Source organism: Erinaceus europaeus, unplaced genomic scaffold, assembly GCF_950295315.1.
Source record: "Erinaceus europaeus unplaced genomic scaffold, mEriEur2.1 scaffold_752, whole genome shotgun sequence".
Lineage (NCBI taxonomy): Eukaryota > Metazoa > Chordata > Mammalia > Eulipotyphla > Erinaceidae > Erinaceus > Erinaceus europaeus.
The window spans coordinates 1-63,498 of record NW_026647324.1 but is presented as its reverse complement, the minus strand read 5'-3'; the positions used below and the strand labels follow the sequence as shown (position 1 = coordinate 63,498).

Genomic DNA, 63,498 nt, shown 5'->3' with positions numbered 1-63,498 from the left:
TGGAGAATATTTTTTCTCTTTTGTTGCCCTTTGTATTTATCATTGTTGATGTTGTTATTATTGTTGTTGTTATTGCTGTCGTTGTTGGATAGGACAGAGAGAAATCGAGAGATGAAGGGAAGACAGAGACTGGGAGAGAAAGACACCTGCAGACCTGCTTCACTGGCAGTCCACCTGCAGGTAGGGAGTCAGGGGCTCAAACCGGGATCCTAGAGCTGGTCCTTGAGCTTATCCACTGCCTACCCCCAGTGAAAAAAACATTCTTAGGTCATCTCTCTCCTCTCTCTCTCTCTCTCTCTCTCTCTTTCTCTCTCTCTCTTTCTTTCTTTCTCTCTCTCTCCTCTCTCTCTCTCCTCTCTCTCTCTTCTCTCTCTCCCCTCTCTCTCTCTCTCTCTTTCTTTCTCTCTCTCTCTCCTCTCTCTTCTCTCTCTCTCTTCTCTCTCTCTCTCTCTCTTTCATTTAGGCTCTGAAGTCATGAGATTATTTATACCTCTGAATGTTGACATCTCTCTGAAAACCATGCTACTCTCATCATGTTTTTTGATCCAGTATAATCATTATTAAACCACTTATGGGTGTCATTTTGTTATCCAAACTCTGAACTCCTTAGTAACCTGTCATATTCTCTTATAACTCAGGAAGCAAAATATTCTGCAAGGTTCATCATGATAAAAATGTCTGAATATGAGTATATGATTGATATAAATTTATTTTGAATTTTTTCATAAGTATATGCCATTTTTCTAATTAGGGAAAGATAAACCTCCCTGCACATATAGTAATATGATATAAGTACTATCTTATGCACATATGGTATATATTATTATATATGTGCATCTATGTACAGTTATGTGCAGGAGATGATACCAAAGCATAATCTAATTTGGACTAAACAGTAAATGCTGTTTCTTTTCTTTTTATTATAGAAGGAGAGAGAGAGAGAGAGAGATATCCCACATCACCAGGCTTGAACCTGAGAGTCAGGTACATGGCAAAGCAGTGCACTATCCAAAAAAGCTATTTTGCTGGCCCGGTAAACACGGTTTCAAAATCCTTAGTTCTTACATTTTATTGAGAATCTAGTGGTTTACAGTGTGGTGTTGACACATGGGTACAATTTCTCATCTCCCCAAGAGAGGTGTCTACAGAACACTCTCACTTCCAGCGTACATCCATTTTCACCCTCATGTACCAGGACTTCAGTGCCCTATCCACCCCTTCCCTTCCACTTCTTCCACAGAATCCTTTGCTTTTGTGCAATACACAAAACCCACTCCAAGTTTTACTTTTGTGCACCCTTTCTGTTCTTGCTTAAGTTCCATTTAATAAATGAGATCATCTGCTATTTGTCCTTTTCTTTTTTTTAGCTCATCTTCTTGATTCATTTAAGTTCCATCCAAGATGAGGCAAAGGAGATGACTTCATCATTTTTAACAGCTGGATAGTATTTCATTATGTATGTATATAACAACTTTCTCAGTCATTTACCTGTCATTGGGCATCTGAGTTGCTTCAAAGTTTGGGTCAATACGATTTGTACAGCTGCGAGTGTGTGCTGTTTTCACAAGTGTTGAAAATCTGCATTCCCACCAGCAGTTCCGAAGAGTTTCCTTGCCCCCCATGTCACCTCCAACTCTTGTTTCTGTCCTTTCTAATGGATGATGTTCTCACAGGTGTAAAGTAGCATTTCAGTGTTCTCTTTATCTGCATTTCTTTGATAACCAGTGATATTAAGCATTTTGTCATGCCAGTTGGCTGTCTGAATTTCTTCTTTGGTGAAGATACTGTGTCTTTTCCCCATTTTTTAAAAAATTTAACACCTTTTAATATTTGGTTTAATTTGTAATTTTGTAAAAAAATATTTTTTATTTATAAAAAGGAAACACTGACAAAACCACAGGATAAGAGGGGTACTACTCCATACAATTCCCACCACCAGAACTCCGTATCCCATCCCCTCCCCTAATAGCTTTCCTATTCTTTAACCGCATGGGAGTATGGACCCTGGGTCATTATGGGGTGCAGAAGGTGGAAGGTCAGGCTTCTGTCATTGTTTCCCCGCTGAAAATGGGCATTGGAAGGTTGATCCATACCCTGGGCAGAAGGCCCCACCAATGTGTACTGGAGCCCCACTTCCCCAGAGCCCTGCCCCACTAGGGAAAGAGAGAGACAGGCTGGGAGTATGGATCAACCTTTCCCCATTTAAAATTTTCTTCTTTACTGACTTTAGTTTGTTATATATTTTGTTTAGTAGTCTCTTATCTGATATATGATTTATAGGGATCATTTTCCATTCTGTAGGGTATCTTTCTGTTTTGGTGATGGTTCTCTTTGCTGTGCAGAGGTATTTCAGTTTGACGCAGTCCTATTGGTTTATTTTTGTTTTTATTTTCCTTGCTATTGAACTTGAGCATTTGATTCCATTTCTGAAGCATAGATCTTGAATTGTTCTGCTCATGCTTTCTTCTGTGCACTTGATGGTTTCTGGTCTAATGTCCAAATCTTTGATCCATTTGGAGTTGACTTTTGTGCATGGTGATTGGAGGTTTCTAATTTCATTTGCATATTTCAACCCAATTGACTCAACATTATTTGTTGAAAAGATTCTATTTAATGCTTTGGCTCTTCTTGTCAAAAATTAATTGTTCATATGTGTGGCGGCTTATTTCTGGACTTTGAATTTTGTTCCATGGGTCTGCACATCTATTTGGTTCCAGTGACAGGAAGTTTTGTATATAGTAGCCCTGTAGTATAATTAGAAGTCAGAGATTATGATACCTCCAGTCTTGTTCTTTTTCTCAAGAGTACAATGGCAATACTAGGTATTTCTCTTGTTCTAGATAATGTTTGTAACTTTTATTCTATTCCTGTAAAGAATTTTTGTGAACCTTTGAGGGGGATGGCATTACATCTGTATATAGCTCTGGATAGGATAGGCCATTTTGTCAATTTTAATTCTTCCAATCCATAGGCATGGGCTCTCTTTTCATTTAATTGCATCTCTATTTCCTTGAAGAATGATTCATAATTTTTCAGTGTTCAAGTCTTTTATCTCCTTTGTCAACTTTATTCCTAGATACCTGATGGTTTTTGCTGCTATAGTAAAAGGGATTGCTTTCTTCTAATTCATTGTTTATGTAGAGAAATGCCACTGGTTTCATATATTGATTTTTGTAGCCTGTCAGTTGACTATATTGTTTAATAATTTTCAGGAGTTTTCTACTTTACTCTTTGTTTATATCATCATATCATCTGCAAATAGTCACAGTTTAACTTCTCTTCCAGTCTCCATCCTTTCAATTCCTTTCTCTTGCCTAATTGCTATGGTTAGAGCCTCCAAGACTATATTGAAGAGTAATGGTGACAAGGGGAATCCTTGCCTTTTTTTTTTTTCCTCCAGGGTTATTGCTGGGCTCAGTGCTTGCACCATGAATCTGCTGCTCCTGGAGGCCATTTTTTTCTCCCTTTTGTTGCCCTTGTTGTTGTAGCCTAGTTGTGGTTATTATTATTGCCATTGTTGATGTTGTTCATTGTTGGATAGGACAGAGAGAAATGGAGAGAGGAGGGGAAGACAGAGAGGGGGAGAGAAAGACACCTGTAGACCTGCTTCACTGTCTCTGAAGCCACTCCCCTGCAGGTGGGGAGCCGGGAGCTCCAAAGGGGATTCTTACGCCGGTCTCTGCGCTTTGCGCCACATGTGCTTAACCCATTGCGCCACCGCCCGACCCCGGGAATCCTTGCCTTATACTTTGAAGAGGGAATACTTTGTTACTCTCCACTGAGTATCATATTAGTTGTAGGTTTGTTGTATCTTGGCTCATCTAGTTTAAGGGATTTCCCATATGTCCTCATTCTTTTTAATGTGTTAATATAGAAAGGATATTGAATTGCTCATAACTTTCTCTTCCTCTATCAAAATAATCATGTGGCTTTTGGTTTTCCCTTTATTGCTGTGGTGGATCACATTTGTTGATATATTTATATTGAGTCAGTCTGCATTCCTAGTATAAATCCTACTTGTACATAATGTAAAATCTTTTGAATGTATTTTTGTTTCTTGCTTACTAGAATTTGTTCAGTATCTTAGCATCTATATTCATTTGTGATATTGGCCTGTAGTTTTTGTTGTGTCTCTGTCTACTGTTAGTACTAGGGTGATGCTGGTTTCATAAATGGTTTAAAGGATTATTCTTGAGTCTTTGATATTTTGGAAGACCTTGAAAAGTATAGGTACTGGCTCCTCCATTTTCATAGAATTCATTTGTAAAATCATCTGGATAGTTACTTTTATCACTGGGGAGTTTTTTGATTATTGTTTAAATTTCTTCAATTAATATCTATGCTCCAAATGAAGGGGCAGTGAAATATGTAAAACAGCTACTGAGAGAGCTAAGAAGGTACATCAATAGCAATACAATTGTATTTTTTTTTTCTGCCTCCAGTTATCACTGGGGATCAGTGCCTGCACTAGGAATCCACTGGAGGCCATTTTCCCCATTTTTGTTGTCATCATTGTTGTTATTGTTGTTGGATAGGACAGAGAGAAATGGAGAGAGGAGGGGAAGACAGAGAAGGGGAGAGAAATATAGACAACTGCAGACCTGCTTCACCACTTGTGAAGTGACCCGCCTGCAAGTGGAGAGGCAGCGGCTCGAACCATGATCCTTATGCTGGTCCTTGCACTTGACACCATGTGTTCTTAGCCTGCACTGCTACCACCCAACTCCTGTATGGGTTTTTAATTCCTACTCTCTCAAGCAAACAGATCAATCAAGAAGAAAACTAATAAGGAAACAAACAGATTAAATAAAGAGACAAATAGGTTAGAGACCTTGTAGACATCTTCAGAGCTCTTCACCTCAAGAAAGATTTACTATGCATTCCTTGCAAGTTGACATGAAACATTTTCATACAGAACATATGTTAGGTCACAAAGACAGTATCAGTACATTCAGGAGCATTAAAATCATTACAAACATCTTTATCCAAACACCTTGTTTATTCCAAACACCTTGTTAGACAACAGAAGAATTAAACAACAAACAACAAAATATTCAACAACAAACAGAAGGTTAGAGAAAAATCTCAAAATACAGAAATTCAGTAATACATTACTTAATAACTATTGGGTCAGAGAGAAAATTAAAATATTTGTAGATACAAATGAAAATAGACAACAGACACCCTGATATGTAGGAGATAGCTAAAGCAGTATTAAGAGGGAAATTCATATCTATTCAGGCACACATCAGGACACAAAAAAAACTTGAATAAACAACTGGACCTTATATCTGAAGCATTAAGCAAAAGAACAAAGGAGTACCAAAGTAAGCCAAAGTAGTAAAAATAATAAAAATTAGAGCAGAAATAAGAATCAATGAAAACAAAACAAACAAACAAAAACCAGCATAAAACAGCAATGAAGCTAAGAGCAGTCCTTAGTTCTTTAAGTTAGGAGTTACCTTTCTTTTTTAAAAAAATTTTGTTTATAAAAAGGAAACACTGACAAAACTGTAGGATAAGATGAGTACAACTCCATACAGTTCCCACCACCAGAACTCTGTATCCCATCCCCACCACTGATAGCTTTCCTATTCTTTAGCCACATGGGAGTATGGATGCATGGTCATTGGGGGATGCAGAAGGTGGAAGGTCTGGCTTCTGTAATTGCTTCCCCGCTGAACATGGGCATTGGCAGGTTGATCCATACTCCCAGCCTGTCTCTCTCTTTCCCTAGTGGGGCAGGGCTTTGGGGAAGTGGGGCTCCAGGACATTTTGATGGGATCGTCTGCCCAGAGAGGTCCAGTTGGCATCATGGTAGCATTTGGAACCTGGTGGCTGAAAAAAGAGTCAACATATAAAGCCAAACACATTGATGATTTAATCATGAACCTAAAGGCTGGAATAGTGCAGATGAAGATTTGGGGTCTCCATTTTGAAGATAATTAGTAGGTCTATTTTAGTTATATTCCAAAAGGCCCATGACTATACTAGTTTTTTTTCTAAGCCTGATCTTTGATGTGCAGGTGGACCCAAGTTATTGTCTAGGGAGATGATGTCATGGCTGTAAAAAGGGTTAGAAAGCTGGATCAGGGAAGAGAGTAGCTCCCAAATATGGGAAAGGTGTGTAAATATTGTTGACGGTAAACCCCATCAATTTGATCTGATCTTGTGCCCATATTCAGCTTAGGAGCCTATGTAACCTCTGTATCCTTGTAGGTCTGAGCTCACATCCTGTGGTTATGAGTAGGAATGTTCTGAGTTGGCCCAGTTTCAGGACCTATCTTCCTCAGGTGGTAGAAAGAGTATGTTTCTAGCCTCCCTTTGGAGGATAGAACTTTCTCTACTATTGTTGATCCACATTGAGGGATGGTCCTATGGAGGTCCACAAAAGGATCTATTGTGTTATTCCTGAGGGAGATGGCCAGTGACCATGGCGAGAGGGATCTATTAGAGGTCTAGGCCCATCATGTCTGGTTGGGAATCTCAGGACTACCTGACTAGGGCACCAGATAATGGGGTGACCTGATAGTGACTGAATCATCATTAATGTATGCCAGAATCACCTTTCTATTGGTTACATCCTCCTCCAATGCATTTTTTATGTCATTACTTAACCTAGGTTTTGTCTTTATTCAAAGAAGTTATAGAAACAACACTTATGGATTAATAGCAATCATTTTAGGATACATAAAGTCTTAAATTGAAAGAAAATGTTATTTTATTTTTTTCATTTATTTTCCCTTTTGTTGTCCTTGTTGTTATTCATTGTTGTAGTTATTATTGTTGTTGTTATTGATGTTGTTGTTGTTATATAGGACAGAGAGAAATGGAGAGAGGAGGGGAAGGCAGAAGGGGGAGAGAAAGACAGACACCTGCAGACCTGCTTCAGCGTTTGTGAAGAGACTCCCCTGCAGATGGGGAGCCAGAGGCTCGAACTGGAATCCTTTCGCCAGTCCTTGCGCTTTGCACCACATGTGCTTCTCCCACTGCACTACCGTCCGACTCCCGAAAAGGTTATTTTAATATTTCGATTATGTGTGAGAGAAGGCAGAGCACAACATTGGTTCATGTGACAAAGGGATTGAATTTAAAGTTTTAGTCATCCAAGCTCTGTGCCCTACCAGTTGAATTATTATTGCTCCACCTCCAGAGACTTTCTTGTTACAACTCCTGTATATTTTTTCACCCTAAAACCTGAACCTAGATTTTAAAAATTGTTTAAGCATTTTTACATGGCATATAATCTCATATGTTCAATTTATTACAATTGTCATTTCTCCCGTCCTTTGCCTCGTGTATCACTCAATGTACTAATTATTATATTAATTACTATACATCTTTCACAAATAATGTAAGTTTATATAGTCCCATACTTGAACTTTGTTGCATGTGTACAAGGGAAGCTAATTTTCCTCGATTTTCATTGCATTTAAACATGCTACTTAAATATTACTTAGCTTATTAATTACTCATATACAGTAGAGTGAGACTCATCTAATATTCTTTCAGCAGTGTTTTGGAGTGTATTTATATATTAATGCACTTATTGAGATAGAAGATAGAGCTTTAGTTTTAGTCATAAAAAAAGTATCTCCACTTCCTACCCCAATTCCAGTACTCACCGCATGTCAGAGAAGTATGTCATCTCTATGGCTTACTTTATCATCATTTTTTTCTGTTGTGGGCAGCCCAAATAGGTGACTTTTATTTATTGACCTCCTTTTCAGAGATAGTAAAGATCAATTCTGCTGTGCTTCCTTATCTATGTAGACATCTGACTTAAGCAAGCACTCCCACTGTGATTTTCCAATTGAATTTGAGATGGAAAGGCTAAGTGAATTATTTTCATCTCAGATTGAAACACAAATGCTCAAGTTTTGAGAAAAAAATTATTATTTATTTATATTGAGGGATTCATTCTTTATAATGCAATCATTTTCATATGAGTATAATCTCATTATGCACCTGGCTCCTAAGCTTCTCATCTACCCCTCCCTCCCCTTCCTTCCCCAGAGTTCCTGACTTGATGCTATACACCATGCTCAGATCACATTTCACTTTGTTTTCTCCCTCCCTGTTCCTATTGATTAGGTCCTTTTATAAGTGACATCACTTGGTATTTGTACTGTTCTTTTTGGCTTATCTTACTTAACATGGTGTCTTCTAGTTTTATCCATGATGGTGCCAAGAAGATGACTTTTATCATTTTTGTCTGCCAAATAGTATTCTATTGTGTATACATACCAAAACACTCAATCGTTCATCTGTCCTTGGACATCTGGGTTGATTCCAAGTTTTGGCAATTGCAAATTGTGCTGCTATGAACGTAGGTATACACAGATCTCTTCTGATAGTTTTTTTTTTTTTTTTGTAAAACCCCAGGAGAGAAGTTCCTGGGTCATAGGGTAAGCCTATTTCTAGTGTTCTGAGAAATTTCTAGACTGCTCTCCACAAAGTCCTTCATTTTCCCTCACATCCTCCCCAACATTTATTTTTACTGTCTTTTCTAATATATGACATTCTCACAGGTGTAAAGTGGTGTCTTATTGTCTTTATTTGTACTTCTCTTATAATCAATGACTTTGAGTACTTTCTCATTTGTCTGTTGACTCTCAGGCTCTCTTCCTCTGTAAAATTTCTGTTCATGTCCTCACCTATTTTTCTGATGTTAAGTTTGGTGTTAAGTTTACAAGCTCTTTATGAATTTTTCTTATTAGTCATCTATCTGAAGTATGTTGTTTAAAGATCTCCCACACTGTAGGATATCTCTCTGTTTATTTGTATGTAACATTTTAATGACTGAAATACCTTGACTTAAGAATAGTGTTTGAGGGAATCAGCCGATAGTACAGTGGGTTAAGCACAAGGACCGGTATAAGGATCTCAGTTTGAGCCCCCGGCTCCCCACCTGAAGTAGAGTCGCTTCACAAGCGATGAAGCAGGTCTGCAGGTGTCTTATCTTTTTCTCCCCCTCTGTCTTACCCTCCTCTCTCCATTTCTTTTTGTCCTATCCAACGACAACATCAATAACAACAACAACAACAATAAAAAACAACAAGGGCAACAAAAGGGAATAAATAGATAAATAAATATAAAAAAGAATAGTGCTTGCATTAAAATGGGTGGTTAACATTGATTCAGTGCTTACAAAGTTACCCTTTGTAAGGTGAGTTCCAATTTTTGCTTTATTTAATAATACTATTTAAAGTTTGTAATCTAGACAATGCAATAATTGAAATGTAATATAGTCTTTATTAATAAAAAATCCAAAATGCTGTAGACAGGGATGATCTTTGTTTGTGAAGAAAAAACTATATTTTGATGTCCTTTTTAGTACATATGGATTCCATCATCTTTTCTCAAGTATAATAATAATAATAATGATAATGATAATAATAATAATAGTAATAATGCAAGTCATCTGGTGTTTGGGAATCCAGAATGCTGTTTAAGGCAAGTTAGGCATCACATACACCATAACTAAAAACCTTTGATCTGCAGCATCATTAGAGGGTTGTTGCTCTTTAGGTAACTGGAATTCCTAAAACTGTCCACTGTGCCTAGGTCATTTTGTTCAGCTGCATAAGCAATTCCTTTGATGGAGGACTGGTTTTCTATGACACTAACATTATTTCAGCAGAGAAGGTAGTGTTTGATGTGTTGCAATTTGTATTACATGGCCATGGAACATCCCTGGACATTAGCTCAGGAGGAGGGGCTGCAGGTAGGAGGAGCTATTGCTGAACACATTTAATGACAGAATGAATTGGAAATTCAGAGATTGCTGTGCAGTCAGCTTTGAACACCTGACCCCTCCCCCACAGCTTTCTTTCACGTTAATTACAAAAATTCAAAGCAAAATCCTTAAAAATATATGTAATTTCATTTAATTGTAGTCACAGATCAACGTCTTCAAAATGACGAGGATTTTGACAGCTTGCAAAGTGGTGAAGACCCTGAGGGCTGGGTTTGGCTTTACCAATATGACAACACACCATCAATGGAAATTTTCAAAACCTGGCGTCAGGCTTCTTTCTGTCAAGGTAATATAACTATATTCATGATTTCCAGTAAAAATCGTGTGGGGGTGTGGGAAGCAAAGTGTCACAAAGAAAATACAGTCTGGACATGGTTCAGAATGCTGATTTATTAATGTCTGCTTGACTGTAGAACATACTGATTTAGCAAATGCTCATTTTTCTTCGTTTAAAGTAAAATTGCAGCAATTTTCACTCAGTTTAAAAATGGGTTAGGGGGGTGGGTGGTGGTGCACCTGGTTGGACACACATGTTATAATATATAAGGACCTGGGTTCGAGAGCCCAGGTCCCCACCTGGAGGGGGAAAGCTTCACAAGTGGTGAAGCAGGGCTGCAGGTATCTCTCTTTCTCTCTCCCTCTCTACCTTCCCCTTTCTCTCAGTTTCTGTTTCTATCCAATAAATAAATAAATAAAGATAATAAAAGTTAATATATATGATTAAAATTGGTTAGAATTCCTTTGAACATGTCAGAATGCAAGGGTTTTGTTTAGAAAAACAGGTACTTAAAAGTCTTCAAGACTCTCTCTCTGTTCCTAGATACTGTTGTTCTCATTATGGGTCAAAAAGGGAATTTGCTTCTCTATGTAAGAGCCACATCACCACAGGAAGTGTCTAAGTCCTATTCTATTTTGGTACTGTAGAGTTTTCTCATTTGACTGTCACCTTCTTTTTAAAGGAAAATGTGTACACAAGTTTTGATATTTGCTGATGACCACAGAGACATGGTTCTTGTTTTATCCTTTTCCTCCTTATCCCTTCCTTCAGAAGGCCAGATCTAGTACTTTTATTTAGCAGATTAAGACAGTGAGACAGTTCACAGCTTGAATGCTGCACCTCCGAGTATATTTGCCTATAGCTGACGAGTAGGTGGAAGAGGAAGCATTAAGAGTCCATCTCCCATCACCTACTACTGAATTTTGAAAGTCCAGTGAGAATTTCTATTCTCTCCTACAACTTTATGAAGACATTTATTACCAGAGAAACCTGAAAGTACTCCATGGGAAACATGCCAATGAAAATCATCTTTTGATTCTATAAAGTTTAAGTAATCACAGTAGCTTTACATAGACTGCTTCTATAGTAATAAGGACTGTAGAAAGTGAAGTTGAGGAAAAATCCTCTGCTAATGTAAACATAGGTTCTAATAGTTTGGAGTTCTGTACTTTGAATGTCCACCGGGATGGCCAGAGCTCTCCCAAATGCACCCATAATGTCTGTTCTTTAGGGAGCTAAAGCCAGGATTGAGTATGACTGTTAGCAGTGAATAATCATCTGCAGCCCAATTTTTGGATTGGAAAAGAATAAGATTAAGGGGCCTGTTGGTGGTAAATCTGGTTGCACACACATGTTACAATCAATGTGCAAGGACCTGGGTTTGAACCCCAGTTCTCACCTGCAGGAGGAAAGCTTAATTATTAGAGAAGTAGTGTGCCATTTCTATCTATCTGTCTGTCTGTCTGTCTGTCTGTCTGTATCTATCTATCTATCTATCTATCTATCTATCTATCTATCTATTTATCTATCTATCTATCTATATGTCTATATATCTATCATCTATCTATCTCCCCTTCCCCTCTCAATTTCTGGCTGTTTCTATCCAATAAAGATAATTAAAAAAGGAATAAGGGTAAAAGAAAAGGAAGACAGAGGCAGAAGAGTTGAGGAGGGAGGGAGGGAATTGAGAGAAAGAGAGAGAGAGAAACTACTCAGGAAAGTACAAAAATGCTACCACTTAGATATAATTAAGAAACCCAGTTATTTTCTTATTAAGTTTTCTGAATCAACAGAGTTGGAATGTCTATATGGTCTAAACCATTATCAAAGATACAGTGACTAGACTTTGAGAGTGAATTTTATTGTCGGTAATAGTTCATGATTATACATATCGTTCTGGGGAGAATAAAAAGTAATGAAATAGTTTTCACCCTGAGTTAGATACACTTGCTAAGACTTCAAAAGGTGTGTCCTTGAAAATGTTTTTCTTCCCTTAGAAATAGGTGATTAGATACAAGTGCATCTCTATTAAGCACTAGAAACAGATATTGAGTGACACTCCTTAAAATGGCATAGATGTGACTTATATAAAAATCAGAACTCCATGATCATAAAGTACACTCTACAGCCACACAGTGGAGTAATGATGACAGTAGTTCTTCTGACTTCTGCTGGCAGATCTGCTTTAAGGGTTCTGGCAAAGTTCACAGCTAAGAATGACAAATTTGTTGGAGGGATAAACCATCAATTCATGGTGTAAAAGTCATCACTTATACTCAGTCACTACTGGTCAATGTTTTGGAGGAATGCCAGGTATGAAAAAAAATAGCAGTTCTTGAACTTCAACGTAGTGAATTAAAAAATTCTGTACAGCAGTGAAAGTGGACATATGTTATTGATCACTTATTTTTGAGACAGTCCTCTACATATTTTTTATCCTTGTCTTTACTTTTAAAACTAATTGTTTTTAAAGGAAGTTATGTCCCAAATCACCACTTTTCGAGTTTTGCTTTACAGACCATCAAGATCCTTAGGGTTTAATTATTTAATGGTCAGTGAAGAACAGTGAGAATAGTCCCTGGAAGTTAGTACTTTATAAGTAAATCATGCCACATACTGTGTGAACAGTGAACAGATACATAAGTATCGTCCTATAAACCTGTTGTCTTTTTGTTTAGGAGGTCACTTTTTCCTCTCCTTTTGGCCCCACATGGGAAGGGTAGAATTGACAACAGTGATCCATTTGCACTTTTATGTGTCTTTTTTTGCATATTTGTTTGTGACTAATATTTATAGAGTATATACCATGCCAAGTACTGGTTATACCTGATTCATAGTTAAGAAAAAAAGAATTTCAAGGGGCTCTCTATTTTAAAGGCATTTCATATAAAGGGTATACATGATCCAGATCTTTAATGCACAAAAGTTTGAGAGATATTAATACTTTCCTTAGTATTGAAAATGTTTAAATGTAATTATTGCATCCAGTCAGCTATAGTTGTGTGGTAGAAAATATACTGCATGGTTTAAGAAAATATCTAACTGCTCCCTCTTATGCGTTGTACTATATCACGGATTGGGTCAAGTAACATATTCCTTTTAAACCTAAATATTTTGTCACCTGTTTTGTGGAACTAATTCTTGATTTATTCAGAGGAGTTATGATCTTTATGCATAATCAATGCTTCAAAATCCATTAGGTATCTTAAAAGCTGGATATTTAAAACAAATATGTTCTGTACATTTTGTTTGAAAGGCTTAATGGGAAGTTAGATAAAAGTTTCTTCTATTTATTTATTTACTTATATTTACTTTAGTTTTTATTGTATCAGGGTTACCAATGGGGGATCAGTACTAGAACTGCAAATCTACTGCTCCTAGCATCTTTTTTTTTTCAACTTTTTTTCTTTTCTATTTTTATTTGATAGGACTGAGGAAATTGAGAGGGAAAGGAGAGATAGAGAGGGAGAAAGAGAGACACCTGCTGATGTGCTTCACTGCTTGTGAGGCTTCCCCTTGCAGGTTAGAAGTGGGTGTTCGAACCTGTGTCCTTGTGCATGGTAATATGTGTCTCAACTGAGTACACTAGGGACCAGACCCCTCTTCATGTCTTTTAATGCACTACAAAGTTGTTCAATAATGCCTGATATTTTGAAAGAAAGTATTTAATTTTTTATAAATATAAATATATGTATTTAATTTTTAATTAAATATTTAAATTTTAATTAAAATATTTAATTTTACCTAGATAGTCAATATCTAGGGAAGTATTTAAAATGATTGAATCTAGGTGCCAGTTCAAGCCTCTGTTCCCCATCTGCAGAGGAAAAGCTTTGCGAGTAGTGAAGCAGGGCTGCAGGTGTCTCTCTGCCTCTCTTCCTCTCTGTCCTTCCCTTCCTTCTCGATTTCTGGCTGTTCTCTCTCCAATAAATAAATAAAGGTAATAAAAATATGATTGAATCTAGAGAGATGTCTTTTTTGTTTGGGTAATTTCAGTTTCAAAATCAGGGTGTACATGTTGATATCCAAATTATTTAAATAATAAATAAACAGAGTTTATAACATGGCAGTATACAGGGAGAGTAACAACTGAAAGCTAGTAGATTAACTTAATCTTGGACTTCAAGAAATTTACAAACTTGAAAAACTAAGGTCACAGTCTCAGAACATCACAAAACTACATAGTTTGATTTTTACTCAGAAATGAGCTTTGAATTCAAAGATATTAAATTGTAAAGGTCAAGTTTCCCATGAATAGAAAAGGGCTCAATAAGTACTGCTTGTAGCATTAATCCACTTTTTTTTTTTAAGGGAGACTTATATTACAATTATGCCAGGACACTGGTGGTGCCAAGTGGCCTTTCCTTGGTACTTCAGATACACATAAGCTCCCAAAGAAATTATTCCCTTTGAATTGTTTTCATCTTGTAAAAATTATATTCTGCTTCCAACAATGAAGTATGTATTTAGCTCAATCTTAAGGAGCCACTGCCATTTGATTAAAAATTGGTACCTATAAAACCCCCCATAGTTAGGATCATTTAGTTGTACTGTAGTAGCTTTAAGGATATTCACAATAAACAGTTTGTTGTTCTATTGGAGTCTCTGTTCCTATTAAAGGTGAGGGTTGGGAGCCAGTTATCACACACTTTCTAGAATAACTATTAGTTTAGAATACTACTTATGGAGTTGGGCAGTAGCTCAGTGGGTTAAGCGCAGGTGTTGCGAAGCACAAGGACCGACCTGCTCAAGGATCCCAGTTCAAGCCCCTGGCTCCCTACCTGCAAGGGGGGTCACTTCACAAGCAGTGAAGCAGGTCTGCAGGTGTATATCTTTCCCTCCCCCTCTCTGTCTTTTCCTTTTTTCTCAATATCTCTCTGTCCTATCCAACAACAACAACAGCAATAATAACAGGAGCGACAAGGGCAACAAAAATGGAAAAAAATGGCCTTCAGGAGCTGTGGATTCATGGTGCAGGTACCAAGCCCCAGCGATAACCCTGGAGGCTGTGGTGCACCCGGTTAAGTGCACCCATTACAGTGTACAAGGGTCTGGGTTTGGACCCTTGGCCCTCACCTGTAGGGGGGAAGCTTCATGAGCAGTGAAGCAGGGCTGCAGGTGTCTCTCTCTCTCTCCCTCTCTGCCTCCCCCTCCCTCTTTCTGGCTGTCTCTGTCCAATAAAGAAGTAAATAAATAAAAATAATTTAAAAAAGAATGTACTACTTATAGAAAATTTAGAGTTGATTTCATTCACCATAATCCAAAAGTTAAATAATAAATTATATTCCAATTGTAAGTGGGCAGGTTTAGAGTTGGTTTTGGTTATTAGTAACTTTATGTATTGTTGGTGCATATTTAACTGGGAAATGACATATGTTTTGAACATTTCTTTTTTAAAAAATATTTATTTTATTTATTCCCTTTTGTTACCCTTGTTGTTTTATTGTTGTAGTTATTATTGTTGTTGTTGTTGTTGGATAGGACAGAGAGAAAGGGAGAGAGGAGGGGGAGACAGAGAGGAGGAGAGAAAGATAGACACCTGCAGACCTGCTTCACCGCTTGTGAAGCGACTCCCCTGCAGGTGGGGAGCCGGGGTTCGAACTGGGATCCTTATGCCGGTCCTTGTGCTTTGCGCCACCTGCGCTTAACCCGCTGCGCTACAGCCCAACTCCCTGTTTTGAACATTTCTGTGTAACTCTTTTTTTTGGATCTATCTATCTATATAATTAATTAATTAATTAATTTAAGAAAGGACATTTTGAACATTTTTTATGTGGTCCACTTTTATAGTCCTGTCTAAAGACTAGACTCATTTTTTATCAATAGTAATTTTGACATTTTAAACTTTTTGCCATAAAACACTTGAAAGAGCTATAAAAGATCAGAAATCTATATTAGGGTTCTGCATATGACTGAGAGGTGGGTGGGCAGCAGTGCAGTGGGTTAAGCGCACATGGCGTGAAGCACAAGGACAGGTGTAAGCATCCGGGTTCGAGCCCTGGGCTCCCCACCTGCAGGAGGGTCGCTTCACAGGCAGTAAAGTGGGTCTGTGAGTGTCTGTCTTTCTCTCCCCCTGTGTCTTCCCCTCCTCTCTCGATTTCTCTCTATCCTATCCAGCAGCAACAACGGCAATGGCAACAATAAAAATAACATCTGCAACAACAGGGCAACAAAAATGGGAAAAATGGCCTACAGGAGCAGTGGATTCTTAGTGCGGGCACTGAGCTCCAGCAATAACCCTGGAGGCAGCCAAGTGACTTAGACTTGATGGCAAAGGTAGAATATTGAGAGAGGCTGTCACACTCTAAGGCCATGTTTTTCTTCTTTCAGTGTTGCGTCCTGGACACCTCACCCTTTACCATAGTCCCAGCTCTAAATGAGTGAATTATTGCTGGTGATATGCCCAACTGGTACTAGCCTTGGCAAAATGCCTCTCTCTCTCTCTCTCTCTCTCTTCCCCTCAAGTCTCAAGTTTCTATTTGATCATACTTAGCCAGATCTATGGGCAAATGCTAGAAGAAGAAGAAGCCAGATCTATTGATGATTTAAAGGTGTACTTGGGTTCTACTGCTGTGGAAACCGAGAACTCGTTTCTGCCTTCAATTCTGCATTAAGTTTTCTTTATATTTCCAATGGATTCCAAAGGTTTAGGCTGTAACACTTTTTAAAAAAAAATTAGACTTATTTTTAATCTTTTTATTTATTTATATTTGTTATTGGATAGAGACAGAGAGAAACTGAGAGAGCAGGGGGAGAGATACAGAGGAAGAGAGACAGAGAGACACCTGTAGGCCTGCTTCACTGCCAGGCGACTCCCCTGCAGGTGGGGAGCCAGGGCTCGAACCCAGATCCTTAAGTTGGTCCTTGTGCTTTGTGCCACGTGTGCTTAACCCGCTGCACTACCGCCCGACTCCCTGTAACACAGTTTCTAATATCTCATATGTAATGGTTATGCCAGGGTTCAATTCAAGGTTTTATGAGTTTTCTATGCAGTACCTAGTGACCTAGAAGAGAGGAGTATACATTAAGGTCTTTGAAATGACTGTAGGCTGAAGAAACCTACATTGACCAGGGTCAAATTCCTCATTCCTCATGTTCTCTGGTTTATACTTTTCATATGTTTGAATTTGACTTGTAAAAATCATTTCCAATCTCCTTTTTTTTTCCAGCTTAATAGAAGCATACTGATATTTAAAATTTGTAGGAAGATTATGGGCAATGACATTTTTGCAAATGAATCATAATTTTCTTGTATTACTAGAATTCTTCTGAAATAACTAAGCGTTTTTGCATGATGTATAACTAAATATAAAGTCACATTAATTTTACCATAAAATAAAATTAGTTCTTAATATTGGAAATTCTGCCCAGTTTTTGATTAATTTAACACGTAACAGATGTTTATTAAGTGCATATTATTAAAACTACACAATATGTTTCCTAATGGAATTTTTCTAAATGATATATTTATATATAATGAGAAACATAGCTAAAACAAAAATTACTTATGAATCTGACTCAATTGTTTATAAATGTCCAGAGCATAGAAGAATTCAAGTAAATGAACCTTAGGATTTTTTCCTCTTAGCATTGGCTTATATTTAACTAATGGTCAATGACTTAATATTAACTTAGGATGTTGTAAGGCTATTAACTCAGGATGTTGTAAGATTTCATTGATTATTGCTGTTACAGTACTTTGAAATCCTGAAGTATTAGGCAGTTTAAGTGCAGAGGTGTCTCATTACATATGATAGACAAAACACATAGTCTACTGTAATTCTGAGTTTTTTAGTATTTCTATGTTGCTTGTGGAACTCCAAGAGGGAAGGTTACATTTCCTCTACAGTAAAAGCACATCAAGATATAATCATTTATTTGATCAAAAAGTTTAGAGGGGAGAGAGAGAGAGTGAGAGACAGCACTGAAGTACTGTTACACAACTTGTGAAGCTTCCTCCTGCAGGTAAGGACCAGGGGCTTGAACTAGGTCCTTGCACATTGTAACATGTGCATTCAACCAAGTGTACCACAGCCCATACCCTAAGATACGATCTTTTTACCATATTATTTATGTAATGATAGACTAAAATTAATTCTGAGCTTTAAACTTCTCAATTTTCAAGACAATTTCCACATTTATTTTATCTGGGAGGATGAATACCGGCATGGACTAATAGATATGAAGCAAAAGATGAATCAGAAATCTAATGTATTACATTGCTTTAGGCCTTGGTAAAAATGGAAATAAACACATGAGGCTTTTACATTTTTCCGATTTGCAAATAATTTACATAGAAAAATGATTTAATAGCAATATAGTTAGATTCCCATAGTATGATTTTCACTTCCAGGGGATTTTTGAAACCACAATGTTTTGTGACTCAAATCTTCCATGGAACTTACTGATAAATTATCAATAGCTTTGAAGATTTAATATACAGAATATTTTCCTTGCAAATTTTTCTGCACAGGAGAAGAACCAGCACTGTTTACCCACTTCAAAAATGTCAAAGTATTATATTTAACACGAGGACACACAAACATCTATCTTTTTGCACAATTATACAGAAGCAAATTTATCTAGGATTTTAATGTGTCTTGCTACTGTACTTATGTCTGGAGCCATGGTTGTTGTTTAATCTGACTTCAGAATGTTCTAAACTTTTCCTCATGACATACTCAAGAATTCATTTAGACACTGCACTTTATTTCTGTATAAAACAAGCAAATTTTTGTTCTGTTTTTTAAAAAATATTTATTCCCTTTTGTTGCCCTTGTTGTTTTATTGTTGTAGTTCTTATTGTTGTTACTGATGTTGTTGTTGGATAGGACAGAGAGAAGTGAAGAGAGGAGGGGAAGACAGAAAGGGGGAGAGAAAGACACCTGCAGATCTGCTTCACCACGGGCAGCCGTGGCCTTGAACGGGATCCTTCCACCGGTCCTTGCGCTTTGCGCCACATGCGCTTAACCCGCTGCGCCACCGCCTGACTCCCTAAAACAAGCACATTTTTCTCTTTCTCTTTTTTGCTCATATTCTGAAAATAAACTTTTACAATCAGAGACTCAATAAGGGCCCTTGTTTTATATGATGGTAGATAATTTTGTAAATAGATTATTTCAGGGCAATACTGCTTTTAGGTGACATATTTTTTTCTCCATTAAGAAAATTATCACTATGTAGGGCTGGGTGATGGTGCCCCTGGTTGAGCGCACATGTTACAATGTGCAAGGACCAAGGTTGGAGCCCCCAGTTCCCACATACGGGGGAAAGCTTCATAAGGGGTGAAACAGGGCTGCAGGTGTCTCTCTGTCTCTCTCCCTCTCTGTCTTTCTCACCTCTTTTGATTTCTGGCTGTCTCTAGTCAATAAATACATAAAGATAATACAAAAAATTAAAAAGATAATAAGAAAATCATCACTATGTGCAAATACAAATCATGTTATTTTTCAGTTTGTTTCTTATACAATCCTCAAAGGTCTCTGTATGCAAATGTCCAATATAGGTATTCACCAAAAGTAATTTTAGACTGTAAGAAACATTTCATATTAACTCGCTTGCATTGTTACTATCTAAAGAACCCAGAACAACTAGTTTAAAATAAAGGACTAACATCATCAAAATTTTCACAGAATGATGCTGGGAAGGGGATTGCTAAATTAACAATGAAATTTTTAATAACATGATAATGAAGAAAAAGAATAACACAATAATTATGACCACATGGCTCAAAATTTTTAGGCTAAAATATAAATTGTTTGAATGTTGACTGTTACTTCTAAACCCTCTAAATCAGTTGAGCCTAACACCAGGGGCACATTTTTTTAAAGCTATTTGAAGGTGAATTTAGCTGTGTGAGTCCCATTAATAGTTATTGCCTTGCTCTTATCCCGGAAAATGCTTTTGAGACATCTACCCTTTTAAAGTCTGATTTCACACTGAGAGTTCTAGAGAGTAAAATCCTCGTCATTTATTTGTGGTCTCATAACAGTAATAAATCATCTTTCTGGAAAATAGGACTGTAATTGTAGGTTTAAAATTAATCTTAAGACAAAGTTAACATCTCTAAAGAGAAGAGAAACTTAATGAAAGTACCAGGTATGCTTATGTTATTCACTAAAAGCAAAGTATTTTATCATGTGGTAAAACAAATAAAAAATAATAAAGGGGGTCGGGCGGTGGAGGGGGTCGGGCGGTGACGCAGTGGGTTAAGCGCATGTGGCGCAAAGCGCAGGGACTGGCGTAAGGATCCCGGTTCGAGCCCCTGGCTCCCCATCTGCAGGGGAGTCGCTTCACAGGCGGTGAAGCAGGTCTGCAGGTGTCTATCTTTCTCTCCCCTTCTCTGTCTTCCCCTCCTCTCTCCATTTCTCTCTGTCCTATCTAACAACGAATTGCGTCAACAAGGGCAATAATAATAACTACAATGAAGCTACAACAAGGGCAACAAAAGGGGGGGAAAAATGGCCTCCAGGAGCGGTGGATTCATGGTGCAGGCACCGAGCCCAGCAATAACCCTGGAGGAGGAAAAAATAATAATAATAATAAAAAAAATATATTTCTAGCAAACAAACCAGCAATTAAAATTTCTACGTATAAGCAACTCTCCTCACAAAAATATATTTCAAGAGTAACAATGGAACAATTAAGTATATGGTTATCCCCTGCTTCTCATTTCGCTTTTATGAAAGATCTTCACTAGCACCTGCTTTTAATAATTGATAGAGTTCTGGAAAGTATTTTTTATGTTGTGGTAATAGGTGAGAACTGAAAATATCATTTAGCTTGCGTGACTATCAGTGATAGTGAGACTGCCAAGTTCTAGTACCTTATACATGCTGTGTATTTATCAGAGCCTTCTTCATGTTAATGTTATTCTAGATTTATATGCTATTTTGGTATAAACTTTCTGGTTATCTCTCAAATCTGGAATATTTAAAGAAAGGTTTCTGAAAAAACCTACTGGTTATTGCTTCTTGCTTTCTGCCATTTTGGTTCAGGAAGGATTTCATAGGACACTGCGTTCAGATAGTGAGGGAAAACTGTATGCAGAAGAGTTTCATTTTCACCCATTTCAGTGGAAAATCTATAGTAATATAGTTTCCTGTTAGCAAGGTTCAGATGAATTCAATGTTTTGCGGTACTAGGGCATAAAGATCACTGATTTTAATCTTTAATATGCAAAATTATGTAAGGTCACAAGAAATTCAATCCTTTTCTAATAATTCCATAATATATTTCCAGATACACAAAGTTTATATTTTACAGGCTAAAGAAATAAAACTATGAACATGAATTAGCTGTAATACATTTCATTGTTATCTATATTGGTTACAAACTCTTGGAATTTATATATATTATTAGTGATTTAATAATTATTAATAAGATGGTAAGATAACAGAGGTGTAAGTCCACACATTTCCCTCCACCAGAGTTCCATGTCTCACCTCCTCCTACATGTATTTTTGAGGGGACACATGAATAGACAAACATTATTACATGGGTGAGAGAAAATATACCTTTTCAGAGTTGAATGTAACATTGTTAAGTGTAGATATTATTTAAATACTAGCTCAAGATCATTTAAGATTTTTTTAGAAGTTGCAGAATATTATCTCCCACTTTGAGTTTTATTTGAGGCATTCACATTCTAAATTTGTGTTTAATGCCTTTCTGAAATAGTCCATGTACAGCCTCTGCTCTTGAAAGTTGAACAATTTAGGGTTATATCAACTTTGACTAGAAACTTTGATTAGCCTCTAGGTACTATGTTAAACTCACACAAAGTCTGGCGTAATGCCTATGTTTTAAAAATACACAAGAAAATGAACTCTTTTAGATATTTGCATTATTCTATACACATCTAATACTTCCTGAATTGGAATTTCATAAATAGTAGAGCTTCATTTCCTGAGGTTCTCTACAGATTTTGGCTTGTTATAAAGACTCAGTTTAAACTCTCTTCTGAATTAGATGATTTTGAAGCAGATGCTGAGACGGCATTAGGGGAGCCAGATACAAACGAAGGATTGACTTCATTGAGTGGAATTTTCAGGAGTAACCTTTGGACTGAGAAGTAAACTGTGATTCAGGTTTAACAAAGGTTGAGTCATCCTGTAGGACACTCTTGTCCATCTTTTACCTGTGAGGAAACTTATGTCCCAGAGAATGCAATCAATGGTGACATATCACGTTGGTATTTTACAGAGTTACAACCAGATCATTGTTTATTGACTTGGGTCTGTTGCAACTTACTCATGACAGTTTTGTATTAAAGTCCCTTATACCTAAATTTAAGTGTTGTTCATGAGTGAATTAGTTTTTTATCCTTTTTTTCATCAAATGAGACATCGAGAAGAAGACAGGAGACACAGAGAAGTGACACCTGCTTCTCTCTACCACCCATGAAGTATCTATCCTCCAGGAAGACAGGGACCAGAGGTTTGAACCCAGATCTTTGCATATTATTGTTGTCCTTGCACTGCCTGAGTTTCTTTTTACCCCCATTACACCTTTATAAAGCATTTGTAGATATAAGCTTAGAAGAATATTTCAGTTTAAATTGAACTTTTCTTCATATTGCCTTAGTAGGTCCCAAGTGACATGGCTATATTAGAAACCACCATTTCTCCATTTCCTAGTGTAATGATCATGATTTCTTAGCTCAATTGTAAAATGAGAAGCTTAATATTACCTGTCTTATGACTTTGTGAGCAACAGATAAGAAAATCCCCTGATAGCCTAGACGATAATGCCTAGCACATCAATAATGTTGATGATTAATATCTTAAGGAAGTGAGCAGCACACAGTTCTTAGTAAGGGCAATGCGTTTTCAAATAATAGCTTAATAACATAACTTCCTAAGTCTACTTGAAATCAGATAATTTTCTCAGAAAATATAATTCTATCATTCATTTGTGCAAATACTACTTATCTTCTGCATATAGATTTTAATAAGCATAGATAACAATAAATGCCATCTGGCTTATGTTTTAGCAGGGTCTCATTAAAACAGTGCCAAAGGGTTGAAACAAAGCAGTGACAAGTCCATCTATTTCTGTAAGACATGCTTAAGAAATGTTATTTTTTTAATTTTCAAATACCCTTATTATTCTAGAACTTAGAACTAAACAAAAATGGGAAATACTTTAAGATATAAGTTCAAACTAGACATATCTTTTATTAGTATTTTTAAAATTAATCACACAAATGTTTACTGAGTTTCAAGTGTTTATTGGATTATATGTCAACCTTAAAGGTGAAAAAAAAAATACAGCAGTCCTAGTTCTTTTAGAGAGAGGTGAGAATGGTTGAAATCTATTAGGACTTTGATGTAGAAGCGTGATATAAATTTGAGAGTACAGCAGTGTATTTACATAAATTCAGTGTTGACATATAGTAAAAATTAGTAAGCATTTTATGTAAAATGTAAAAGAAGAAAAATGTAAGTGAATTTAGTTTTATTTCTGCTCTCCAGTGATCAAAAATTAGGTAAAGGACACCTGTAGCCATCCTTTGGTATCCATAAGTGATTGGTTTTAGGATCCTATTAGAAACCCAAATCTTATTGATGTTTAAGTCCTTTTTATCCATGGATTCCACATTGTAAGACTCAACTAATTGACCTATAAAGTTGTTTGATTTGTAGAGTCCGAAATTACAGACATCTCACAAATGTGAACAAGTGCAGTTCAAATCTGTATTGTTCAAGGGTCAATTAGAATTAATACTAATAATGGAATCAGTTTATCAGTAGACCCAAAGAGTCAAGCTTAGAAAACACCATTTAGAATCTTTGAAGACATCCGTTGTATGAAATCTCACTAGTAGAGAAAAGTCAATGTACATATAAGCACTAGCAGCTACCCAGCCTCAATTCGTTCTACCTTCATTTTCCAGCTTTTAGTGTGAAGTAAAACTGTGAAGACTATTGTCTTTTGAAGAGAAAGTAAAACATTAGTAAACAAGCAAATAAACAAAACCATCCAGAAGTCAGCGGGCATCAAAGAATTGTCTTGAAGCAGCACAGTGTTAGCATGTGGACTGTAGTTCAAAGAAACATTGCTAGACAGAGAAGAGCAGATATGATATAAAAGTTGAGTGAAACTCACTGTAAGTCTCATTCTATCCCAATTTGTCATCTGAAATATTCATAAGGCTAAATTTTCTTAGAATAATTTTTAATTGGGGGTTAGAGTATGTTGCAGACACCTATCACAGGGAGATGAGAAATTGTGCCAATATACCACAACTGTGCAGTAATTCATTAAACTCCTTCTACAATTAAAAAAATAAAAAGTAAGTTATTTAATGAGAAATATATGTCAGATTGAAATCTACAACATAATACTTTCCCAGATATCTAACTGTAACTCAACTTTGACTTATTTTGTCCTGAAATTCATTGTTTCACATATTAATCATGTTTTAATTAAAAGACCGAGAGCAACAAGGGTTATAGTTGGGGCTTGGTGTCTGCCTAACTCCATTATTTCCTGCACATATTTTTTCAATATAGTTGAGGGACTGAGAGAGATACATGGAAAAAGAAAGAAAGAAACCTGAAGCACTTCTCCACTGTTTGTGAAGTTTCTTTGTAGGTATGGAACAGGGACTTGAACCTGGGATCTCACACATGATCATGTGTGTACTCCACTTTTTAGGTTCCCAACTTAATCTTCCTCTTTTATTTTTTTTCATACGTCTATTTATTTTATTTGAGAGGATGGATAGAAATTGAGAAGGGGGGGGGCTAGAGAGAGATACCTATGAGACTGCTTCACTGATCACGAAGCTTTGCCCTTGCACGTGGTGAACCCAAATTTGAGTCTGGGTCCTTGTATATTGTAACTTGTGCACTTAATGAGGTGCACTACTGCCCCCCCAATAATGCTTATGAACAGTCTTCTATATGGATAAAAATGAGTGCCATGTCACATGATACTTCATGCTAAAATTGTACCTCTGCTAAACTATAAAGATAAAAAGTGGGTCTTTTTTTCTCTTTGTCTTATTTTAAAATTTTATTTATTTTTTAATTTTCCCTTTTGTTGCCCTTGTTGTTTTTCATTGTTGTTGCAGTTATTATTGATGTTGTTATTGATGTCATCATTGTTAGATAGGACAGAGAGAAATGGAGAGAGGAGCGGAAGACAGAGAGGGGGAGAGAAAGATTCATACTTGCAGACCTGCTTCTCCGCCTGTGAAGCAACTCCTCTGCAGGTGAGGAGCCGGGGGCTCGAACCGGTATCCTTACACCAGTCCTTGCGCTTTGTGCCACCTGTGTTTAACTCACTGCGCTACCACCCAACTCCCAGTGGGTCTTTTTTTCTAAGTTTATCAGTATAGAAATAATCTGAGTACATATAAATCCAGTAATCTTTCAGTAAAAATGTTTCTAATGATAAAAGCAATTTCAAATATATGCAAATTTTTTTTCTGTTGTAACTTTATCTTTTTCATTGAATTAACTATTTCATCATTTAGCCATATTCTGCTAAACATTTAGCAGGCTATTTGACTATAGTAATTTTGCCAAAGTGTGAATAAAGCTTAATTATGAAGTAATGACTTTAAATGGAAGAATTGCATTGCCCACTTACATCTTTACTCAGTGAAAAATGAAGGAGAAAATGCTATTTGAAGTAGGGTTTTTCTTTTTAATTCCCTTACCTAATTTCTTAGTAAATAAATCTAATGGAATTAAGTACAGCTATAAATTACCAATTCTTTCTTACCCTTGTGAGCACAGCCTAACAGGAATCATTAAAATTTGACTTGGGGTAGATCAAGAGTGCAAATTGTAAGTCAATCTATATAGTTTAGAGAAACAAAGGCAGAATTCTGCAGTGCCATTGCTACATAATAGTTTTTCATTTATTCATTTGACCAAACTATATGCTGAGTACATAGTAATGTCAGAATTTTAAGAGTGAAAATATATCAGACTTTTTCGTCTGGCTTTTGATTTTTGAATTAAATGAAGAAATAAGGGAGAATATGCACATAGAGAACAAAACATCAGTTTTTATTACTAATGGAACTGTTTGGAGAAAAAGGCTGAGATTGATAACTAACTGCACTGCTTAGAGCTCCCGGCTCTGAGAAAAATATATTCGCTCACAGTCATCCTATCTAAGTATAACTAAGGACAGTTTTCTCTGTAAAGAGGGTTATAGAGGAATGGGGCAGTCTTTTTTTCCCCCTCTCTCTCTTTTGGGAGGACGTTGGGGTGGGCTGAGGGGTGTGGGTTGTGGAGTCATTAATGAAACTTCACTGCTCTGGCCTGACTTTGCACTACAGTGATAGAGAAAGAGAGGAAGAAAGGCAAAGATATAATGCAGTATAGCTTCCTACTGTACAGAGGGGGCTAAGCTTGAACCTGGGCTATGTGTATGAGAAAGCAAGTATGCTATTCATGTGAGCTATCTTGGTATCAAGGTATGCATTAAAAGAGCTGTAAAATGATTCTCTCTGTCATGAACTGTGGTCCTGAATTTGCACTAGGTGCTGTTGATAACTGTACTGGGCAGAAAGGTCAGTCTCTTTGTCTTTGATAGCTGGAGGAGAATGTTTACATATAGAGCAGTAAACTATGTGTCAGTTTGACTTTAACTTCAACTTCATAAACATGCTTCTTGTTTGTCTAATAATATACATATTTTTACGAGAGGCAGAATTTGAACAGGTAGACAGTTAGACAGGAGGAATAAGGGTAAGCATTTGAACAGGCTTGGGACATTGTATGTAATGTTTATGGAGCTAGCAATGAAGAATTATGCTATAATGAAAATGACTACTCAATTAAAATTAAGTCACTATGTGAATACTGACACAAATGGAATTTAATTTACATAGATATTTTTCTAAACTATTATAAGAATATTATTAAAATCTGTCGGGCTGCGCCATGGAGAAGAGAGAGAGGGGAGATCCGGAGCAGAGAGGGAACACAAATCTTTATTTGCACGGGCACCTCAGAGTTGGGTGAGAACGCAGTGGTTCGGGCCACGAGGAGATAGCAAAAATGGCCGCCTCCCAGACTACCCTCCCTTGTGTCTAATCACCAATGTGATTTCAGGCAAGAGAGAGGGGGGGAAGAAGAAGAGGGGCTTTATAGGGCAACAACCAGGAGTGACATGTCGGGACAGGATTGGTTGAAAAAGGCACTGAGAGAATATTGTGGGAAGTGGCAAAGCCTGAGGGGACAGCTTGGCGGATATGACTGCATCTGCATAATTCCCCAGCAAAAATCCCTGAGGAGAAGAAGTAAAATAAAATGCTGTATAGGTGTATTGAAAGGATTGAGGCCCTGTGTCACTGTGGTGTTATTATTCTCTATGTTACTGGGAATAGAAGGTTCTGGACAGGTCTCACATAGATGGATAACATTTTTACAAAGACTAGCAGGGATCTTTAAATTTTAAACTTCAAGCTCAAAATGATGAGTCAAATGAAAGAGCAAGCTGTTTTATTGAAGAGGAATCTTCTAAAAGAAACAATACTCTCACTACATTTTGTACCTGCAAGTTCTTCAGTATACTCTTCCTGAGGGGTCCTCTATTTTACCATTCATGTCCACACCTACCGCTTTTGCTAAGTGGGTACTGGAAACATGTATCCATGTATTTACAGTGCTTAGTATAATTCTTAGTACTTTGTATCAAAAGAGCTCAATGATAGTGTGGCTGGAATGCTTCAATTGCTTTATTAGCATAGTATATGTGAACTATGTTGTGATAGAAGTTGTTTATTTTGCAAAATTTGCGTTTATATTTATTTGGTGACTTTTCCTGACATTACACGAGTGTGTACACATCTCTCTCTCTCTCTCTTTCCTTTCAAAGTACCAACATGCCCTGGCAGTTGACATTTAAATTTTTGCTTGATGTTATAGCCAAATCCTAAGTTATTGATTCTATTTACATGAACTGAGGTCTCTAAATATCTTATGATGAGAGTATGGTGACTTCTTTTGGACTCATTCGAATAAAATAGCAGTTGAGGAACTGTTAGCTAAAGAGGGGATTCCAAATATAGCTCTTTGTTTAGAGTTCCTCCATCACTTCATAGATAAGTCAATTGGTGCTCATCATTTAAAACTCATCGGAGGCCAGTTTAGTTAAGTGGACTATAAAGAGCACTGTGGGTAATAAACAGAAGTCTTGTAACAGTATAATGTGTAGTGGAGAATAGGATTGGAAGATCTATAAAAACTGCCAAAGAGAACAACAATATAATTAAAAGACATATTGAACACAATCTCAGGGACTATTTCAGGAACAGTAAATGTCTCCTCAAATATAACCTGAAAAGATGGGAAGTAAAATAGAAAACTACTTCCATAGAGAGAAGGAAAAACACCAAATAAAGTTGAAGAACAGACTAACAAGAGTTTTCTTTCTGTTTGTTAGTTTTTATCGTTCTTTGAAATAATTGAATGGTATTTAATTCACAAGATAGACAATTTAGAAATTTTTATATGAAAATTGGATAGGAAAAACAAAAGGAAGGTATAAGCAGAGCTGACATTTTAGATAGGTATGCCTCAGAATTGTATAGACAGAAAACAATAGATATTTTCACTTCATATCTAAGTTTGGCCAACTAAATATTGTTATTTTAGATTCTATCAAAGTTATACATTATTAAGAAAAATGTTTCTTTCATTTTGTGAATGTATATAGGTTACACATGACTTCCTTAAGAACAGAAAATAATATTTTCACTATAAAACATTTTTGACAATAAATTTTTATTACGTGGGCCATAGAATTTCACTCAGTGAAACTTGACAGTTTTACCTGACGAATCCCTCCCCCTAATAAAAACTATCAGCATAGACATTTGAACAGCTTATTTGGAAATGCACTGAACACTGTAACTTTTATACATTGGAATCACCAATCTCTATCTTGAATTATACATAAACAAATAAGAATTGACAAAATAGAAAATATGAACATTTTGTTACTGTTTTTCATGTCTATATGACTTACTGAATGCAGAAGAAAATTCAGAAGTTGTGTATTAAGCTAATCTCTGTTAGGGAAGTGTCATCATTCATATTAAATTCATTAATTACTTTTTCCTTTCCTGCTGAGTGATTCCAAAAACTTTATCTGAAGGGTGACTTAATTTTCCAAGGAAAGGGTAAAATTCTTTTGGCTCTATTCACAGGCACAGTTACTCATGTGTATACACACACACACACACACACACACACACACACACACACACACTGTGCAGCACAATGTTTAATGTTTGTCTAGTTTTTCTCAGACACTTAACTTTAAATCCATGTATTATACTTCTGGTTGAAAAATAGTAAATTTGCTTGTTGACAGAAATATCTCAAATATATCAATTTCAGTGGGAAACACTAAAATAGTTTTGCGTGTAAGTATAAGTTATTGCTTATGCCCACTCACATACTGAAGTATTTAGGTTCACGGCATCTTAAAGATTATTGATCACTTCTCAGTGAAGAGCAGTGATTGGAATGTTGACACTTGGGAATTTTAAACCATAGAAAGGCACTGTATTTATACAGAGAAGATTATTGTGGAAAAATAGTAAGGCTTATTTCATTTTACTATTTGAAAATTGTGTGTATATAGTAAAGTTAGAGGAATATAGAAACAAATGGTCAGATTTTTTTTTTTACTGAATTTTTTTTTACTTATTGCATAGCAAGATGTGTGTGTGTGTGTGTGTGTGTGTGTGTGTGTGTGTGTGTATCTATCTGCATTAGGTGAGCGTGGAGGTGGGTACAAATATTATAGACATAGGGCTGGGTGTCTGTATCAACCAAGTGGCATGTCTGGTTGAGTGCAGATGTTACAATGCCAGGAGGACCCAGGTTCCAGCCTCTGGCCCCCACTGGCATGGGGAAAGCTTTGCAAGTGGTGAAAGCAGTGCTGCAGGTGCCTCTCTGTCTCTCTCCTTCTCTATCACCCCTCCCTTCTCAATATCTGGCTGTCTCTATCCCACAAATAAATAAAGTAAAGATAAAACAAAAATAAATATTATAGACAGTATGAGTACACTCCTAAAAAACAAGATAATGAAAGCAGAGAATGAGTTTATTTCTAACTTTAATTGCCACATTCAGTCCTGCACAGAGGTTGGCAACAATTTTATCCATTAACCAAACTTATTTTCTATAGCTCTATTCCCTTAATCCCTGACTATTTTGAAACAAATCTCAAACATCATTATTTTAAGTATCAATTTATATCTTTAAGAGTAGGACTAAATTATAACTGTAAATACTCAATTTAAATATTATGTTACTTTAACAAATATTACTATACTATTAAAATGTTGTATTTATTGAAAATATGTTATTTAATTCTAATGATGTTTATTCTTTTAAGCCATGTCAAATTAATTTTGTCAGAAAGCTTTTAACAGAGTCTATGACTTAACACATTTCTCTCCCCATGAATTTTATGGAAATTGAGGGATCTTAATTGTTTGGATGATATAACTTATACCACCTATGAGAAGTGGATGTGCCTGTTGCTTGATCAGTTTATCCATTGCCCTTCTCCTCTTCCTCCCCCTCTTCCTCTTCTTCCTCCTCCCCCTTCTCCCCTGCCTTCTTTTCCTCTTCTTCTTCCTTCTCCTCTTTCTTCTTTTCTTCCTCCTTCTCTTCCTCCTCCTCCTCCCTTTCCTCCTCTTCCTACTCCTTTTTTCAGAGGCAGGGCTTCACTACTTGGGCAACTTTTTCAGAGAGATAAGAGATTGTGAGACAGAGGAAGAAAGGGAAATACACTATAGTATAGAAGCTTCCCTCAGTGAGGTGTTGGGTCTGGCTCAAATCTGAACAGTTCATGGAAATGCAGTAGTTGTTCTTCTTGGCCAAGATTTTTATGCAGTTTGCTCAAAGATGATTAGTTTGGTGAAATACTTGAATTATGAATAACTTTAATCTAAAAAAGAGCCAGAGGTAGGTATATTAGCTAAACATTTTTTTTAAAAAAAGAAGGCAAAATTGAATATATTTTGAAGGGTAATACTGCTCACTTTTGGATTAGTATTAAGTGACAAAGTTTCAGTTTCTTCATGACCATAAAGCTCCCATGGAGGGGGTCACCCTTGGGACAACTCCATCAAATACAAAAACACAGTAGAACTCAATTTGGTAGATAACCCTGAAAATTTCTCCCAGCTTTAAGCCTCAGATTAATGATGAGCTGAATGGTACAGTTCAAAATAGTTTGCAAACTCATGATCTCCCCTTAAAGCTATACTTGAGCAAAGCTAGGGAATATTAAGAGGAGAAAAAAACAGACACTGCGTTTCAGCTAAATTGAAGTATCTGGATTGTTAATAACGCTGCAAATAGGCTTAACATAAACAGTGTATTGACATGCTTCATTTCCTCTTTTTTATATAGTCTTTTTATTTTTCTCATTTTTAAAATTATCTTTATTTATTTATTAGATAGAAAAGACCAGAAATTGAGAGGGAAGGGGGTGATAGAGAGGGAGAGAGACAGAGAGACACCTGCAGCGCTGCTTTACCACTTGTGAAGCTTTCCACTGAAGGTGGGGACCAGGGGCTTGAACCAGGGTCCTTGCACACTGTAATGTGTGCACTTAAGTAGGTGCACCACCGCCTGGCCCCCTATCTCCTCTTTCAAGCAAAAAAAAAAAAAAAACACCTGACAAGCACTGTATGTTGGGATGGGGGGAGTGACAAGAGAGAAACTCCAGATCTAAGAAGTATAGTTTTTATTAAATATAATGCACATTTATTTACTAGCTCTGTGTGTCATAACTTTGGATTACTTCCCTTCATCTGATTGCTTCATGTGTTATAGTCACGTATTTGTTTCCTTAGGCACAGACAGCACACATTGTCCTGGAAGATGGAACTAAAATGAAAGGTTACTCCTTTGGCCATCCATCCTCTGTTTCTGGTGAAGTGGTTTTTAATACTGGCCTGGGAGGGTGAGTAATGCTTCTCTTCCCAGATTTTATTCTTTCTCTATATAGAGGACTAACTGGATGATCTTATTCATAATGGGAAATTGAAATCACTGCACCACAGTAAGCCCATGTATTAACTTATTTATTGCAGTCATCCAAGGAAAGGGACACAGATATAAACTCCTCCTCCCTAATGCTGTAAATGAAAGAAAACATGGACACCTTGTTCTGTTGAAAGAATAAACCAGGACATACTTAATTTTGGAAACTCAGGGGCCAAAGACACAGGTTATGTTAGATTACAAAATGGATTTTTTTTTCCCTCCAGGGTTATTGCTGGGGCTCAGTTCCTACACTATGAATCTACTGCTCCTGATGGCCACTCCCCCTGTTTTTAATTGGATAGGACAGAGAGAAATTAATAGATGAGGGGGAAATAGGAGTAGGGGAGAGAAAGATAGATACTTGCAGCCCTGCTTCATCACTTGTGAAATGACTCCCTGCAGGTGGGGAGCCAGGGACTCGAACCCAGATTCTTGCATTTTGTAAAATTTGCACTTAACTTGGTGCGCCACTACCTGACACTCTAAAATGGATTTTTTTTTTTTTGTTGCCACCAGGATTATCTCTGGGGTTTGTTGCCTGCATGAAGAATTCATCACTCATGAGACCATTTTTTCCTTTCTTTTATTTGGTAGGATGTAGATAAATTGGGGGTTGGAGGACTGGAGGGGATAAAGAGAGCAAGAAAAAGAGAGGCACCTGCAGCACTGCTTCACTGTTGTGAAACATCCTTCCTGCCAGTGGGGACTGGAGACTTGAACCCAGGTCTTTGAACCTGATAATATGTCTGCTCACCATCAAGTCCCTTGAAATGACTTTTGTAAGGGAATGCATAGGTTTAGACTAGATAATTGAAACAAAAATTTTTGCAGGGCAAAGGATAGTGAATCCTTTCTAGTATCATTCCATTGGTAAAGTTAAGGATCAAATTTGTCATAGAATGTAGACCACAAAAGAACTAAATTCTTGATACTGATACAATTTTGCACTCTAGTATGAAAGCCAAAATAACAGATACATTTATTTTCTAAAAGAAATAATAATAAAAGGAGAATATATGTACAAGACTGATATTTTCAAAAAAATCTGTTGAGAAATTTTATTAAATTATGCTGCTATCTATATAGCAATGGAGATAAAGATTCACCACAGAAATTAGGTAACTGCTCTTACCTAGCTAACAAATGTTTGTCTGAGGACAATGAGGGAATGAGGAAATTGAAGTCGTGGTCTCAGCTTAATGTTGGCTGATTAGGTGGCACTGAGAAAATCATCTGCCTCCTCTAAGTCTTAATTTCTACATGTTAAACACAAGCAGACTAGATATTCCAAGAACACTGCATCAAAGATTCAATAGGATAAGCTTCTATAAAAACATTTGATAAATTCTTTAGGGAAATTCAGTTTACCTTATAAACACAAAGAGACACTAGGTTAACTGACATTGAGTATATTGATTGACCAAACCTCCATTACATATTAATGTATATTCTCTAAACTCCTGACTCTCTACTTGGAATGAAGAATATTCGACACTTTTTAAATAGTTCTACTGGTAATAACTTTAAATTACAGAGTATGAACCTGTTTGCAAAGATGTGCTTCACCAGGCAATTATTTAAGCTTTTCGACAGCACTAATTACTAGCTGTGTTAATATACCTGCCAACAAACAACTGTTTAATATAGATCAGAATGATGGAGGGCACTAGAGTTTTCTTCTCTGTGATAGATTGAGGGTAATAAATCTTGTCACATCACAAAAGTCAAACAGGACCTGATGGATTAATTTGCTACTAACACTGCAGTTCTCCAGAACATGCAGTTTTTATTCATTTACCAGTATGACTATTGTAAGCACATGTTTAAAAGAAATGCTCAGTACTTTTACAAAGAGGACAAATAAAGGGAAATAAAATTAGATCAACTGAAGATGCTTTTTGATGTAAACAACAACAACAATAGAAACATTCACGAGCAAGACTAGCCCACAGACTCAAGAGAAAAACTGCTTTCTTTCATTGCGTGGCTCATTTAGTATGGTGGTTAGTCATTAAAGGGATTGTTTTGTTTTCATCATTCTGAAATCCATTATACTGTCTGTAAGCTTTGGTTAAAATTACAGAAGCCAGACCTTCTACCTTCTGCAACCCTCAATGACCCTGGGTCCATGCTCTCAGAGGGCTAGAGAATGGGAAAGCTATCATGGGAGGGGGTGGGTTATGGAGATTGGGTGGTGGGAATTGTGTGGAGTTGTACCCCTCCTACCTTATGTTTTTGTTCATTAATCCTTTCTTAAATAAAAAATTAAAAAAATTATCAGTTGCTGGCAGGCTCTTGAAAATTTAGCTGATGGAGATGTAGATAGACATTATAGCATTTCAGTCACCTTAGGGAGTGCGGAGCGTGCAACTAAGTGTTCTGTTGACAAAGGTAGTATCATAGGAGATCGACTAGATGGGGGTGAAGGATTGATGTGGACCACTGCAGAGTGGAACTTTATTTGTTTCGAGGTTGTAGATTATGTCCCCCTCAGCACCTAAATTCACTTTCAGTAGCAATCCCCATAAAAGACACTCTTCCTACAGAAAGTGAAAACTGGAAGAGATTGAAAACTTCAATCACAGTGGATTCCATTCCAATGCATGTGGTGACTGTAGAAAATTCTTAGTTTTTGTAAGAATGTTTTTATTATTAAAAATATGAATAAAGTACATGCATATATGGATAAATGTGTATATACACAAAATATAAGTGTTGTTATTTTTTACTCCCCAAATCAAACTTTAAAGTTTCCTTTCCTTTTTTTTTTTCTTCTCCAGGGCTCGGTGCCTGCACCATGAATCCACCGCTCCTGGAGGCCATTTTCCCCCCTTTTTGTTGCCCTAGTTGTTGCAGCCTCGTTGTGGTTATTATTGCCATTGTTGATGTTGCTTTGTTGTTGGATAGGACAGAGAGAAATGGAGAGAGGAGGGGAAGACAGAGAGAGAGGGGGAGAGAAAGATAGACACCTGCAGACCTACTTCACCGCCCGTGAAGCGACTCCCCTGCAGGTGGGGAGCCGGGGGCTCGAACCGGGATCCTTACGCCGGTCCCTGTGCTTTGCGCCACGTGCGCTTAACCCACTGCGCCACCGCCTGACCCCCTCCTTTCCTTTTTAATTCCACAACAGTACTTTAAGGTGATTACTTGGGGTGTTTAACTTAAAATTCAGGAGTGCTTCAGGTCAGTTTTCCACTGGAATGAATTTTTTTTTTTTTTCAAATTTGATAGTAACTCTCAAAGTTATATTTCTTATTTTAAAACTGGTAAAGCTTCCTCCCCTGGAGATGGGACAAGGGATTTGAGGCCAGGTCCTAGTGCATGGTAACATTGAACTCAACTGGGTACACCACCACATGGCTCCATAGAGGAATTTCTTAGGGAATTAAAACTTCAAGAAATCAAGGGAATGAAAATGACTTGGGTATGTCTTAAGTATTTAAGAGGTCAGTTTTTCTTTTCTTTCTCACTTTTTTAAAAAAGATTTTTTAAAAAAAGATTTTATTTATTAATGAGAAAGTAGGAAGAGAGAGAGAGAGAAAGAACCAGACATCACTCTACATGTGCTGCCAAGGACTGAACTCAGGACCTCGTGCTTGAGAACCCAACGCTTTATCTACCGCGCCACCTCCTAGGCCACAGGAGTCAGTTTTTCCATTCATGTCAGTCAATCATGGAAAAAATAGATCATTTTTTTCTAGAGATAGACATGTATGACCTTTTTCTTTTAACATGTTTTTTATCAGGGGTTTCATAATAAAGAAGACATAGATAGTACATTTAAAATTGTGTTTTATACACTTTTGTTAAGAGAAAGGAAAATTCAGAGGGGGAAAATCTGTATATATATGTTTTCGTTAACACATTTTTGGTATCCTCACCCAGGTACCCAGAAGCTATAACTGATCCTGCCTACAAAGGACAGATTCTTACCATGGCCAATCCCATTATCGGAAATGGCGGAGGCCCTGACACTGCAGCCCTGGATGAGCTTGGACTGAGCAAATATATGGAGTCTGATGGAATAAAGGTAATCCCAGTTACTGGTATTCTTTAAAATTTCTGTTGGAGGGGGAATGATTTATTTATTTATTTATTTATTTATTTATTTATTTATCCCCTTTTGTTGCCCTTGTTGTTTTATTGATGTCATTGTTTTTGGATAAGACAGAGAGAAATGGAGAGAGGAGGGGAAGACAGAGAGGGGAAGAGCAAGACAGACACCTGCAGACCTGCTTCACTGCTTGTAAAGTGACTCCCCTGCAGGTGGGGAGCCAGAGGCCTTGAACCGGGATCCTTATGCCGGTCCTTGCTCTTTGCGCCACCTGCACTTAACCCGCTGCGCTACTGCCCGATGCCCTGGAGAATAAATTTTAAGAGCCTAGGATGAGCAAAAAGTTCCTCCTTAGTGCTGTAATACAAATGTTAAGTCCATATTCTCAACCTTATTACTAAACATATGAGAGCAATGGTTAGCAGGTTGCTATTTTGTGTTTGTTTCTTTCACTCCCTCTTTCCTTCCCTCTCTCCCTCTCTTTCTCTTTTCCTCTTTCTCTCCTTCCTTTCTCTCTCACTCTTTCCTTTGCCTGCCTTCCTTCCTTCCTTCCTCCCCCCACCCCCAGAGAATTAGTACCATAAACTCTGTTTTATGGTGGTATGGGGGATTCAATGTGGGACCTTTGAGTTATTTATTCAGTGTGTTTTAGATTTTGTCTTAAAACCTTGGATAAAACTTTTTTTTAAGAAAAACTATTGTTATAAGTTCATCAAGTTCAGAATTGGCAGTTTCTTTTAAAGAGGATCTTGGTTATCAAATGTGTCAACTATTTCCCTTTTACTTTTATTATATTTAGATATTTTAAGTATGTCTGCCATAAAAATAATTCAAAAATGTATACTTCTTTTCACCACCCTATAATAACAACAATTTTTGAATGATATTGAATGTTCATTCCATCCTATTTCTCACAAATTCTCACTAATTCATTAGTCATAATCATGTACGCTTATCAATATAATGTACACATGGAATAAACACACATGCACACATAAAAATATAAGGCACACATGGAATAAACATGCATATACATATGTAGCTTTCTCTTCCCCAAATCAATCTTTAAAATGCTGTTTTCCTGCATTCCTCTATAATTCTACATCAGTTCTTTAAAGTAGTTGCTTGGGATGTTTTAATTTTAAAATCAGAAATGCTCAGAGATGTTAACGCATCCATTACAGCCTCATCTCCAGTTCCTCTGCAGTTCAAATAGTTTGTGTTGAAGTACTGCTGGACCTGTAATTAATGAGTGCTATTTTGAGCAAGTTCAGTTCTTTAATGAGCATCTGCCTATTTGGGCTAATTTCTTTTTTAAAATTTTTTATTTATAAAAAGGAAACATTGACTAAACTATAGGATAAGAGGCGTACAACTTCACACAATTCCCGCCACCAGACCTCTGTATCCCATCCCCTCCCCCGATAGCTTTCCTATTCTTTAACCCTCAGGGAGTATGGACCCAAGGTCATTGTGGGATGCAGAAAGTGGAAGCTCTGACTTCTATAATTGCTTCCCCACTGAACATGGGTGTTGGCAGGTCGATGCATACTCCCAACCTGTCTGTCTTTTTCCCTAATGAGGAAGGGCTCTGGGGAAGCGGAGCTCCATTGGTGGGGTTGTCTGTCCAGGGAAGTCTGGTCAGTATCCTGCTAGCATCTGGAACCTGGTGGCTGAAAAGAGAGTTAACATACAAAGCCAAACAAATTGTTGACCAGTCATGGACCTAAAGGGTGGAATAGTGCAGATGAAGTGTTGGGGGGCCCCCTCCATTTTGTAGATAGCTAGTACACATATTTTAGTTATATTCCAAAGGGCTTGTGGCTATACTAGTTTTTTTTTTTTTTCTTTTTTCCCCTGAGCCTGAAATTTGATATGCTGGTGAATCCAAGTTATTGTCTGGGGAGATGATGTTATGGTTGGAAAAAGAACCAGAAAGCTGAATCAGGGAAGAGAGTAGCTCCCTACTGTGGGAAAGGGGTATAATATTGTTGACTGTAAACCCCATCGATTTGACGTGATCTGGGGCCCATAATTAGCTTAGAAGCCTATGTGATCTCTGCATCCCTGTAGATCTGATCTCACATTCTGTGGTTTTGAGTAGGAACATTCCAGGATGCCTCAGTATCGACCCATCTTCCTCAGGTCTAACAGAGTATGATCAATAATGGTAGAGAATGTTCCATCCTCTGAAGGGAGGATGGACAACATACTCTATGCTACATATTTTATTTTTTATACATCCTAAACACATAATTGTTAATAAGACGATCGATAAATTCCATGGAAGATAAAAAACAGGATGCTGAGAAAGGGGCACTTAGTTTAGTCTCTGGAGCTGGCAAACCAAGAAAGATTACTCATCAACATAATGATTAAAGTATACTTTAGGTAAGGATTATATTTTCTTTTCTCAAGTAGCTAAAGATTTAAATTTCATATCAATATGTAAAGCTTTTTTTTTTTTTTTTGAGTAAGCTGACTCTCAAGTCAAATAAAAAAAGTTGGGAAATATTTCATGATCACCCTTCGAAACTGACTGCCTGTTTTTCTAGGTTGCAGGACTGTTGGTACTGAATTACAGTAATGACTACCATCACTGGCTGGCTACCAAGAGTCTCGGGCAATGGCTACAGGAAGAAAAGGTGAGAAGCATAATGGGACATTCAACATCATCTAACAGTAATTAGTGAGGCCTGTGGAAAGTTGGAAAAGGGATGTCACAGATAAGGACCAAACAGATGAATCAGCTAATGCAGTTTAGAATCTTTCTGATTTTTATTTTTCAAATGGAATCATTTTTATTGAGGAACTATTTTTTTTTGCAAGACAGCTGTTGTCACAAAGATGCATTTTCACATCTCCCTACAATATGTCTCTGCACATCTCACTCACTACCGAAGTGGGGATTTTTTTTTGTTTTGAAGAGTTAATTCCTTTATTACCACAAGCTTGACAGTCTGGACTCTTAGGAATATCGTATTTTTGTTGAGGCACACATGATTTTCATTTATCCAGTAGGTGTCATTTAGAAGTGCTTGGTAGCATTTCTCATCCAAGAAAGGGGTTAGAGAAAATTTTAGGCTTTTCTTTTCTTCGGAGCAGCCTAACCCCCCCCCCCCTCTCCTTTTATACAGGATCTAGATATGTTACTTGCTTCATGAATTCTAGTGCTACAGCTCTATCATGAAATAACTGATTTAGTGCAAGTTGTGCAATCATAATACACTTTGTGCAATTTAATTCTTATGAGTATAAACAAAACTGTCATGAAATCTTTGGGGGCTTAAACATTGTAACTCTATAACATATAATTAGTTATAACTTTATTTGAAGTGATAAAATGAAAAAAAAGATAGCATCCTCTAACTTATATTTTCATTGATTATTATTTTCTAATCGAAAAAGATAATTCTTCTTGTATGAATGTCAGTTATACTTAACCTTAATATATATGGAAGATTTTAGATTCTCGCCCAGTGTGGCTGTGGCTTCTTTTTGTTGAATTGCTGCGGAACCTGCAATTGAAAGAACATGTGAGAAGCTCAGCCTCTCCAGTGAATGGCTGCCTTTTAGGGAACCTCTGACAGATTATGACTTCTTAAACTTTGTTGTCTAGCTTTCATTCTTTATAAAAATTTTGAAGGGAAAAGAATAAATGCATGTCACCTTTCAGGTTATGATGTGCCCCTCTCACCCAAAACCTGAACTCAATCCCATTATTCAGACAGCTAATTTTTATAATGAGCATTTAGAAGTCTCTACCTCATCGCTGCCTTTTAACGTTTCCATTGTGTTACTTAGGACATCGGATACTGTAGCTATTCCATGTGAATACCGATAGTTTTAGTGTAGGTTTAATTTGTCAGTTTGTTTTTTACAATATGCTTTGAATCTTCTGCCATTGTCACCACAATAGACCCAAAGAAAAAGAAAACAGAATAGGTGGCAGTGCTGTCCGATTTACTAATAGGATGGGCAGTTTTATTATATCATGACAACATAACAAGGGTATTCAAGGAAAATATTCAAGTCCTTATATACTGGAAAAAATTTGTTCAAAACATTGTTTTGCTTACTAACCTACTGCTTATGTAGCTTGCAAAAATCATTAATCTGTCTATATGAATACACACATAAATATAATTATATAACATATTTAACACCTCAGGTTAAAAACAACCAAATTGTAGTAGAAGAGATTGATGTTAAGAATTTCTCATTTTTTATTCCGAGCAAGGACCTGGGTATTAAGAGTCTGTGCCCAACTGGAACAGCAATTTACTGTGTTCTGACAACACGGTCACTCTGGGTCAGAGAAAAGAAGAAGAAGGGAAATTATTTACTGCTCAAGAAGATAGATGGTGCTAAGTTTATAACTTGAAAACAGTACGCTGGATCTAATTTCCTCCATTTTCACTGTCACACTGAAATTTTTTATAGGTTCCTGCAATTTATGGAGTGGATACAAGAATGCTGACTAAAATAATTCGGGACAAGGTATGGTCATCATCTTTTGTCAAATCTATGTTTCTACATACACACATGCACATGTGTTTACGTATACATGGAGACATGCACAAACACACACACTTTAATTTTATTAATGCCACAGAGTTCATTAGTATGTAAGAGTAAATCTTGCTGATTATTGCCATTTGGGTTTCTGTCATCTTGTTTCATAAGTTCTTTTTGTTAAATCACCTCTTTGTTGGGAAATAATGATTTATAAGGCCATTGTTGTCATGTGAGTATCTTATCTCCTTGTGATAGATGTCTGAGTATCATACCTACCACCAACTGCATGTGACCTAGAACCCCCAGGCTTTCTCAGCCCCTTCTCCTCTGTCCTCTGTCTTCCCTTTAGAGTCACTTCACTCTGCAGTAACTTCAGGACTTGTTTGAGTTGTCTGTTACCTAATGAATCAGAGAATAATTTTCCCTGAAGGTAGTTTGTGGAGTTCCCACTTGGTGTTCACTATCCCAACAAGTCAAGGCATTTATATAATTCAGCTCAAATTGACAGGATAAATGAAACTATTGCTGAGGGTAATTCATGACATAAAAATTTTGCAGGGCAAGGGTAGATAGCATAATGGTTATGCAAAGAGACTCTTGTGCCTGAGGCTCTAAAGTCCCAGGTTCAATCCCCTGCACCACCATAAACCAGAGCTTAGCAGTGCTCTGGTTAGAAAAAAAAAAAAAAAAAGAATTTTGCCTAAGATTAACACCGGCATACTGAAAAAAAAAAAAAGCAACTTAGGAAGTTTGAGGAGTTTTCTGTGAAATGAGTGAGTTACATTTCACAGTATGCCATGTGAGTCTTCCTTGTGTTATCTCAATTATATAGTCTTCTTAGAACTGTACCAATAACCAATGTGATAAAAAGTATCTTCTGGGGGACATGTGACCTGCTCTGAGATTATCACATCATCAGCTGCTTGTGTCTTTTTGTTATGAGGTGGACACATTTTCTTTCGTATTATGAAAGCTTCATATATCAGGTCAGAAACTTTGCTAACGTCAAAATAAATTTCCTCAAATACCAGTTGAGATTTTTAACTGAATTATATTAGAAAAGAAGTAAAAAAGAAATACCAAACTTTCAAAATGAAATATTTTCTTCACAAAAATTTGTTAAAAGCTCGTTAGATGATTGCATATTGTTATAAAACCTCTGTAAACAGGAAAAAAAAACAAACCCCAGCTTTGTAAATAAGAATATGTCTCCATCTTCATAATATTATATAAGACATAGCTTGTGTAATTCTTACACTCAAACTCTGTTTTTATTAGGTATCTTTATAGTTTTCCCAAGAGTAAATATTAACCAAATTATATTTACCAAGTGTATTTTTATGTTTTCTTAGTCCATCGTTGTCTGTGAGAGAAATTAGCAATAAAGAGGTTAACTAGTACCAGTGATGAGTAAGAGAATCAAATTGGGAAATTTGATTTAGGTAATAGAACTGGCAGGTTGAGTAGAATATATTCAGGATTAGTAGTTTGAGAAAATCTGTTTAAAATTAGATTGCATTCTTCATGTAATGTATCTCAAAGATGAACTCTACTTTAATGAGAACCAGTTAGGCTTTCAAAAATTGCCTGAATAGATTAGTGCAGACATCATAGTAATATTGCCTGTTGCATTTAATTATGAGTGATGTTGTTTCATATTGGAAAGTATTTTGCGACTTTTAATTCTGTTAATTTTAGTGCAAGGTGTAAGATTATATTTATTTAGCATATTTAAAAAATGAGAATGAAATCTGAAAACCAGATTTCAAAATCATGGACCCATAAATATAATCAAGGGATTCTTTTATTAAGGTTATAAAAGTAAATAGAATTCCCTATGAAATTTAATACTTCTGTATGGTAGCAAAGGGCGGCTTGTGGTGATGTTTCCAGAGTCTAAGAAAGCACTTTAGTTTAAACAATCAAACTGAAATAACTATCATATCTCAATGACATGTTGGCACTTTATACCCTCTCTCCAAAGTGGCTTACCCATAGAAACATTTTCAAAGGAAAATAAAAGGCATCTTTTGATTTTTTTTTCAGTGCACTAATTTTCTTAGAGAAAGGCAAATCAATGAATGACTTTCAATCTCTCCCCCTAATAAAGGCTCAGTCAACAAATATAGCATGCCATTTTTTCTAAATAGGTCAAACTAAACTTATTAACAAAAAAGTGTATCTTAAGAGACAGCTAGTAAAGAGATATTGCTTGCCTTTTCAAACTAGCAATTTTAGTTTGTGTAGACTTCACAGACAAGGATATGTTCTTTAAAGTTCAGGTCTCTAGGGACACTTGGACTTTAGCATGTCTAACACAGTAGTTGTTATCATTGCAAATTCTCAGAGGTTATGACACATAGAATTTCATTTTTTTTTCACTGAAGTCTGGTTTTTGCCTCAAGAGTTATCGGTGGGCCTTGGTGCTGGCACTACAAATCCACTGCTCCTGAGGCCATTTTTTCCATTTTTTTTTGAATAGGATAGAAAAGAGAGAAATTGAGAGAGGAGGGGAAGATAGAGAAGAAAGGAGAAAGACAGACACCTGCAGACCTATTTCACCACTTGTGAAGCAACTCCCCTCTGAAGGTGGGGAGCCAGGTGCAGGTGGGGAGCTGGGTGCTCGAACTGGGATCCTTGTGCAGGTCCTTGTGCAGGTCCTTGTGCTTTGTACTATGTGCACTTAACCCGGTGTGCTACTGCCCGGCCTCTCTGGTGCTTTTTCTTTCCTTCCTTCCTTCCTTCCTTCCTTCCTTCCTTCCTTCCTTCCTTCCTTCCTTCCTTCCTTCCTTCCTTCTCCTTCCTTCCTTCCTTCTCCTTCCTTCCTTCCTTCTCCTTCCTTCCTTCCTTCCTTCCTTCCTTCCTTCCTTCCTTCCTTCCTTCCTTCCTCCCTCCCTCCCTCCCTCCCTCCCTCCCTTCCTTCCTTCCTTCCTTCCTTCTCTCTCTTTCTTCTTCCCTTCCTTTCTTTCATTCATTTAATTTATTAATGAGAAAGATAGGAGGAGGAAGAGAAAGAACCAGACATTACTCATACATGTACATGTGCTGCCAGGGATCAAATTCAGGACCTCATTCGTGAGGGTCCTATGTTTTATCCACTGCACTACCTTCCAGACCACTTTTTTTTTTTACCTGACTTATTTTACATGTCTGACTCAACACTAAGAGAACTAATTGTACTTTCCAGGGTTTCCCAAGAAGTACTGTACAAATTATTACCCATTTTCCAATTGAAAGGAGAACAGTTTCTGCTCATAGTTATCAGTTTTAAAAACATCTGAATTTTGCAACAGCTGTTTAAGTCCCTGTGCATTTATCCTGTCAGCACCTTCATTGTCACTCCCTTTTAACTATCTGATTTTTTTTTTTTTAATTACTTGATAGGGCACTATGCTTGGGAAGATTGAATTTGAAGGTCAGCCTGTGGATTTTGTGGATCCCAACAAGAAGAATTTGATTGCTGAGGTTTCAACCAAGGTGAGAGATGTGTCCATCTGGTTTTGTAGATCTGTTTTGATTCCCTTAGGCTTACTTTCTCAGAATGTGGAAAAAAAATCTAATAGTTGCTAAAAGATTAATCATAGTCTTTACTTATAGGGGAGACTTTATATCCTCTGTTAAAGACTGCTCACTATTATTTTATACTTTTTTTCTCCTTCATTTCTGACTCCCCAGCTTAATACTTTAGCAATGTATAATAAAAAGGTCCATGGACCTTTCAATGACAGGAATAGTGATAAGTAGAGGGTCAAAGTTAAGAGATGGGAGTTGGGCGGTAGCGCAGCAGGTTAAGTGCACGTGGCAAGAAGCACAAGGACCAGCATAAAGAACCTGGTTCGAGCCCCCAGCTCCCCACCTACAGGGGAGTTGCTTCACAGGCAGTGAAGCAGGTCTGCAGGTGTCTGTCTTTCTCTCCCCCTCTCTGTCTTCCCCTCCTCTCTCCATTTCTCTCTGTCCTATCCGACAACGATATCAACAACAGTAACTACAACAATAAAACAAGGGCAACAAAATGGAATGAATTTTTAAAAAGTTAAGAGACTTTTAGGGAGTCAAAAACACTTTATAGAGTGCAGTTGGAGATAGATGCTAATTCACTGAAGATTTATTGTATTACTTAGCTCATTTCAAAAATTAGTGTTTCTAAATGTTGACTGTGCCGTCCTAAGGTGAGATATGTTTAACCTGTATAGTTACAGGAAAATGTAGAGTAGATCTTGGAAAGATATCAGTTGTCTAATAGTGTTTGTGTTTACCATGGTACATTCATCTTACAAGGAAATAATAGCCAATCTTTTTGGAATACTCCTCTTTACTCAGTGAAAAGAAAAACACTTTAAAGTTTAGTCTCTCTTGTTTCTGTGGTTGGTTGAATAAAGAACTTTCAGAGAAGTTCTTTCTAGATCCTATTTGAATTTAAGAAGTTCCCTCAAGTTCATGGTCTCTTTCTCTGGAAGGGTCAAGATGTATTTAAAAAATCTGGTGTCTCATTTAATCTCACCTTCCACTTGTTGTTTTTTAAGAAATTAGAGCCCAAGGTAAACTCACTGTCCTTCTGTGATGTTTTCTCAGATTTATCCCACACACCCATGTCATTCTATACATAGTTCTATTATTTCGCTTCTTGGGAAATTTGTCTTTTTCACTTGTCTCTGGTTAGCACTTTGAGGAGAAAGGTCATGATTAGCTTAGTCAAGTACTCAGTATTTGCTGGCTACAGAGCATGGTTAATAATAGAATACATTGTTCATGTTTAATAAACACTGAACCAATGAATATTTTCCCAATGAAATGGGCAAAGTCAGTTAGTAGTAGTCAGAATTGGAGGTAAATATGTTGAAAATTATTTCTCACAAATCCTAACTAGTTTTATAACTGTTTCTGATGATTTTATTATCTTCACTATTAATATAAAATTATCACCAACAGAATGATTTATTAATAAAATAATTAAAGCCAAGCTATATTGAATATATATTTACAAGGCATTCTTTTAAACATTTACACTTTATAATCTTTCAAATAATTATAAGGGTTAGATATTTGAATTTTATTTTATCAAAGATATCTGTAGGGATTAAATCTCTGTTTTAGAGTGAAAATCTACCAAGATATTGCAAGTTTTACTCCAATGTCTACTCTTTAAGTACTATCTGACTCTTCTCCCAAACATGTTAGAAATAGTGATTAGTAACCATAGTTATATTATCAGGTAATATTGCTCAGTTAAGTTTATTTAATTTCATTCCATCTACTTTTATGTTTGCTAAGTGAAAAGGTAAGCTTGAGAAGACTGTCTTTTATCACTTATATCTAGATGGGTCTTTGAGAGAAAAGGTCATGATTTACTTTAGTCATGACATCTAAGGATTTCACAATCACTAAAATATCTGGTGATAGAGTGAATGCAGTCAACAGAAAACTGACTGGTTGACTGCATGGAGTACTCTACCCACTATTATGTCAAAACCTTCGCGCTGAGAGTCTTTGGAAACAGTGGCTCCTCCTCCCAGTGTATTTATTCCTGTACATATGTGGAATGACTTATGCTGTGATCTAGCGTTACACACAATGAGTATTGAAACTTCATTTAATGAAGAATTCCAACTCAGAATCTTTGTTGCTTCAGGATAGTTTTGACAAAAGAATTTAATAAAATAGGTAAGAAAAAAGCCTGATTCTGAGCATGTCATACTTAGATAAAGCATGCAATGATGCTGTCTGGTATTTCTTAATTTTTTAAAACTTTTATTTATAAAATGGAAATGCTGACAAAACCATAGGATAAGAGGGGTACAATTCCTACCACCAGAATTACGTATACCATCCCCTCCCCTGATAGCTTTCCTATTCTTTAACTGGGAGTATAGACCCAGGGTCATTATGGGGTGCAGAAGGTAGAAGGTCTGGCTTCTGTAATTGCTTCCCCACTGAATGTGGGCGTTGGCAGGTCGATCCATACTCCCTGCTTTTCTCTCTTTTTCCCTAGTAGGGCAGGGCTCTGGGGAAGTGGGGCTTCAGGACACATTGATGGGTTTGTCTGCCCAGGGAAGTTTGGTTGGCATAATAGTAGCATCTGGAATCTGGTGGCTGAAAAAAGAGTTAACATATAGAGCCAAACAAATTATTGACTAATCATGAGCCCAAAGGCTGGAATATTGCAGATGAAGATTTGGGGTCTCCATTTTAGAAAAAGCTAGTGGGTCTGTTTTAGGTATATTCCAAAGGGCCCATGACCTTACTAGTTTTTGCCTGAGCCTGACCTTTGATATGTAGGTGGACTCAAGTTATTGTCTCGGAAGATGATGTCATGGCTGGAAAGAGGGCTAGAAAACTGGATCAGGGAAGAGAGTAACTCCCAAATATGGGAAAAGTGTATAAATATTGTTGACTGTGAATCCCATCTAATTGATCAGAGCCCGTACTCAGCATAAGAGCCTATGTAACCTCTGCATCCCTGTAGGTCTGAACTTGCATTCTGTGGTTATGAGTAGGAACATTCCAAGTTGCACCTATTTCAGGACCCATCTTCCTCAGGTGGAAGATAGAATATGTTAACCCCCCTTCAGAAGATGAACATTCTCTACCATTGTTGATCCAGAATGAGGGCAAGGTCCTATGGTGCCCCCCAAAGGGGTTCATTATGTTGTTCCTGATGAGATGACCAGTGACAATGGAGAGGGGGATCTATTTGAGGTCTAGGCTCATTGTGTCTGTGTGGGAATCTCAGGATTCCCGACTAGGACCCCACCCAGCTCATGGGGTGGCCTGATAGTGACTAAAGAGTCATCATTAAAGAATGCCAGTCTCTTGCCCTTATTCAACTTTTGCAGTCTACTCTGGTAGGGTTAGCTTTGGAGTGACTGAGGGAAGTGTAATTGGAAGTAGGTGATGAGGGTATCTAGGTCTAAGTAGAAACTATTTCATTAGGTACTTTATGGTGTCTTTTTAGGTCTTTTTACTTGCTTGCTTCATTTATTGGCTTATGAAAACTATTGTGCACTTTTGCTTTAAGGTATATATTTTGCCCTTATTTATGCTTACATGTGTACATACGCCCTATCACATGGGACTTGGTCTATATCTAGGTTTTGAGGCTTTGTTAGGAAGTGAACCACGCAAACTGGAATTAAGGAATCCTATGAGAAAGGAAAGGTCTCATCTGAGTAATGATGCTGAAGGGTTGACATTCTACACCTGATGTCTCTGGACACATTCTGAAGTGAAGCATGCAGAGGTAGTTACCCATTGCATTAAATAGGCTGGGATCAGCAGATGTAGTATCAGTTGGTATGAATTGAGAGAGGAAAGTGAGCCCCACCCTAGAGGTTCCAGGACTGGGGGAAATGTGGGTTTTATAGAGGCAGCGGGAGGTTCCTGCTGTCTTAATGCTATCTGGTATGTCTACTGCTATCACACAGATTTTCAGGGATGAGAGCTTGGGGTCCTTTAGAATGAGTTACCAAGTCTTGATCCTCTTCTTAGCCATGAGCTTGCTCATATCCTGAAATATAACAGACAAAAATAGTTAAATAACGCAAATTTAAATTATATACATCAGAGGCTGGAGAGACAGCATAGTAGTTATGCAAACAGTATTCATGCCTGAGGCTCTGAGCTTCCAGGTTCAATTCCCAGTTACCATTAAAAGTCAAAGTGAAGCAGTGCTGTAGTTAAAAATAATAATGGTGAAAATAAATAGACAAGTAAGTGAAGTATGTGTATACACACATATAAATGACTGTTTAAATACGTGGAGTTTAATCATGTCGTATTCATCTGTGTTTAATTCTAGCATTTGTTCAAATGGCAGAGAAGTATCCTCCATGTATTTCTTTCTACACATTTTCTGTGAAGTAATTGAGTTCTTAGCACAGGATGATGGACTGATATTTTCCCTTTTAGGATGATAGAATTTTAGAATTGGGAACTACTTTGAGGATCTAGCCCAGTATTTTCTAAATGGGAGGAACATGACCTTGAGAAATATAGCTTAAGACATTTATATGGTTAAATAATGTTGAAAAACACTGCATAATAGTTTCCTCACTGGAAAAGCCCTAATGCATATTCATATAATTAAATAATTGTGAGGTCTAGCAAAATTTCTCTTAGTGTGTATGTATGATGTAAAATGCGCTTGTGTGGAGACCAGTGAAAAAAAGCCTATCTACATTTTCATCTGTATTAAATTAAGGGAGAGACTACAATGATAAAAGCTGTCTCCGTTTCTTAGTTCTTGTAAAGTTAAACAATTTTATTTTAATTTCATAAGATTTTTTTTAATATCAGGAGATTATATTTGTTCTGGGATTTCTGTTTGGATTCCAATAATAACCTAATTCATTGTTGTTTTTCAATTTGATGTACTCAATAGTTACAATCAAATGACAGTATTATTTTATCTTATAGCAGGGACTTTAGGAAAAATCAGTACTCTTTATTTCGTGAAAGATATTACCTGGAACATTTGTAGATTCATTTTTAGTGATAGTTATACCACATCATGGAAATAGTGGAGTATATATTTCTACAGCAGTCAGCAGAAGGAAAAATGGTTCTTTTAATTTTTTTCTCTCAATCCAATAATAATCCAATGAATTATTTCACATCTTTAGACTTGGTGAAGAAATAGACATTTTAATTTAAATAAAACATCCTCTAAGAAAACTATCAGGTTGTTTCATCACATGTACCATATGGACAAATAAACCATGTGAACTTGCAAAATGAAAAAAAAAAGTGACCAAACTGTCTCTCTTATTTTGTGAGAAATATAGTAATATGGGGGAGAGGGAGGCAGGCACAGAACTTTGGTGACGGATGATGTGATATTAAACCTCTGTAATCTTATAATCTTGTAAACCATTATTATTTTTTTAAATTTTTATTTATTTATTTATTTTCTTTTTGTTGCCCTTGTTGTTTTTATTGTTGTAGTTTTTATTGTTGATGTCATTGTTGTTGGATAGGACAGAGAGAAACAACGAGAGGAGGGGAAGACAGAGAGGGGGAGAGAAAGATAGACACCAACAGACCTTTTCACCGCCTGTGAAGGGACTCCCCTACTGTTGGGGAGCCAGGAGCTCAAACCCGGATCTTTCTGCCTGTCCTTGGGCTTTGTGACACCTACGCTTAACCCACTGTGCTACCGCCCGACTCCCATAAACCAATATTTAAAAAAAAATTTTTATTGGGGGTGGTTAATGGTTTATGGTTGAGAGCAAAATACAATAGTTGGTACAAGCATAACATTTCCCAGTTTTCTACATAACAATATAACCCCTACTAGGTCCTCCTCTGTCATCCTGTTCCAGGACCTGAACCCTACCCCACCCCCCACCCCAGAGTCCTTTCCTTTGGTGCAATAAACCATTGTAAGTGATTATTATATTACTAATAAAGTTTATAATTGAAAATGCTCTTTCAGATACTCTGATTTCAACTTCTGTCTTAAACCTTTTGCAGCCATAAGAATCATCTAGATTGAGAATGTGCTGTCTATGCTTGGCAGTGGAGCTAGTGTGGGCGCTCAGCCCCTGAGGCTTTCTGTCTTTATCTCTATGACTACTCCTCTTAGGACTTTGGGGAACTGCTTCTTAATCAAATGCCTGTGAAAATGTATCTAACTCCAAGCAGTGCTTAAGACATAGCTAATAGATTATGATATGCCCAGGAATTCTTTTATGAAGTCTACATTTAAATGCAAACAATTACATAATAACCCAAGGGGAGCAATGGTCTATATTGGCTTAGCAATTCCTCTGACTCTCAGACTGATTTTATCCATTAACCCCACTGCATAAACCTAATGCACAATGGCTTTACCTTTCTCAAACTTTATTGTAAGTTGATGATTAGTTGGTATTTGAAGCATGATGTCTATATTACCACATCTGTCTGGTACTTGGTCAAGTAATAATACTTGAAAATTCCATTGTTATGGATTGCCAATGAGACAAAATATGAAGCATTCAGCTTCCTATGCATCATTGTTATTGCTGTAATCAGAATTCCACAGAAAACAGCAGAACACTCATTTCTTACCAAAAAGGAAATTGTGGCACTTAACTGTGCTTTCCATACAATTTGATTGTCACCTGCCAGTCACCACCTAGTAGCTACCAATCTGTTTTTAGTTGAAGGACAAAATATCCTCAGATGTGTTTTTGCTGTTAGTGCATTTTTCATAGCTGGTATCACCTTCTTACTCTTTTTTAAATGGCAGGAGGTCAAGGTGTTTGGTAAAGGAAATCCTACAAAAGTGGTGGCTGTGGACTGTGGGATAAAGAACAATGTCATTCGACTTCTAGTCAAGGTAAGTGATTTGTTCCATCTCAAGGGTGAGGGTTTGTAATATTGATTGTTAGTGGTAAACTGATTTTTCTCTCTGTGTTTCAGAGAAAACGTGTTCATTTCCTGAGAATGTCGAGGGACCTATTTTAGCTTGTTGCCATTGGTTCACAAAATAATGCAGTTTTCCCTGTTAACATTAGAAATGTAGTCTACTATATTTGCCAGAAAAAAAAATCCTTAAATCACAACAAATGATGACTCTTCTTATTGACTGACATTCCAGCCATGTCATATTATATTATTGGGGGTTTAGAGATTACAGAAAGCTGTAGTTAGTATGAGAACACTTTCATGGGTTCAATTTATTGTATACCACATGTTTAGAGAGTGTCATGCTCTGTGAATATGTTCATATTGTTTTATTCCAGCTTCTAGACTACCAATTAAACTCTAATCTTAAAAAATGCTAAAGGAGAAGTGAACTATTAAGACAGCATTACTTTAAATATTAGTTTGTTGAGATTTCTCTCTTTTTGCCATTTTAAAAAATGCTTTATTAGTGATTTAATAATGATTGACAAAATTGTGGGATAAGAGAGGTACAATTCCTTCCCACCACCAGAATTCCATATCTCCTTTTCTCCATTGGAGGTTTCCCTATTCTTTCTTATTTTCAATTTTTTATTTATAAAAAGGAAACATTGACAAAACCATAGGGAAAGAGGAGTACAGCTTCACACAATTCCCACCACCATCCCCTCCACTTCCCTGATAGCTTTCCTATTCTTTAACCCTCTGGGAGTATGGACCCATGGTCATTCTGGGATGCAGAAGGTGGAAGGTCTGGCTTCTGTAATTGCTTCCCCGCTGAACATGGGCATTGACAGGTTGATCCATACTCCCAGCCTGCCTGTCTCTTTCCCTAGTGGGGAAGGGCTCTGGGGAAGCAGAGCTCCAAGGCACATTGGTGGGGTTGTCTGTCCAGGGAAGTCTGGTCACATCCTGCTAGCATCTGGAACCTGGTGGCTGAAAAGAGAGTTAACATAGGAAGCCAAACAAATTGTTGACCAATCAAGGACCTAAAGGCTGGAATAGTGCAGATGAAGTGTGGGAGGATGGACAACATACTCTGTGCTACACCTGAGGAAGATGGGTCAATATTGGGGAAGCCTAGAATGTTCCTACTTATGACCACAGAATGTGAGCTCAGATCTAGAGGGATTCAGAGGTCACACAGGCTCCTAAGCTAATTATGGATTACATCAAATTGATGGGGTTTACAGTCAACAATAGTTATACCCCTTTCCCATATTAGGGAGCTACTCTCTTCCCTGATCCAGCTTTCTGGTCCTTTTCCCAGCCATGACATCATCTCCCCAGACAATAGTTAGGATCCACTTGCATATCAGATTTCAGGATCAGGCAAAAAAACAAACAAACAAACAAACAAAAAACCCCAACCAACCAACCAACCAACCAACCAAACAAACAAAAAACCAACACTAGTATAGCTATAGGCCCTTTGAAATATAACTAAAATATGCCTACTAGCTATCTACAAAATGGAGATTTCTCTTTTTCTCCACTCCTCTTGAAATAACTTTCTATCTTTCTCTCTAGCACACACAGACAAATATATATATATTTGTATAAGAACAAATTACCATGAGAATAGGGAGATTCTTGAATTCACCTTCATTTTATTTGGAAATATCAGTATCATCCATATTAAGATTTCAAGTTCTTTTCAAAAATTTCAAGAGCACATTAATAGTAGTTACTATGAATGGCTTTTTCTATATCTCCCTCTCATTTTTCAATTTTAAGATAATGTTTTGCCTAACTTCCAATTGCAAGCAGCTATATCTTACGGCCAGGTGCTCTCTTTGGTTGATTTGAGCTTGCTAGCCATCAGAAAATGCCATAAAATTAGTGATTCCTGGAATAACCTCAACAATTATTAGAGAGGGTCAGTGTATAAAATGCTCAACTCCTTTGCCCTGTGGTTGGACTGTCTTTAAGGTAGATTTTGTCCACTGAATCTAAGAGCTTCCCAGTGATTTAAGCTCTAGTTGTCCAGAGATAACTGCTTGACTATGCATACTTTAGGGGTTTCTACTGTGTCACTTTCTGTTGCTACTTCTTGGAAATCTTTCCAAATAAACTTTTTTCTCTCAACTAGTTTTAAAAAATGCTTCTACAGAAACCATCAAAACCACCGTGCTCTTCATTTTTATATGGAAAATTTCTTTTTTTTTTTAAATTTCAATTTTATATAAATCATAGGAAAGAAGGCAGATTAAAGTTTGGTCAGACAAAAAAAGTGAAAATTGAAAAAAAAAAAAAATCTTTTTTTTTCAATCTCAACTACCAAAACTAGTAAAGATATCCCTTTCCTGTGTGTTCAACCCCAAAGCCGTTAGCCTCTAACCACCTCCTTGAAGTATATCAGGGTCAAACATTTAATGGTGTAGTCCCCACTTCATTTTTTTTCTGTTTCGTCATTGACTCCATCTATATCACACAGGATACAATGTGCCACTAAAAAAGTTTTACTTGGATCATTTGCTATTTTCCCTATCCCTTTAAGGAATAATTATTTAAAAGAAGGGCTAGCAATGTCACACTTTGGCAAAGAAATATATCAATGAGTTGATTGTTATGCTTCTTCTTTTTTTTTTTTTTTCCTTTTTCTTTCAGCGAGGTGCTGAAGTGCACTTGGTTCCCTGGAATCATGATTTCACCAAGATGGAGTATGATGGACTTATAATTGCTGGAGGTCCTGGGAACCCAGCTCTTGCACAACCACTAATCCAGAATGTCAAAAAGGTGCAATAAACCGGGGGTGGTGCCATCTGTGTGTTTGAGGTGGAGAGAGTTTATTCTGTACTGCTGGAAAGTCTGTAGTATACTTTATGCATTCAGGAGTATTTTGTGCCCTGAGGTTACATCAGCACAGACTTCATATAGAAAGTGTCTGCAGACAGAGTCTTTCTTTGGTGAAAGCTACTGGGAGTATGTCTCCTAATTAAGAGCACTAGAGTGTAATCACCAAATATGTCTTTCCATACAATTATTAATGACAATGACAAATGACAATGACAGATATACAATATATATTATATATATATGCCCTGGAATTCATGAAATCTCCCTGTTCCTAAGAAAACTATTAATTTCGATCTAGTTTTATCTGAATCTTTAGTGCATCTTATTAAATTCTAGTATTTTAAAACTGGTAAATCATGTCATTTGCATTCTATCTTTTTATTCTTTTACTGTCCTTTTTACCTTGTTAATTAAGGGGAAAATGTATGCTTCATTCTATCCCTTAAGAGTCAGCATTTTTTGAAACTGTACTACTGGGTTTAATAAAAATACTTTGTGATTTAGATTTTAGAGAGTGATCGGCAGGAACCACTGTTTGGAATCAGTACAGGAAATTTAATAACAGGCTTGGCTGCTGGTGCCCAAACATACAAAATGCCCATGGCCAACAGGTAAGGCCCTTATGTTTTTGTTTGCAGGTCAAACTGACTTTTTTTTTTGTTCAGCTCTGGCTTATAGTGGTGCAGGACATTGAATCTGGGACTTTGGAGTCCCAAACAAGAGAATCTGTTTGCATAACCATTATGCTATCTACCCCTACCTCAAACTGACTTTTAAGTACTATTATAAACCAAATCCCAAAGACTTCTAGAACTTGCATGCCATTTTTCTCACAGGAAATAGTACAGCTTAGTATTACAAGGTGTACTGTTGTCTGCCTATCTAACACCACTTATATTGCATTTCTGAAGGGCAGCCTTATGTGACAATAACTTTTCAACAGTTTAAAGTTATTTTCCTTTACATAAATTGAGGTTATAATACTCAAGTTATATTCTGAGGGAAATTGATTTTAAGCTTGATTTCAGAACATTGATAACATTGTAAAACTGCTGTGGCTTAACAATTGAGAAATTGTCACATCCTCTGGGATTTACTACTTTACCCTCAAATGATGTTAATTTATGCATTGTGGATCTTTCTCCACACAGCCCACTTACCACACAAAGTATAATCCAAACTGACTCACGAATGAGCACTCAGTACTTTACTGTTCTCCAGGAACTCTTCTCTGGTTTTAAAATGACTGTTTTTCCCTTGAAATAAATTGCTTATGTATGTCTGTCTCTGTTAAACTAGTGAGCAACTCTTAACTTTTTGTTACCACTGTCACTCCTCCTTTTGTGTAACTGGTAATACAAGTTTAATAGACCTGATATTTAACACACAGCAAAACCTTCTGAATTGATTTTTGTTGCTAAAATTATTAGGATTAACAATCTGTGACTTTTCTCAGAGAAATTTTCACTATACAATTGAAACTTTTGAATTTTAATGGGCTTTTCTTGTTCATTATTTTGCAACTAATGTGTTTATAGTCTCTTCACTTATCCTATTCTTTTCTTTCTTTTCTCTTCAGAGGGCAGAATCAGCCTGTTTTGAATGTCACAAACAGACAGGCTTTTATTACTGCCCAGAATCATGGATATGCTTTGGACAACACCCTCCCTGCTGGCTGGAAACCACTTTTTGTGAATGTCAATGATCAAACAAATGAGGTAGGAGTTTTCAATAAACCTGTTCGGCTGGTGATGAGAAATGTACTGCTTCTAATACTCTGGTATACAGATACATTTCCTTTGTTTATGAGGGATTTCTGGGTTGCACATGTATGTATAGTAGTTCTGTTTTTGTGAATTACCCTTCTACTTTTAAAAAGAGGACTTCTGTCTGTCTTATTCCTTTACCAGTTGACATTAATAATCATGCTTTAAGTGGTCAATGACCATCTTATACATTTATTATAAATAGACTAGGTCTGTCTGGGCCCAATCTTTGTGGATCTTTGGGACTCATTTATTACTGAAGTAGCTTTTGAGAAGACCACTGGGAAAGTAAACTAAGACCTGGAGCTAAGAAGAGAATTTGAATTTATCTGAACAGAGTTTAGAAAGGCCTGATGGTCTAATCTCCAAATTAGCTAATTTGATTAAGGGAGCTCCATCCTGTTGGGTCTTTCTTGGCCAATTTTTATTTGTACCATTAGTCTTTTAGACTACTCTTAAGCATTTGACTTAGTTTTGTTACTGAAACTTTACAGTCCACTGAATAATACAAAGTTACTGTTGACACTCATTGTTACAAAAGGAATTTATTCTTTCTTTTTCCTCTAGGGGATTATGCATGAGAGCAAACCATTCTTTGGTGTGCAGTTTCACCCAGAGGTCAGCCCAGGGCCCACTGACACTGAGGTATGCCAGAAAGATGATGCTTCTGTTATCCACAGACAAATTTTGAATCAATAATGCATTTATGTGAAACCTCAAGAAACCAAAGCAGTTGCTCTAGATGATCTTGGTATAGAATATCAAGAAAGAGTACTTCCACAACACAGATTATTAATTTAAAATGTCCCATGAATATGGGGGGGTATTTCTTTCTCTTTTCTCACTTAAAGTGAGAAAGCCCTTATGAGCCCCAGTGCTGTGCTAATTTTATTTAAATCACTATAATTCTAATATATTTAGTTCTGAAATTTACAGTTGTTGTACTATGCAAATGAGTTTCCCCTTGCTCTCTAGTTCTCATAATTGAAATGAAATTTTAATCCCCCATCTGTGACTTCACAAAAATCCCTATGGCAACTAGTTGTGTAGCCACGAAAGGAGAATAAATAGCAGCAGGAGAAGAAAGTCAGGGGTGTGCAGGAAGGGCAAGCACATGCATGCACATACATATGAGTCAGATGGCTTAAGAGCCCTAAGAAATGCTTAGAGGGGTTTTGTTTTTAATTTAAATGTTTTTGCTTTCTTCATATCTGAGCTATCATTCCAGTGTCTAAGAATATCCTCCCAAACAAGACTAATATGCAGAAAAAATCTGGGAGTCTGGGGTGACTTTCCTACTCACAGCCTAAGGCTTCTAGAAGTGATGCTGACAATCATGCTTTTATGGCAGCAGATTCTTCCAGAAAAGACATATAGGTGAAATGGAGGAGCTTAAGAATGTTCCCTGTGTGAACTCTGTTCTTCATCCAGGAAGTGTATTTTCAGATATTCATATTTTGTTCTAATTTTTCATATTACTAAGAAATAATCATTTCTAATTGCCTGAGTCAGTATAGTATGATGATGAAAACTTTAAGTAAAATTTACAGACATATGTCACCTGATGCATGCTAAATCTTTTTTTGCTAATACTTTTTAATATGAATTTAAATTGTTCACTTATGTTAGTATTTCAGATTAGAAACATAAATATTAAGACATTTTTTAAAATGATTACTTATAAAATGGAAACACTGACAAGATCATAGGATAAGAGGGGTACAATTCCCACCACCAGAACTCCATATCCCATCTGCTCTCCTGATAGCTTTCCTATTCTTTATCCCTCTGGGAGTATGAACCCAGGGTCATTATGGGGTGCAGAAGGTGGAAAGTCTGTAATTGCTTCCCCGCTGAACATGGGCATTGGTAGGTCAATCCATACTCCCAGTCTGCCTTTCTTTCCCTAGTGGGGCAGCTTTCTGGAGAAGTGGGGCCTCATGAAACATTGGTGGGGTCATTTGCCCTAGGAAGTTCAGTTGGCATCATGGTAGCATCTGGAACCTGGTGGCTGAAAAAGAGTTAACATATAAAGCAGAACAAATTGTTGACTAATCATGAACCTAAAGGCTGGAATATTGCAGGTGAAGATTTGGAGTCTCCATTTTGGAAAAAGCTAGTAGATCTATTTTAGGTATATTCCAAGGGGCCCATGACTTAGATTATTAATATATGCAATATCACTTAATTTTTACTAGATTGTTGCAAAAAATATAGTTGAACTTTGACATGTATGGTACAATAGTGAAATTATATTCACAGTCAAGTTTAGTAACAGACTTTGAGGATATTTTAGAGCTTACAGAATTAAGATATTTCGGATGCTGCATAAATCTTGTAGCTCTATTTTTCATAATTAGAATTCTAATTTTTAGAGGAAGTGATTCATAATTAAAGGGATTAAAATAACATTCTCAAAAGTATAGCCTGAAATGTTTGTTGCCTTCTGAAAACTTCATTTTGTTAAGATTTGTAAAGAGTAGTAGTTAGAAATACTTATTTTGACCTGTCAATGCCCATGTTCAGCAGGGAAGCAATTACAGAAGTCAGACCTTCACCTTCTGCATCCCACAATGATCTTGGGTCCATACTCCCAGAGGGTAAAAGAATAGGAAAGCTATCAGGGGAGTGGAAGGGATGGGATAAGGAGGTCTAGTGGTGGGAATTGTGCAAAGCTGTACCCCTCTTATCCTATGGTTTTGTCAATGTTTCCTTTTTATAAATAAAAAAAGAAATGCTTATTTGATTGTATTTTTATACTAATAGTTATTATATAAATATTAAGTTAGATTTTCCAGATTTGGCAAACAATCAAAAATATTACACAGGAAAACTTAACTTGAAAAGGTTATTTGTTCCTTACCTAGAGTTCAAATTTAACTGGATGTATTTTATCTGATAGCCTTGTGAGTTTTGATACTTCTAACTAGTTGTTCATATTTTTCCTAGTACCTCTTTGATTCCTTTTTCTCACTGATCAAGAAGGGAAAAGGTGCCACCATAACATCAGTTCTGCCAAAGCCAGCTCTAGTGGCATCTCGAATTGAAGTGAGTCTATATGAGTTTCACTTGGGATTACATATTTTGGAAATGTACTATCATGTGATGATTTTAGTTGAATAATTTATATCATTTTAATATCTGTGACACATGATTGGTAATATTGTGATTACCTATCATTTTAGCAGCAAATATTTTACCTTGTTCTTGATGATGCTTATTAGCGTTTTCATGTTTTGACTTAAAGTTATATCTTTTAGCATTTTCTAGAGTACTTGTGACATTCTTGTGTGGTGTGAGGGCTCTAATCTGAGCTAAGCAAATGGCAGGCCATGCTTCTTACTGTGCTACTATGTAAACTATCATCTGACCATAGCACATTAGTAATAAAATAGTTTAATAAAGAACACTGTGGGGAGTTGGGCGGTAGTGCAGCCGGTTAAGTGCAGGTGGTGCAAAGCACAAGGACCAGCATTAAAGATACTGGTTCAAGCCCCCAGCTCCCCACCTGCAGGGAGGCCGCTTCAGAAGCAGAGAAGTTGGTCTGTAGGTGTCTGTCTTTCTCTCCCCCTCTCCGATTTCCCTTCCTCTCTCCATTTCTCTCTGTCTTATCCAACAGCAACAACAACAATAATAACTACAACAATAAAACAACAAGGGAAACAAAAGGGAATAAATAATAAATAAATATTTTTTAAAAAAGAAAGAACAAGGTGGGGTATAATAATATACATCGTGTATGTGAATTGCCATTAGTAATCTAGGTTCTAACCTTAGCATCACATGGAAATGTTTTTCTCTTTTTTATTAATTGGGGAAAGAGAGTCCTAAGGATTGTTTGACTTAATGATGATCTTTTGTGTAGAAGAAACCCATAGACTGTTGACTGTAATATATGTAATCAATTACATTATAAGGAGATATGTGTGCTGCTGTTTTAAGATGTTTATATATATACTTTAATAGAATGCGGATCCCTCACCCATTTTTTTTTAATCTAACTGAAAACTTCTTGGACTTTGCAAATTATTTCAAAATTAGGGATGCTTTAATTAGTACTTTCCCTCATTTACTAGATAATTTTTAAAATATTGTCCTTAAAATCACTACAATTTGTCTGTCATCCCCACTCTTGAAAATGCCTTGTATTATTTTCACCATTTTAATAACATAACAATATATTCCATTTTTTTAAATTACATACAGGTTTCGAAAGTCCTTATTCTAGGATCAGGAGGCCTGTCCATTGGGCAGGCAGGTGAATTTGATTACTCAGGATCTCAAGCTGTAAAAGCCATGAAGGTGAGAGAATATGATCTTTGCTAGAATTAATGTACTCCTTTTAATGAGTCTAATTAGTATTTTATAATTTAGATTTATGACAGTACCACTTTTCAAAGTCACTATAATTTCCTAGCCTATTCCTTATATGTCTTATATTAATGGAAGTTTGATCACAGAGATGATATGAAAATTTTCATATGTGAATACTTAAAAAATAAGGACACTAATCATTCTCAAAATCTCTGTTATTTTCTACTTATATTAAAAAACATAAAACTGAGGAGTTGGGCAGTAGCACGGTGGGTTAAACGCACATGGCGCAAAGCCCAAGGACCTGAGTAAGGATCCTGGTTTGAGCCCTTGGCTCCCTACCTGCAGGGGAGTCGCTTCACAAGCTTGAAGCAGGTCTGCAGGTGTCTATTCCAACCCCACCCCTTACCCCTGCTTCCCCTTCTCTCTCCATTTCTCTTTGTCCTAGCCAACAACAATAATAACTACATCAATAAAACAAGGGCAACAAAAGGGAATAAATAAATCTAAAAAAAATTTAAAAAACAAACATAAAATTGTAGTTGGAGTTACTTGCTTGTCTTCCATATATTGTAGTTAAAGCAAGATCCTATACTCAATTTCATTGTGCAAGAGATTTTTTTTTTTAAAAAAATCTTATTAGTGACTCAATATTGATTTACAGAGTTACCAGATAACAGGGGTATAATTCTGCACTATTCCCACCACCAGAGTTCTGTATCTCCATTCCATCCATTGGAAGCTATAGTAGTTCCCTCAAGTTTTCAGATACGGGTTAACTATTATTACTTCTATAACTATCTGTCTATATTTGTATATATTTCACCCCCCTTTTTTCTTTTCCTTTTGAAATCACACGTACACCTATTACTATTTCTGAAATTCCTTCCTTTTGTCCTCTTCTCTCTTTGGGTTCTGATGGAGTTGGAATTCAGAACCCTTCTGGTCATGCTCACCAATCATTTCTCCCCTACTGGAGAAAATTTTTTTGGTTCATACTCCCAGCAGGAGAAAATAGTTCTCAGTGTACTACACAATTTGGGGATGGAGGCCTGATCTTTCTCAAGTCATCCTCCAATCCTGCTGTTTTGTGGTAGTTTTGTCTGTTAGCTTTGCTCCAAACTGGGAGGTGGGGTTGTAAAACAAATGTTTTCTTTCTTGCTTTGATCTTCTTGTTAAAGGAATGTAGATAGATAGTCCCAAGTGGTGAGAAAATATCTTAGCCACCTTCAGCTTTTCCCTGAGAATTCTAAATCCGTTATGCTCTGTTTCAAAATCATACTTAGAAAGATTTTTGAGACAGTGACTTTTTTCAAATGTACTGTCTTTTGTGTGAAAAAGGAATCTGGGCATGCTTGATGTTTATAATTACTTAAAATATATTACAGTCATTTCAGGCATCTTTATGATTGCAATGAGGAAGATTCAATTGGGCAAGATAAGGCAACAAGATCTTTTGTTCAATTGTTAGAAAATATTATGTAATAAACAGGACACCCAACCCCCCTTTTTATTTCTTAAAAAACTTTTATTTATTTATTTATTTATTTATTTATTTATTTATTTATTTATTTATTTTCCTCCAGGGTTATTGCTGGGCTCGGTGCCTGCACCATGAATCCACCGCTCCTGGAGGCCATTTTTCCCCCTTTTTGTTGCCCTAGTTGTTGCAGCCTCGTTGCGGTTATTATTGCCATTGTTGACGTTGCTTTGTTGTTGGATAGGACAGAGAGAAATGGAGAGAGGAGGGGAAGACAGAGAGAGAGGGGAGAGAAAGATAGACACCTGCAGACCTGCTTCACCGCCCGTGAAGCGACTCCCCTGCAGGTGGGGAGCCGGGGCTCCAACCGGGATCCTTATACCGGTCCCTGCGCTTTGCGCCATGTGCGCTTAACCCACTGCGCCACCGCCCGACTCCCTTTATTTCTTTTTATTCATTTCCTTTTATTTATTTTTTTTTAGTTTCTATTTCTTTATTACAACCCTTTTCTATTATTCTACCATAAGTGTACGGCTGAATTTTCATGTAAAATATGTTTGGATTGACAATTTGGGAAACCACCCTTCCTCTTTCCTCATATTCTCTGGCGATACCACAACCCTTTTCTTAGGAAAATGAATCTTTAGTAAAATTCTATAATATTCTGTGATTTTTCTATTGAGTTTGTCTTTGATGTTTATTTGCTAGATAGTCTCCATTTAATGCTAGTCAGGCCATGGAGAGGCTATGTAAACTGTGGGTCCTTGCTCTGACTCTATAGTGTAAAGTTATTCATCAGAGACCAAGGTAGGAGATAGCAGCATAGGGATGGTGGCTGGAGATTGGGCCAACAAAATAGAATGAGCTAGTTAACATTTTTCTTTTATTCAATATTTATTAATATATATATGAATTACATACATAATGTATAACGTATATAGTATATAACACTATATATATATATGAATGATTGAAGTCTGTTGGAAAAAGGCAGCCCATACCCCCATTTACCTTACTCTTCTTTCAATTTAAAAAAACAAGATTAGAAAAGAAAACATAAGTTGAACCTGAAATGGAATTGGAGTATTGCACCAAAGTAAAAGACTCTGGGGTGGGTGGGTGGGGAGAATACAGGTCCATGAAAGATGATGAATGACATAGTGGGGGTTGTATTGTTAAATGGGAATCTGGGGAATGTTATGCATGTACAAACTATTGTATTTACTGTTGAATGTAAAACATTAATTCCCCAATAAAGAAATAAATTATTAAAAAAAAAAACTAGCATTACTGGGAGTCGGGCTGTAGTGCAGTGGGCTAAGCGCAGGTGGCACAAAGCACAAAGACCGGCATAAGGATCCCAGTTCAAACCCCGGTTCCCCACCTGCGGGGGAGTCGCTTCACAGGTGGTGAAGCAGGTCTGCAGGTGTCTATCTTTCTTTCCTCCTCTCTGCCTTCCCCTCCCTCTCTCCATTTCTTTCTGTCCTATCCAACAAAGACAAGAACAATAATAGCTACAACATTAAAAACCAACAAGGACAACAAAAGGGAATAAATAAAATACATATAAAAAATTTAAAAAAAACCTAGCATAACCTTTAGAATTTAAAATATGCCTACTAGCTATCTAAAAAATGGAGGACCTCCTACAACTCTTCATCTGCATTATTCTAGCCCTTAGGTCCATGATTGGACAACAATTTGTTTGGCTTTGTATGTTAAGTCTCTATTCAGCCACCATGCTCCAGATATTAGCATGCCAACCAGACTTCCCTGAATAGACAACCCCACCAATATGTACTGGAGCTCCACTTGCCCAGAGACATTCTCCACTAGAGAATGAAAGAGACAGGCTGGGAGTATGGATCCAACTGTCAATGCCCATGTTCAATGGAGAAGCAATTACAGAAGCCAGACCTTCATGCTTCTGCATCCCACGATGATCTTGGGTCCATACTCCCAGAGGGTTAAAGAAGTTAAAGAAATAGGAAAACTATCAGAGGAGGGGATAGGATAAAAAATAATAATAAAAAAAAACCTTTTAAAATATATTTTAATTTATTTATGATTGGATAGAGACAGAGAGAAGTTGAGAGGGGAGGAG

At 36.8% G+C, this 63,498-nt stretch overlaps 1 protein-coding gene across 1 annotated transcript; it reads left to right on the top strand.

Annotated features, from left to right (window-relative positions):
- The first annotated feature begins 9,782 nt into the window (after positions 1-9,782).
- Positions 9,783-59,927, top strand: LOC132536302 (carbamoyl-phosphate synthase [ammonia], mitochondrial-like). Its single transcript, XM_060183927.1, has 13 exons — positions 9,783-10,046; positions 31,885-31,994; positions 35,963-36,107; positions 38,687-38,776; positions 40,575-40,631; positions 44,034-44,126; positions 50,878-50,967; positions 53,646-53,774; positions 54,339-54,445; positions 55,414-55,552; positions 56,168-56,245; positions 58,550-58,648; positions 59,807-59,927. Exons 1-13 carry the CDS (start codon positions 9,921-9,923, stop codon positions 59,924-59,926), a joined length of 1,383 nt encoding a protein of 460 aa, XP_060039910.1. The 5' UTR covers positions 9,783-9,920; the 3' UTR covers position 59,927.
- Positions 59,928-63,498: the final 3,571 nt, after the last annotated feature.

Coding starts and splice junctions, on each gene's coding strand:
- LOC132536302 (XM_060183927.1), top strand. CDS start 9,921: ATGACGAGGATTTTGACAGCTTGCAAAGTGGTGAAGACCCTGAGGGCT. Junction 31,995..35,962: donor TTTAATACTGGCCTGGGAGG/GTGAGTAATGCT, acceptor ATCCTCACCCAG/GTACCCAGAAGCTATAACTG. Junction 53,775..54,338: donor TAATCCAGAATGTCAAAAAG/GTGCAATAAACC, acceptor TTTGTGATTTAG/ATTTTAGAGAGTGATCGGCA.